A 60,948-nucleotide genomic window follows, 5' to 3' on the forward strand; every position below is an offset into this window, starting at 1 on the left:
CCAGGCATTTGACTCTATTAGCCTTCCCGTCTCAGAACTCCCTTACATAACAAGAAAGTGAGGCAGAGAGCAGTCCAGCAAAACAAAAATCACAACCACTTTGGGATTCCCCAATAATCCAGGAACAACAACAGAAAAAACAAAAGCAAAGGTAGTACAGACATACCCAAGACCTACCCAAGCAGAGATGAAAAAGATGGAATGGAACCTTCTTTCTTTTTTTCCTACTATTCTAAACAACACTCTTCTTGCCCATATCCTACCATGTATACATTTTCTTTCTTCCAAGGTGTGTCATTTCAAGGTATGAGGATTGAGGTGTAAGGCTAAAGATTTTCTTTGCCTAGAACATTTCAGGACTTCAGCATCTTATCCTGCCCATCAGAAAATCTCTCTCACTAAGATGCACTTGATGATATTAGCTAACAGTCCCAGACACTAGTCCAAGAACATTTGCCATATTAACTTAAATTATTACATCAGGTGATGTGACACAGGTACTAACAGAAACTGCAGATTATCCAGTGAAAACTCAGAGGTCCAGAGAGGGTAGCGTAACTTGTCCAAGGTCACTGTTAGGAGTCTGAGGGCCCAGGAGTCACAACCAGGTAGCCTGGCTCACTGGTTCAGTGATAATCATCACATTGTGACCTTTCTCCAAGATCCCAGCCTTGTCTCTACAGGTGCCATGTTCCAGCAATGTTCAATGAAAAGACTTAAATTTCCTTTTCATGGATGTGTGATTTAATTGTAATAACATAGAATGGATTAAATTCACTCTGCTGATGTTTCCCATAAGGGCGGTGACTCCTTTAGGGAGAAGCTGAGGTCTGGAGACAACTTGGAACTCCATGATGAGGCCCTAAGACCAACACACCAGGAGTAGCCAGAGGATGAAGCAGACACTGCAGGGCATGTGGACACTAGGAGAAGCTAAGTTGGCCACTTGAGGGATTAAGGAAGAGCATATAGTTAGGAGGCCTCCCTCTTCCATTATAAGATGAAGGTACATTTGCCCATTGTCAGGAGGATCATAGAAATCTGAATTCTCCACCATGTGGGACTAGAATTTTAGAAGCTTGAGGAAAAGATTTAAGTGATCAATAGAAAGGCTGAACTGTTACCTACATTTCAAATTTCTTGAAGATATGTGGTCCCCAAGAGGGTCACACAAATATTACTTCTGTAACTGGACCTTAGTTAGGTGCATGGAACTATCTCACATGCAGAGAAATGTCACTAAAGATTTACTTCACCTTTCTTTACCCAGTCTAGATGACTGAGCTCTTGTTCCCTCCCTTCTCACCTACTTGTCCTGTTGTCTATGTACCCTGGGGTAGTAGTCATTGACTGGGAACTGCTAATTCTCTGTAATCTGGCCACCTCCCCCTAGTAGGAACTTACCACTTCAAGGAAAGGACCTGTGCCTTCAGAGTAATTGGAACTTTCTTATCTTAAAGATGTGTACATGTTCCAGTTCAAAGCATTGGAGATAGTAGCAGCAGGTAACATATGAACTGTCTGAGGAGTGAGTGAAGATGGGATCTGGAACCCAATCAGAAGGATTACATTTGAGCAGGAGGATGGCAACCTCTTCCACTGTGAAGGGCTGGACTTGCTGATACACAGGGCAGAGGTTCTCAACCTTGGCTGCACCTCAGAATCACCTAAGAGGAGCTTTTACAATTTCCCATGCCCCACCCTCACCAAGACCAATTAAGTCAGACTCTCTAGAGGTTAGGCCCAGAGATGAGTATTTTTAAAGTCTTCAAATGATTCCAGTGTAAGTCAAGTGAGGGACCCTCTGAAATAGATGCATTGCTGGGCAGAGGATCGTGTCTGGATGAGTTTGGATCTGATGAAATTCCAGTGGCACTGATATGAAGAGTTGTGAGATTTTCTTCAGAAGTTCGAAGCACTCACAAATTTGCATAAGTGAAGTTACACACACTGCCGTAGGTATCTTTTTTGGGGTCAACGTTTAGATTAACATTTTTAAAAAAAATTTTTAACTTTATGATGTTTTGACATCTTGGGGATCTTGCTGGCTGGGGAGAGGGTGCCCTTCCCAGAACTAGCTAATTCCTAGAGACAGCAAACTAACTTCTTTCTGAGCACAGTTTTCCTATGCAAATCAACCAATCCAAAGCTCATATCCCAATGATCTCTTTTGTCTAACTCTTAGGCACCAAGCTGACAATTTCCCTGCCCTATTTCCCCTGAGCCAGGTCAACTAGACTGGACAGCTAGAGACCACTCATATAACCCAGAGCCCTCTACATAATTCCAAATATCCAAACCAATCTAGCTCAAGCTTTCCTACCCTGCCTGGCCCATTTCTTCCCACAGAAACCACAATAAGAACTGAGGACCATGCTCTCTCCTCTCTCTTTCTGCCTCCTGACTGACCCAGTGATTCCCCATAGACCCTTCATGGTGTGGTGTGCCCTCTTCTCTTGGGAACCGGAACTAACAAACTCTTCTTTCAAAGGCAACTGTCTTTGTGTCTGTCACCTTACCACACCTGATGAAAACAAATCCCAGGTACAAATCTTGAAACAGCGTTAAAGATTTCAACATTTAAAATGAAAGCCAACGTCACTTCCTACTCTGGCAGGTGATTAAACATGATTCGAGTTGGTTCTCCACACGTTTTCGGTACTGGCTGGGCCTGGCACTCATTGCGTGATCTCTGGCTGGACAGCATTTCTGGACACGGGCTTCATTGTTGGGCTGCCAGGCCTTCACACAGGCTTTGCTGAGGTTCACAGAGGTGAGCGTGGTGCTCTGGTGGATTAGACATCTCTAAAGTCATCTCTGGCTCCAGTATCATAGTATTCTGGAAGTAGTAGTATCATTTTGCACTGTTGATCACTCTATCCTGGAAACTCTCTTTCCTTGGTGTCCATGACACCACACTCTCCTGGATTCTCTTCTACTTTTTTGATTGCCCTTTTTAAACATCTCCTCTTTTCATTCTTCTTCCTTGCCAAGGCTTTATTTTTATTTTGTGAACATTTGTTGAATAAGTAACTCATACATGTACGTAAGGGAAGTGTTCAATGAAAAGCAAAGGTGTGTCTCACCTTTGTCCTCTAGTTCCTCAAATTCTTTATTTGGTTACGAATGTGTTTGTGTGTGTGACACATATAGGATATATACAAACACACACAACATGCACACACATTATATTCTATGTGTTTTTATATATAAACGCTGCCACACTATAATATCAATTTTTTTACTTATTCTTTCAACAATCTACTGAGCAACTACTACATAACAGACACTGTTTAGGAAGAGAGAATCCATGGTGAGTAAAGTAGACAATTTTCTCAGAGTTTATATTCTATTGGGAGGAATAGGTGATTAAAACGAAGGTCAAATAACTCCCAATAAAGAGAGATGATTAGAAATTAAAGCACAATAATGTGAGAGAGGGCAGAGAGGTGACATATGTAGGGTGACCAGTGAAGGCTTCTATGAGGAGTCACTATATGAATTGAGACAGCACCTGAGTGACAAGGAGCCAACCTTTGAAGATCTGTGGGAAGAACAGATTGATATTGATTCCAATATTAATGTTTTAAAACGTTTTTATTTTAAAATAGTTATATATTCACAGGAAGTTGTAAAAATAGTCCACAGTCCTATGTCCCCTTCAGCCTGCTTCCTTCAGTGGTGACATCTTATTTGGCTGTAGGACGGTATCCAAACTGGGAAAGTCACATCAGTACATTACTGTTAATAAGTCTACAGACCTTATCCAATTTGGACTAATCTTTTTAACTTGCCTTCATGTGTGTGTGTTTTAATGCAGCTTTATCCCGTGCTTAGATTCGTGTAACTACAATCAAGACACAGAACTGTTCCATCATCACAAAGGAACTCCTTTATGCTACTCCTTTGCATCCGTACCCAGCTGCCACCTTACCTTCTAGGTTTTTTTTGTCTTTGTTTTTGCTTTTTTATTTTTATGATAGTGACTTTCGCCATGCAGAATTTTTGCTGAACTTATCAAAAAAAATGTTAATGACTGCTGGAATTTTGTTTGATAGAAGTCATTCCTCACTTTAATATCATTAAAATCTCCTTTTCTTTTCTTCTAGTACTTTTATGCTTTTATTTCTACACTGTAATATTTGAAACTTAGGAAACTTATTCTGATATAAAATGTTGTGTATGGGCAAAATTTTATTTTTTTCCAGATGATTAGCTTGTTGCCTTATTAACAAGCTAAATAGTAACACTATTTGTTGAAAAATTATTTTTCTCCACTGATTTAAAATGCTACTTTTTATCGTTACTGAATTCCTCTCTCTATTTGTTCATTTCCAAACTTTCTATTCTGTTTGACTACCTTGGTGTGAGCATGTGAATTTACCACTTCATTTTAGCTATTTTATGGTTGTATGTTTGAACAACCAGTAAAATGGTCTTTTTTCATGAATCGTCTTTTTCAGAACTTTCTTGGTATTATTTTTAGATAATTTTGCTTGGTTTCAAACAAAAATCCTTCTGCCCCTTTTTAAAATTTTTGGATCCTGTTAATGATATAATTTAATGTAAAGATGTGTATATATCCATGATACTGAGTCTTCCTACTCAAGGATATGTTATGCCTGTCTATTCATTCATAATTTTCTTTTATTACTTCCAGTAGTGCTCTAGTTTTTAAAACAGAGATCATCTGCATTACTATAATGTGTATTTCTGGGTACACTGAGCCCTTATGCCTTAGTTTCCTGGTTCATTAAATGGGGTAAATGTGATGACCTATGAGTAACTGCAAAGGTTGAGACAGGAAATGTAGATGCTTGACACATGAATAGTAGTCAGCATAGCTTTTTAAAGTAATTATAATACACATCATTAACATTATTTTTTAAAATTTTCTGTATCTGCATTAATATGAAAAGAGTATAGAAGTCAGAATATGACAAGGAAGTACCTTTCTAGCCACCAGGAAAGATGAGTTGCTCTTTTTCTTTCTTTCTTGTTTCTCTATCTTTTTTTTTTCAATTATTTTCCACTTTTTTCCCAGTTGCCAAGTAAGGCAAACATGCTCTATGTGACTGAGATAAAGTCCATTCACAGTAGATAACAAATCATTGAAGAGTCATTTGGATGCTGAAGTACCTGGAGTTCTCTAGAGGCTCCCTAGACAGCATGACTCCAAGAAACGAAATCCCTTAAGTAGCATTTTCACTTGAGCTGATGGAGGTGAGAAAAGGACAAAAAGATATTTTTCTTTGAAGATATAAAGGGGAAAGAGGAAATTATAATAGAAATATGAGGAGAATTACTAGATAATACCTAACTGTTATCTTTAAACTTCATTTCTATATTACATTTTGTAATGTTGCTATATTGAGCTGTTATCAATAAGAAATGAAAAGACTAAGAAAATGTATTGGAAATCAGATTAGATCAATGAGAAATCAGATTGGTTGATGGACCCTTGAGTGTGTGCTGCACATTCCACTGCCCTTTTCTGGCTGGGTTTCTCTGTGGTACGTCCAGTTCTTTGGCATCAGGAAAGCTCATCTAAAACCCTCATCTTATCAACCAGTGACAAACACCACAGCTCATTATGAAAGATTTTATAAAAAGACATTTTATAAAGTTTAAAAACAACACAAACCAATATACAAATCAGGAGGTGTCAACTTTTTGAAGGGTGCACAGATTGTTTGAGAATTTATTCAATTAACAAATATTCTGAGTGCTTTCCTGTAGACAGTGCCCTGTGCTGGGGTAAAACAGCTAGTATCATAGAGTTTCCTCCCCCAAGGAGCAGACAGTCTTGCAGCGAATGAGGGATAAAGTGTCTAGCCATACAAACTAGCACATCTTTACAAACTGGGAGAAGTGCTCAGAGGGAAAGCACTGGAGGCCTGTGAGTGTGTCACAGGAGGACATGGCAGAGATTAGGGGGAAGGCGTGTCACAGAGGGATTCCCTCAGGATGTGATAAAACTGGATAAGATACCATTTGAACACACAATTCCAGGGACCTCATAGACCCTGAAACCTGTTACTGAGCTCCAGGCTAAGAATCCCTGACCCTAGTGGGAATCCTGGTCATGTGATGGTGTGAAGTAAACAACGTTATATGGGGGAGATTTTGTTCTGGAAAGAAGAGACTGGACTGTGGCCTCCTGGAGAGGCAGGGAGGTCTTGCCCTCAGGGAGCCTCTACCATATGAATGCCCAGGTGTGTTCAGAATGACTGCAGAGCACTGCACCATCACACCCATTGCTCCCTCCCTTGTCTATGAGCTATTCTAGAAATACTCTCCTAATTTAGTCCCTGCTTTGGATCCTGAAGTTTGCTCTCCTAAGATTCATACATTGACTTATCTCCATGAAAAATACAGATTTGAGAGCATCCCAAGCTGGTGCTTGTGGTGAGACTTAGACTCGTTTTGTGAGTCAATGTTAGAAAAGCAAACTCCAAACCCTACCTGACCATATGGGGCCCATCTCAGCAGGGGTTGGTCCCTTGACATGGGGGGCAAGATCAGACAAACAGGGCTTCTCTCAGAGGAGAACTCACAGACAACACCCAGGAAGCTCTGATTATCTTGCTCAGTCTTCAGCGTGTTCCTCAGCTGGTCTGCTTATCCTCTCATTAAAAGAAAGAAAAAAGGAAACAGAAGGCACTTCATCTACAGTTATACCCTTTGCTCAAGTCTTAAATTCCAGATCTGCTCATTCCTTTTTTTTTTTTTTTTTCTGGTGAGGAAGATTGTCCCTGAGCTAACATCTGTGCCAATCTTCCTCTACTTTATACGCGGGACGCTGCCACAGCCTGGTTTGATGAGCAGTATGTAGGTCTCTGCCCAGGATCTAAACCTGTGAACACTGGGCTGCCAAAGCAGAGCACAGGAATTTAACCATTACGTCACCAGGTTGGCCCTTATTCATTCATTTTTACCTCTTACATTTCCTGATGTTGAAGATAATGTCTGGTTTATAACTTATGGCTTCCCAACCCTTTTGCTCTTTGAACCCTCCCTTGAACTCCACCTGGTCTATGAAGGCTGATCTAACTAGAGGAAGTGGAATTATAAAGAGTTGATTCACTTACTCCCTCTAGGAAAACATGAACTAGAGAGTTTGTTGGACTAAAAGAAGAAAAAAATTGTGTTATTTACTTTTGTCTCAGTTAGTCTATCAGGCCTGGTGCAGAGGAAGAGGACAGCTTCTAGAACACTATATTTGATGTGGCATTCTCCACATCAAAATATCTGCTATCTGGCCGTTACCTCTAATGCAAATTCCTTGGCCTTGTATTCAAAGCCCTGCTATGTGCACCCCTTCTTTCCAGGCTTACCTCCTCGTCATGATTCCTCAGAGTGAAATCTTTGCTCTAACCAAACTGGTTTTCTCACTCCCGCCCAGACAGACCTTACTTTTTTCTACCTCCGCACCTGGCTTGTGTCATTCTCCCCTTACAAGAATGAACCTATCTCTCTCTCCTTCTGCATATTCAAATTCTACCATTTTCTGAAGCCAAATTTAATTTTTTCCTTCCCTTTAACTCCTTTCAAACCACCTGGATTTCTCCCCTTCGTGGGGGAATTTCATGAATTCCATGAGGCTTTTAATCTCTATCTCATGTTTGGCAATTCACCAAATATTGCCTCATTGCTCTTTTTGCATAGTTGGATTATGTTGTCATTTCTTTTTTGGTATGTATCTGTTATCTTTTCAAATAATCCCCAGGTTGTGGGGAAGGATCCTGCATTAGACTTGGTGTGTCTCCTGCAGCACCTGGCACAGTGCATTGCACACAGTGGAGCTTCACAGGAATCTGTTTACTGATTGATATTCTCTCTGAGACCCACATAGTGTCCCAGGTTCCATGATGCTCTTAGCACTTAGGAGGAGGGAGGTGTGATGGTAACTGTGGTGAGGAAGGCAGTCAGGGCTGGGCACAGAGGAGATGTTCATTAAATGTGGAATTTGATTGATAGACTGTAGATGGTGAAGGTGACAGTAAGGACAATGATGAAATTGATTATGGGAATTATTCTGATGTTCAGTCAGTCAACAAAAACTTAATATTTCTTACTGGTAGAAAATGCTTTTGAATTTTGTTGGGAAAAAGCCAGGGCTACAAAGAAGATTCTTGAGCTTAATTCATTATTTATCTATGCCTTCAAAAACAAAGAGTATATCTTTCCAACACACATACATACACATACACACATATACATACACATGTGCACAGTTGCAGAAATACTTTGTCCCTTAGTACAAGTTTCATCATCCTTAGGGCAAGGCTTCCTCTTTCCACTTCTTTGTTCTTGTGTATTTCTCTATTTCTATAACTGAGTTCTCACCCAGCATTCAGCTCAGGGCACCAGCAACACCACTACACTGGAGCCCCTCATGACAACCTGGTGTGTGTGACATCCACACAGGCTGCATGGTTCAGCCTGTGGTGCCCACAGGGTGACCACAGTGTACACTGTAGAATTAGCCACACCCACAAACCAAGAGACTTCCCGGGGCCCATCACTGTCATATAGCGCAGGGAATCACAGACAGGCACGTAGCAGTCATAGGCCATTGTGGCCAGAAGCAGGAACTCAGTCTACCCCAGGGCCAGTGAGAAGAGCTGAGTTGCACATCTGGTGAGGGAGAAGGCCTTCCTCTCCATGAGTACTTGCACCAGCATCTAGAGGTGCAGCAGATGTCTGTGACATAGACGTTGCAGAGGAAGAAGTACAGGGGCATGTGCAGTCACACGTCCAGCCCAGTCATGAGGACAATGAGCCCGTTGCCCAGCAGGGTCAGCAGATAGGCAGCCCTGATCAGGACAAGAGCCTGTCACCAGAAGAGCTACAAGAGGACAAACTCGCTCACCCAAATCACATTGTCACTCCTCATGGAGCAGGTGGGTCAGGCTGCCAGGTGAGGAGGCGGGTTAGAGAGGCCAGAATCAGAAGGAGAAGTCACAGTCTGGGACCAAGCAAAGGACTCTATGTAACACTGCAAGGACTTACACATTTTCTCCATTAGACTCTGAGCTCCTTGCAATCAGAGATCTATTCTGATTTTTCTTAATATGCAAAGATTCCTAAAAAATGTTTCAAAATAAGAAATTATTTTTGGGTGCATGAATAAAAAAAGGTTCCATGCAACATGATGGGAGAAGGTAGTACTATTGACTAGTATGAGAAAAGGAGAGACCACAGGGACACAGTGAAGGGTCCAATGGCTGGAAAAGCCCATTTAGACATTCACTAGGGGAAGCTTGAGAAGGAAAGAAAAACTCCAGACACCAGGATTCACCCATGAAAATCCCACAGGAGCCATGTTGGATCCCAGAGCAGTGCTTTCCACATGGACTGCACATTAGAATCCCCTAGGATGTTTTGAAAACTCCACAGCCCAGATCACACTCTAGAAAAATTAAATCTGAATCTCAGGTGGGAGAAACCCAGATATTAGTATATTAGGATCTTTGAATGTTTCCAAGGTAATTAAAATGTGAAGCTAATTTGAGAATCATTGCTTTAGAAGGAAACTTTAACCTTATTTTTGAAGACTCAAGACATGGTTTTTAGGAAAGGAATATGTTTTGGGATAAATCTAGAAGAATGTCTGAGGAACAAAGATCTTTTAGGCTAAATGTCTCATTCTTCATTTGAAAATTTGAGGCCAAGAGAGTTTAAATGATTTGCCTCAAATCCCACATTGAATCAGTGAAAAAGTGCCCCTGGATATCTTGCTTTTGCTGAGCTGGGTCTTGCCTGAGCCTTAGCTTTCTGAGGTTTGGTCCAAAAAGAATGTGTTAGAATATCTTAGATCCAGGGAAGAACTAGTGAGTATCAAATGAGGAGATGTGTGAGAAAGCCCTGCCTAAATTTCAGAGCATTCTCTAAATGACAAAGACTTGTATTAAGGACATGAGAGATGGGCTATAGAATCTGAGGAAATGGAAATGAAAACAGGAGCCATGTTCAGCCCGCGTCTTTCTAACAGGGTTTGAAGCTGGGGCTTGTGGTTGGATGGGGTGAAGAGGCAGAGCAGCTGGATTCTGTCCTCTGTCTCCTAACTAGGTGGGACCTACCCTCTTCCTTCTTTCAGTCTTTCAGTGGACAGAAGGTTTCACTGGATAAAAATGTGAGAATAGAAACTGGCTTTGGGGAAATACCAGCAGCTGAGTTTCTGAGCCCTGCACATGGCATGGGAGCCCCTGGCTTTCCACAGAGCTTGTTACTTCTGTCAGTGCGGGAAGCTACCAAGTTTTAGTCCCCAAATGTGGCTCCTGAGTGCTGAGAACAGAAACTGAAATTCTCACCATTGAAGAGAATAAAATAATAAATAAAATAAAATAAATAAAAAGAGAATAAAATGAAAAAAGAGAGTCACAGAAAAGAATGAAAGCTAGAAGGAATTTTAAGATCATCATTTGAATCTTGTCATTTTACAAATGAGGAAATTGAGGCTCAGAGAGCAGAAGTGACTTAGACAAGGTCATTCCACCAGTTGAGAACAGAGCTGAAATTGAGTCTAGAGTCTGAGGACCCCTGTCCCATGTCCGTCCTGCTACCTCACGCTGTTACAATGTGGACCATGGGGAGTATATTGTGGCAGGTAGTGGGGAGCAGCATCTGGCGAAATGACACATAGGGCAGGTTTGGCTTCTTAGGGAGAGAGGGTGTGTCAGGAAAGGTGTAGTGTTTGGGATGCTGCCCCTGGGGGCCAGGGTAGAGGCTTTGGATGGCCACCAAGTTATGCAAGGAAACAGGCTAGAGAGAAGCTTGGACAGGCCAGCAGACTGGAGGCCCAGCTCACCAAGTCGGCTGACCTCTATCCTTTTTATCTTAAAAAAGAGGCCACTACCCAACAGTTTAGTGAGAATATGGAGCCCACAAACCTGGACTCTCAACTTTCTCTGCAGCCAGGAGGCAGAATTGGAAAAACCCCTCCCCCAAGCCCAGCTCGTCCACTTCCCTTTTCTGACTTCTAACAAACTGCTTGAAGGGTAGAGCGTGTTTTCTCTTATTATTGTTCCCCTTTCTAGTTTCTAACTGAGATTGCCATATAGAGTTGTTGGACTGACTGAAGAATGAACGTCATATTGAGGAGTGGTTTCCTTAAAATTCGTTCTCTTATCCAGGAGCTCAGTCTAGAACCTGCTTAAGGATGTTTTCATAGACCCCGCTCTATGATACCAACTCAAGAAAGACTTCACTCAGAAGGGTCTCTTGAGGGACCAAACAGTTGTTTCCTCCTGATCGGTAACTGTGCTTTAAAAACGTGGAATATCTCAGGGGCCGGCCCGGTGGCACAGAGGCTAAATTCACACATTCCACTTCGGTGGCCCAGGGTTTGCCGGCCTGGATCTCTGATGTGGACCTGCGTACCACTTACCAAGCCATGCTGTGGCAGGCGTCCCACATATAAAGTAGAGGAAGATGGGCATGGATGTTGGCTCAGGGCCAGTCTTCCTCAGTAAAAAGAGGAGGATTGGCGGCAAATGTTAGTTCAGGGCTAATCTTCCCCCCGAAAAAACAAAAACAAAAACATGGAATCTCTCTTTAAAGAGGTAGGGCCAAAAAATATCTCTAAATTCTAAAACTAAAACAATGGATAGGAAAGTATTTTGGAACCTCACCCCTTTTTCTAACCCAAATTTAATTAATTGAAGTCTTCTCTGGATAAATGAGATGTATGCACTCCTGCCATGGAGAATAGAAGTATTATTTTATATACAAGAGATATGTTCTAATTATTATGATTAGAAGGTGTCAATAGATTATTGTCCCAACTATATCACAATTTATACTTCAAGCAATAAAGAACCAAGATCATTGCTTTAGGTTGACACTTTCCAAATTTAACTGATTTTATGAAAAAAAAAATCATACACAAAGTTTGCTCATTCAATGATTTTGGTGATCATTTTGTAGCCAGACTCTGTTGGAAGGAGTACTAGCATATCATGGTGCTCAAAGCTAGATGTTCCATAGGTATGTGATGAAGATAAAGGAAAGTGTATTAAATCATAAGTGCTTGCAATTTGTTCTCCTTCAGGAGCTAAGGATGAAGAACTCCAGAGGATTCTCTGCTGTACCCAATGCAGACACTGGGTAAAGAGAAGGCAAACAGCTACGTACGGAGGCACTACTGAGAGGGAATATAGAAAGGAAAGATACTCTGTTGTTGTGTAAGAGAAATAAATAGTTGGAGAAGGATCTAAAATGAGAGTTAAGAAGATTTGACTGGGAATGGGGCCGAGTGCCTCAGATGGGGGTGAGAGCAGTGGAGGAAAGGAGCAAGGAGGAGAAGAAGGGAGATGGAGGCACTGATGGTGCTAGGGGGAGAAGGAGGGAGGCAGGTGCTGAGGGAGTGAGTGAGGGAAGATGATGCTCCAGGGAGGGGAGGTAAGACGGGTCTTCAATAAAAAAAGAAAAAGAAGTTTTCCTGGACATTACTGCAGAGAGGATATACAAATGGCCAACAAGCACAGGAAAAGATGCTCCACATCGTTTGTCATGTTGGACATGCAAATTAAAACCACAATTGGACACCACTTCACACCCACCCGGATGGCTATAATCAGACACAGAACATAAGTGTTGAGGGGAAGTGGAGAAATTGGAACCCTTATTCATTGCTGGTGGGAACGTAAAATGGTTCAGCTTTGGTGGAGAACAATTTGGCAGTTCCTTGAGAAGTTACACACAGAATTCTCATATGACTGAGCAGTTCCACTCCAGAGAATATACCCAAAACAATTTAAAACTGGTTTTCAAACAAAAACTTATCCATGAGTGTTCATAGCAGCACTATTCACAATAGCCAAAAGGTAGAAACAACCCAAATCTCGACAAATGATGAATGGATAAACAAAATGTGGTTATTTCCATACGAAGGAATATTAATCAGCCTTAAAAAGAAATGAAGTACTGCTATGTGCTTCAACATGGATGGACCTCAAAAACATTATGCTAAGTGAAAGACCACACACAAGAGGTCACATATTGTGTGATTCCATTTTTAAGAAATGTCCAGAACAGACGAATCCATAAAGACAGAGAGTAGAGTAGTGGTTGTCAGGGCCTGGAAGGAGAGAGGAACAGGGCCTGACCGCTTAAAGGGCATGAGATGTCCTTCGAGGGTGATGAAAATGTTTTGAAACTAAATAGACATGAAGTTTCACAACAGTGTGAAAATAATAAATGCCACTGACTTGTATAACTTAAAATAGTTAAAATAATGAATTTTATCTTAATTTTAAAAAAGTTTTACTAGGAATTTGAAAAGATACTCCATTCTATCCTCCTCAACCTTTTGGCATTTTCTCAACAGATTGATTATAAATTGAATTGTTGTCAGTTTATATTTTTTTCTTGGTAAGACAAACCAGAAATCTATAATATTTAAGTAAGAGATACTTTATTATGATTTTTAAAAGTAGTTTTTCTGGATAAAATTACCAATGCTTTGCTTTACATTTTAGGATGTTTAGAGCTCAATCATTAATTGTGTGATATAAGAGCAGAGGACATTATCACCAATGGCTAACTGACGCTTTCCTTGCTGAATAGCTCAGCTCACCTCTGATCGTGTGTGATGTGATCCTCTAGTCAAGTGTGAGTACTGAATGGATTTCTCAGTTTTCACAAGAGAATATCCTTAGACTTGATTGTGTAGAAAGATATGAGTTTGCGGTCCTGAATTCTTGAGTTTTTTGCCAGTCACTTGCCACCACTGCAAGTGTGAGAGGGAAACATGCAAAGTAAGGTCCACATGACTGACACACGGTCCACACCTGCTCATCAGGGCTGTGGCTACCATTACTATGACTTTGACTCCAATTACTGGCGTGAATTCCCCACCATATTGAGCTGGGCTGGATCATGTGTGAGTCATATGAGTGAATTCTGCACCTGTGACCTTAGGCTTATTTGATCCCATGGATACAGTGAATTTTGTAACTTAAAGCTTCGCCCCTCTATTTCTCTTACTGATTGCAGAAAAGCTTAGACATGTAGTTGTAGATTTTAGCAAGGAAATAGACTCTCCTGGCATAAGTTTTCTGCACTGCCCTGACCTGTGATTTGATTCTCCTTTCTAGTGCATATATGTCTGTATATATGTTTTTCCATTCAATTATCTGTAGAGTGTATGTATCTCTAAGGAGGAATTCACATTTTTTAGGATAAAGCAGGGACCAAAAATAGAACCCAGAGATAAAAATCCCATTACTCTATTACCTCAAAAGATAATAGTGCATGTTGTCATCCTTACACCTGCTCTCTTGCACGAGTGCACACACACATGCAAATTCACAAACAGGCATATACACATATACAGACATCACGCAGGAGGGCATGCTCCACTGCCCACTGTCTGCAGAGTGAGGCCCTCTTGTGACAAAGTCAATTACTAAAGTTTTAATTCAGAACTCCTCATCAGAACTCGACTCAGAGCAGCCTTCATCTCTTTGTTTCACAGACTGTAGATGAGCGGATTGAACATGAGAGTCACCACGGCATAAAAGAGCACCACCACCTTGTCCTGCTTGGTCAAATCTGTGGAGCTGGGCTGCATGTGGGGAGCCAGGGCCATCCCATAAGACATGGAGACCACAACGGGGTGGGAGGCACAGGTCCCAAAGGCTTTGTGGCATCCCCCAGTGGAGTGGATCTGCAGGATGGTGGCCACAGTGTAAGCGTAGGACAAGGAGACCAGGCAGCAGGGTACCAGCAGCACCACCATGCTTGAGGCCATCATGACCAGCTGGTTGGGGGTGATGTCCACGTAGGCCAACCTGACCTGTGCCAGTCTCTCACAGGCCACATGGTTCAGCACATGGTGCCCACAGGTGGGCAGGTACATAGTGACCACCATCTCCATTGCAGTATAGCCAGGTCCACAAGTCAAGAGATCACTGCCAGTGCTGCACAGCCCATCACTGCCACGTAGTGCAGTGGCTCACAGATGGCCACATAGCAGTCATAAGCCATTACTGCCAGCAGCAGGACTCAGTCCCCCCCAGGGCCAGCGAGAAGACCTGAGTTGCACATTGGGTGAATGGGATGGTCTTCTTCTCCCAGAGAAAGTGCATCAGCATCTCGAGGACCCCCCCGGAGGTGCAGTCAATGTCCACTACTGCAAGGTTGCAGAGGAATAAGTATATGGGAAGCTACAGTTGCATGTCCAGATCAGGAGGACAATGAGCCCATTGCCCAGCAGAGTCAGCAGATAAGTGGCCCAAAACAGGACAAAGAGTCCAGCCTGGATCTGCCTGTCACTGGAGAGCCCCATTAGAACAAAATCACTCACCCAGGTCAGGTTGTCCCTCCTCATGGAGCAGGTGGGTCAGGCAGTTGGGGGAAATGTGGAGTCAGGGAGGGACAGGTGATAGTCTCACTTTAGCACTCTGATATTAAGCCCTGGGCTACGATTAGTGCTGCAATCCAGACACCTCCCCTCAAGTTCCTTAAGTTAGGTGCTCAGGGTGAATGCAAGGAAGATGCTGGAAAAAGAGATATTTTGGTACTCACAGTTGACTGTGAAATTCTCAAGGATAAAGTCCTTGTTCTGATCATGCTTCTACATCCAGAATCCAGCACAGCTACAATTATAGAGGAGATAAGCTATCAGAGCAGAAGGAAAGATAGGAAAAAAAAGTGGTGGAGAAAAGGGAGAAATAATGATAGAAAGGAAAAACAGTAAGTAAAAAAGAAAGCAAAACTAAAGAAGGAAGTTAGAAAATGGAAAAGTAAGGAAGGACAGTGGAGCTCAGGCTGGAAAGGAAGGACTCTTCAGTGGGGGGAACAGAGGGTAGGGTGTTAGACACTTGGGATCGAGAGGTCTGCCCAGGTTCCTCAGTGTTGTTCCTAAAACACAGGATTCTATTTCTCTTCATGTTTCCTCTTAGCTCCAGTCTAGGTCACTGCCTAAGAAGGAATCCTCTCACGCCCTTCTCATTGTGCCCAGCAGTCCAGAGGAGGCTTCATTTCCTGAAACCAGTATCTGTTAAGCGCCTGCTCTGTACAGGGACTGTGCTGGACATCAGACACCACATCTGGTCCGGAAAGACAGAAGCACAAGTCCTACTTCCTTGGTTCTTATAATGTAATCAGACACACACTGATAATTACAAAAAATTAATTAAGTATAATTATGCTAAGTGTTATGACGGAGAAGAACAGGGTTGCTAGCTGGATAATTAAGTTTGCAGCTGTAATTAAATTACCAATGCAGTTATGCCTTCCTTCTCAACAATGTGCAAGGTATATACTAAGTTGCAGGCATTTATTCAGATATTTAAATAAATAATTAAGGAATTAATGTAACGAGAGCACTTGGAAACCAACGATACTCACATGTTACTACTGATTATGAAGTGACTGAAATCCACTGAGTCTTTTCAGCAGAAGTGAATTCTCCTTTTTCACCTAAGATTGTGCTGAGTTATCTGCTTTCCAACACGTTGGCCAGCCCTCTATAAAAATAGAATTAAATACCCTCAACTTTTCTTCATAGAAATTTAATCTCCAGGAATATTTCCTGCTCTTAAAATAATAGGTAAATTAAATCATTTATTAAAAATATCTATTTAGTATATGAGCCACTGTGCTTTCAACCAACTTCTAGGAAATGTTGTCTGTCAATGTCGGGAACTTGTGTTTACAAAATCAGCAATGCCACAGAATCAAATAATTTAAAAAAATTGGATCTTGGTAAAATCTATGAGAATCAAATAAGACAGCTGAACAAAGGACAAATGCAGTAATAAATCAGTGTTCAGAAAACCAGAGCAGAGCCACAGAGCCAAATACGATAGAACTGAAAAGCATCCAACTCAGATGTTTTTCTGGCTGGGAATGCTGGCCTGGGCTTTCACTGGTGGAGGGAGAGAGCAGAGAAGCTGGATGGAGCAGGCAACTCTTCCCTCCCACTCAGATCTGGCCCTGCGCTGACCAGAAGGGGTCACTGCAGAAAATGCTAAGAATAGGAACTGGCTTTACGTTCTCAGGGTGGGAGATGTGTCTTAGGGCCAGAGTGCTGTAGCTGGTGGCTGGGTTCTAAACCCTGCCCCAGGGAGCCTGGTCCCTGTATCCGCAGAGGAAGTAACTAACTCTTCTAGAATCCAGAGGCTGCTATGGCATCCAGAATCCTCACATTCAGAGTCACGGTCATGGATCCAGATTCTCTCCAGAAGGCCCTGTTATTATATAAGAGAATGAATAATGTTAGAAATGAAAGGAACCATAGAGATCATATATTCCATCCATTTCATTTTACAGAAAAAATCAACCACCTTTTTCCAACAAATTTTTGATGCTATTTTCAGAGGATGATGATAAACTATTTTTATTAATAGATAGCTTCATCCTCTGATTTTTGGAATAATTAGAGAGTTTCATTCCACTTTGCTCAACTTAGTGAATATTTACTTAGCACTGAGTAATGCCTGGTCCAGTGGCAGGTGCTAGGATAATAGGAATGAAAACAGCCAGGTCTCCCTGTCCAGGAACAGCCTGGCAGGAGGATAGAGGGGGTGAGTCATCATGACCTTAGCAGAGTTTTCAGAGGAAGCTGGAGTATGGAGTCTGGAACTGGAGACATAGAATCGGACTGTGTAAATAGCCGCTCAGATACGTAGAAATAATGAAGTGCACGCAAAAAAACAGCCAGTGCATTTTCTTCTTGAGAAAGTAAATGTGATTTAAGGTGTATATACATTGATAACAAGAAGACCTGGGTTTCAACCGGTATCAATAAACCATAAGATATCGTTATAAACCACTGGCTTTTTGAGCTACATTTTCTTCATCTTTAGAATGAGCAAGTTAGGTAAAGAAGAAGATATCTCCTGACATTACTTTCTGCAATAAATGAATACATGAAAGGTGTAGTTTAAAGCAGTGTAAAAGGGAAAAAGAAATTCTTCATTCTTTGATCACTGTCAGTATGCACAGCTAGTGGAACTGTCGGCAATTAGATACGACTGGTTACTGGGTTTGGGGCCTGAAGCACTCACATCACACATAACTGTTTGGAGAAGTGCCAATGAATGGGACCAGCTTGCCTTGAAAACCAGAAGTTAAGGAAATAGGGAAGGGGCCATACAAACAAAAATGGGAGAGCTGCTTGGGTCAAGGCTGAAAGACATGTAGCCTCTGATACATGAGCTTCTTTCCAAAGTCAGTTCCAGATCATTCCTAGAGTGGGATGACTCCTAACACGAAGTGTTCCACCAGACCAGGGACTAAACCTGCCTTAGCTCCATAGTGGTTATGCTTCTTAATAATTGAGAATATTCACCATCCTCTTTTTCAAGGAAAAACGGGATATACGTATATCTTCAGTTCTTATGCCAAGCCCCAGCCCTTCTCCGTTCTCTCCTCACATTTCTCACATAATTGCAGATACAATTGCGCTTACTGGCCTTTAGATAAGGAAATTGACTTACTTTTTTCTCTTAATTTTCTGGCTCCCTTCCAAGCTTAAAATACGCCTCAATGTAGCTCCAACATTTTGGATTCTGTGGTAGGCTAATTAATGCCCCCTGAAACACATATGTCCACATCCTAATACCTGGAATTCATGAATTTTACCTTAAATAACAAAAGAGACATTGCAGTTGTGATAAAGTTAACGATTTTGAGATGGGGAGATTATCCTGGATGATCCAGGTGGGCCCATTGTGGTCACAAGAGTCCCTATAAGAGGGAGGCAAGAAGATCAGAGTCAGAAAAAGGAGATGTAATGACAGAAGCAAGACTTTGGAGTGAGGAAGGAATCACAAGCTAAGGAATGCAGGTGGCCACTGAAAACTATAAAAGGCAAGAATAAGGGTTCACCTCTGAAGACTCCAGAAGGGGCGAGGCCTGCCAACCCCTTGACCTGAGCTCAGTAAAATTGATTTTGCACGTGTGACCTCCAGAACGGTAAGAGAATAAATGTGTTTAAGTCACTAAATCTGTGGTAATTTGTTACAGCAGCAATAGGACACAGATACAGATGCTAATCTCTTCCCTTACTCTCCGTCCCCAGATTCCCCCTGAGATTAATTCACAATTAATGATGCTCCTGCTTTGTTCTCCATATCTTGCCTTCTTGCACCTGACCTCCTTCTCTCTATCCATCTCTAACTCTCAGCCTATGGACTCTGTTTTTGGAATTGCTTGATGATCAGTTTTCCAGTGGATAATGCAGGAGAAATACTTTGCCTTTTCTCAGAATAGGTGATTCTCCTGCCAGCTTTGAGTTACCTGATGAGGGAAGTCTCTCACAAGCTTGGGTTAGAGGGGCCTCCATGCAGTGAGTGTGGGGTATCTGTGCTGACCCTCTTGACTCCCTTGTCTGAGCTCCGAGCTGTGCTGTCTCAGGACACCATTCTCAAAAGTCAATGACTTATTGACCATTGAGATCACAGGGGCATTCTACATCATGATAGCTACTTAAGTATCTGTCACTGAATACCAGGAGATCTTCACCCCAAACTACTCCCTCCTGCTTCTCCAAAGGCTCTGAAACTTCTATAAAAAGCTAACAAAATGGATTCTCTCTTGGTTTTGTGTTTTGTGAGAACAAGTTGATCAATTCCTCATACCACATCTTCCAACGTGAAGTGCTTGCTCACATTTGCACTTTTAAAAGTGGGTTTTGAAAATTGATTGTTGGTTCTTGTCCCATTCTCCCAGCCTACTATGAAAGTGTTGAAACTGAAGAGCAGAGGGAAGATATTGGAGAGAAGAAGTTTTTGGAGAAAGTTGGAATTCTTCGGTATTTGTTCTCCTTCACCAACATGTGTGAGGGATGGGAAGATATCCACTTCACCTGAAGCCATTCATTCTCTTCTACCAGTCAATATGCACCCCTTGAAGATCCTAGAGCCTCAGGACTGGTGAGAGGAGCTGTGGATAGAGAGGCTTCAGAAGGTAGAGCAGAGAGAAGGAAGAAGCCTGCAGAGGCAGTCAATGGCACTTCTCCTGATGCTACAGCAGAGATGTTCAAGGGTTTCTTGAAGAGCAGAGATGGGCTTCAGGGAAATGAGCTGGCCAGGTGTCACTTTGACTCTCTCGCTAGAAACTACTTGGAGGGAAACGTGATACTAACTGAGGGGTGGACCCTCAGATACCCAGGGATTGAGGGAGGAATTATATGTTGTCAGCAGAGGGAATGGAGGTAGGGAAGTGGGGGTGGGGCAGAAGCTTTGCCCACATCAAGGGAACTGCAATGGGTCCAATTGGAGAGCCTCTAAGGAAACAATGAAGGTGCTTCTGAGTCATCCAGCCTTGGGAATCTGCTCCCAAAGGGCACCACTGCCAGTCAACAAAGACATTTATACCCTTTGCCTGTGTCTTTCCTGTGCTCCAACCCAGGAAAAATCAGAACCAGTCTAGTGGAGGCCAGGCAGGGGAGGGAGGTGAGGAAGGAGAGAGAAGAACAAAGAAGCCAACTCTCCTAATTCAGGTCTCTGGGCTTGGGGTGAGAGAAGCTTCAACTTAGGGTGAAGTTCAGAATTTTTACTTTACGTTGGTCTTGTTATTTTTAGTACTGAAATGAGAATTTTGGGGGGATGGAAGTTACTGGAAACCTTTATATTTTCCACAGGAACCAGGACTTTATGCTACATGTTATGGATTTAGTCCAAGGGTAGGGACAGGACTCCCCAAAGAGCAGGTTTGAGGGTTTGTAGGTTAGAAGGAATAAAGTTCTTTTCTGCTTATACCCTGAGAATTCAACATTTTCAATAAGCCAGTTCCTCTTAGTTTCTGGAACACAAAAGATTTGAGATATCGTGGTCAGGAGCCTGGGAATACCATTCTGGCTGTGACCTTCTCCCCAGACTCTCAAACCTCATTCAGCATCACTTGCACTCCGTGTAGCAGGGGAGGTTTTCTCTACTCAGCTGGAGGCAGCAGAGCCTAGTGGCTAAGGGTATACCTTCCAAATTGAATGCTGAGTCTGAATCTTGGCTCCCCACCCTGTGCATTTATGACACTGGGCAAGTGAAAGTCTCTATTGCCTCAGTTTCTTCACGTGTAAAATGGGGAGGATGACGATATCTGTCTCACAGGCTCTGTGAGGATGAAATGAGATAATCCATGTAAAGTACTCAGCACAGCTTCTAGTCTGTGGTAAACCCTCTAGGAATGGTAGGCATTTTTATGTTTGAAATACTTTCAAAACTTTAGAAAAAAACTGCTAGTCAAACCAATGCTACAAATTAAAACTAATTTTTTCCCCTCACACATTTGCTTCTCTTCTGTTGAGTTGTGTAAACTCAAAATTTTCTTGTTTTTCTCTTTTGCAAAATACAAGCTGTTCCACCAGTTCTCTGTATCAAATCCAAAGTGTTTTCTGTCAGCCTTGGGATTTTTGTCAGCAGAGTTTGCGAAGTACCTTTATAGAAGCTTCATTGATTGGAGTTGCTCCTCAAGGTTTGCATTCAACGTAGAAATCTTCAGAGCTCCCAGCATATGGAGCTGTTGGGGGCAGCTGGGGACGATGCCCAAGGAGAGGATAGATTCCAGGCCCAGGAAGCCTTCTCCTGGCCAGATGGGTGGGCACAGGGACACTGAAGCCAGAGACAGGTCAAAAAGGAAAGTGAGTACGAGGGCTGAGAATGGTTATTCAAGAGCAAATCTAGGTCAAGGATCTATTCACAGAGGTGGCAAGAACCTTTCTCATCTTGCCTGTGTTCCTGTTAAGAGTCAGCTTACTATCAATGTCCTGAAGAAACTGTGAGAGGGAGGGGGCTGCCTTGAGAAGCTGCCTCATAGACTTCCTCCCTCTCTCCATCTATCTCCAAGTCCAGTGAAAAAAAGCCAAAGAAATCCCCCAGCTCTCTTAAGAAAGATGACTCTCCAGCTGTGATCTTGCTAATGGGGGTTCCACTTCTCCTTACCCTGAAAAAAGAAGAAACCTCACATTTGTATCATGCTTGATTCCTTTCAAGGAATTTCATTTGTGGAAGCAGAAAATTGAGGCTGGGTCAGGATACTCAAGGTTTGCCTAATGTCAAGTATTTCCCAAGTTTGACTCCAAGGCTGACATTAGGTCGGCTCTTTCACCTTTAAGAATTCTAGTGGGAGAAGTACTCTAATCATTTTTAATATCACCACCATCAAACGTATTTAAATCCTACTCCACCAGTTTGAATGTCGTTCAGATCAGTGGAATGATTTTGAAGGCTTTAGCTTGCAAAAGAGGCATTTATTTAGAGAAAAAGAAGATATCTATTTCAAACATCCTTGAAAAACAATTTTAAGTTACCCAGGTTGTCCAAACGTTTAGTCTAATGTTCTAAGAAAAGCAATAAAACTATTTATTAAATATTACTAAAGCTAGCATGTTATTTTAAAAGCTAAGTTTCCAATATCAGGTTATATTTTATATGATCTCTATGTGCCTTTTATGGTTGAAACCTTGGTATTAAAAATAGATATTGCTTATGCACATTTTATAAGGCATTAGAGTATTTATCTTATTACCTTATTTTAACAGTTTACAGCACTTTCATTTTATGATACATTTTTGGCCATGTAGAGGGTTAATTTAATAACAATTTTTAGCTGAAAAACAAGCCTTCTATTTATAATATTGTTTTTTTAGGAGAAAATGAGTTATATCATGATGTACTCTTTGATAATGTAAATTTCGAAGAAATATTATGGGTAACATATTTCGTCTTTTTCTTTTTAATTTGAGAGTGAGTTTCTTCTGCTGAAGCTTTTAATTTCAACTACTCAAGCAGCAAAACATTTCATTAATGATGAATGACTTTCAGGTCTACTAGTGTTACTGGACAAAGCTGGAATAGCCCCATATTTTGCAAAAAGAACCATATCGCAACTGAACCTCTTTGGCTTCCTTCTCTGGCCTTGTGGCCAAGATGGAATTGCATTGTCCACGTAAACCATAAATCTCAATTCCCTGACAGGTAGTAGATTTCACTGTGGAGTTTGATGGGTTGAGGGAGGGAGGCTACCTCACACATTCCACAGCAAGCCTTCCAAAAAACCACCCTAAATGTCTTTGATCTTCCCCTGAAATCCCTTTCTGCATTACAGCTGCCTCTTTCCCCACAGCCTAGGCTTCCTCAATCAGGTGCCCATGCATGATTTTGTTTCAGGAAAGAGCAATGTGAAGAAGTAGGCATCCTGTGTAGAGAAGAAGGTGGTGGAAGCATCCAGGTTCTCAAGGCAGAGTCTGGTATCTGATTCCCAGCATGATATATGGTCTGCTCCTGGCAGCAGAACCATGAGGTCTTTACCAGAGCAGTCCTGCTGTGTGGTGTGGGCAGGTTCCTGGCTTCACTGCCTCCATGCCCAACTCTATAGGCCTCCTTAGAGATTCTATAGGTCTTTTACTATCCCTTAAAAATGGTTTTTATGCTTCCTTTACTAGAGTGTGCTGTTATTATTTTTTAAAGCAACCAAAACTCTGACTGATCTGCCCTATTGATCTCAACCTGAACCCCCAAGCCAATTCTCAGTCTTCTCAAGCATTTCATTCTACCAGCCCTCCCATCTCAGAACTCCCTTACATAACAGGAAAGAAAGGCTGAGAGCTGTCCAGCAAAATGGAAACCACAACTACCTTGGGACCTTCAGCTCCTCCAGCACAAACAGAAAAGCAACGATAATATAAACATACGCAAGTCCTACCGAAGCAAAGATGAAAAGGTAGAATAGAGCCCTCTTTATTTTTTTTTGTACTGTTCCAAACAACAATCCCCTTGCCCACACCCTATGACATGTACCCTCTCTTTCTTCCAAAGTATGTCATTTCAAGCTATAGTGCTTGCAGTGTAAGGCTAAAGATTGTCTTTGCCTGGAACACTTCAGTATTTCAGGAGCATCTAATCATGCCCACCAGAAATTATCTCCCCTTAATGATGCCTTAATGATAATAGGTTACAGTGCGGGACCTTGTTGAGAGGGCGTACCTACATTAATTTTAATTATTACATCAGGTGACATGACACAGGTACTAATAGCAACTCCAGATTATCCAGAGAGGACTCAAAGAGATTAGACTAACTTGTCCAAGATCACGGTTAGGAATCTGAGGGGCCAGGATTCAGACCCAGGTAGCCTGGCTCAATGTCCCAGTAATAATCATCACACTGCTACATTTCTTCAAGAGCCCAGCCTTGTCTCTACAGGTGCCATGTGCCAGCAACATCCAATAGAAGGACTTAATTTTCCTCCTGATGGGTGTGTATTTAATTGTAACGACACAGAATGGGTTAAATTCACTCTTTTGATGTTTCCCACAACAGCGGCAGCTCCTTTAGGGAGCAGCCTATATCTGGACACACTTTGGACCTCCATGATGAAGCCCTAAGACAGCCAAACAAGGAACAGCCAAAAGATCAAGCAGACCCTGCAAGGCATGAGCACTAGGAGCACCTAAGTGGGCCGCTCAATGGATTAAGGAAGAGCATATGGTTAGGAGGCCTCCTCCTCCCATTACAAGATGAAGAAGATACATTTGCCCATTGTCAGGAGGATCACAGAAATCTTAATTCTCTACTATGTGGGACTGGAATTTCAGAAGCTCTAGGAAAATATTTAAGTCATCAATAGACAGGTTGAACTGTTACCTACATTTCAAATTTTTGAAAAGTGTTGACTCCAAAAGGGTCACACAATATTACTTCTTTAAGTACACCTTAGCTTAGTAGCCAGCAACTGTATCATATGCAGAGAAGTTTCACTGAAGATTTAATAAGCATCTTCCACATTTACTTGATCTTTCTTTATCCAGTCTGGATGACTGAGTTCTAGTTCTTTCCCTTCTTACCTGCTTGTCCTGTTATCTACCTAGCTTGGGGAAGTATTCACTGACTGGTACCTGCTAATTCTTTGTAATCTAGCCACCTTCCCCTAGTTGGAGCCTGCTACTTCAGGGAAAAGGACCTGTGTCATGAGAGTAATTGGAACTTTGCTATCTTAAAGACATGTGCACGCCCCAGTTTAAGGCATGGGAAATAGTAGCGGCAAGTAATGATTGAGCTGTCTGTGGAGTGGGAGAAGATGGGATCTGAAACCCAAGCAGAAAGATTACATTTAAGCAGGAGGAGGGCAGCATCTTCTGCTGTGAAGGGCTGGAGTTGCTGATACACAGGGCAAAGATTCTCAACCTTGGCTGCACCTCAGAATCACCTAAGAGGAGGTTTAACAAATTCCAATGCCCCACCTTCACCAAGACCATTAAGTCTGACTCTTTAGAGGCTGGGCCCAGACATCAGAAGACCTTTTTAAAGGTCTTCAGGTGGTTCCAGTGTGCAGTCAAGGGAGGGACCCATTGAAATAGATGCTCTCCTGGGGAGAGGATCTTGTCTGGCTGAGTCTGGATCTGATGAAATTTCCTGGCACTGATACAGAGAGTTGTGGGATTTTCTTCAGCTGTTCTAAGCACTCACAGATTTGTATTTGAGAAGTTACATACACTGTCTTAGGTATCATTTTTGGCATCATTGTTTGTTTTAATCACGTATTTTATTTTCTATACTTTATGACATTTTGGGGTTCTTTCTGGCTGGGGAGAGGCTGCCCCTCCCAGAACTACCTAATTCCTAGAGATAACAAACCAACTTCCTCCTCAGTAAAGTTTTCCTACGCAAACAACCAATCCAAAGCCCATATCCCAACCACCTCCTTTATCTAACTCTTAGGCACCAAGCCAAAAGTTTCCCTGCTGTATGACCCCTGGGCCAGGTCAACTAGATTGGACAGCTGGAGACCACTCCTATAGCTCACAACTCCCCACATAATTCAAACTACCCAAGCTAAGTTTGCTCAAGCTCTGCTATCCTGCCTGGCCCATTCCTTCCAGAGAAGCCACAATAAAGGTTGGGGGCCATGCTCCTCCCTTTCTCCTTCTGTCTCCTGACCTACCCAGTGCTTCCCCATGGGCCCTTCATGGTGTGGTGTGCCTGCCCCCTTCTCTTGGGAACTGGAACTAATAAACTCTTCTTCCAAAGGCAGTTGTCTCTGCGTCTCTCACCTGATGAAAACAAATCCCAGGTACAAATCTTGAAACAGTGTTAAAGGTTTCAACATTTAAAATGAAAGCCAATGTTACTTCCCACTCTGGCGGGTGATTTAACATGATTCAAGCTGGTTCTCCACATGTTTTCGGTACTGGCTGGGCCTGGCACTCACTGTGTGATCTCTGGCTGGACAGCATTTCTGGAGGCGGGTTTCGTTGTTGGGCTGCCAGGCCTTCGCACAGGCTTTGCTGAGGTTCACATAGGTGAGAGTGGTGCTCTGGTGGATTAGACATCTCTAAAGTCATCTCTGGCTCCAGCATCACAGTATTCCGGAAATAGTATCATTTGGTGCCATTGATCACTCCATCTTGGAAACTCTCTTTCCTTGGTTTCCATGACACCATGCTCTCCTAGATTCTCTTCTACTTTTTTGATTGCTCTTTAAAAAATCTACTCTACGCATTCCTCTTCCTTGCCTTGCCTTTATTTTTATTTTGAAAGCATTTACTGAATAAGTAACACATACATATATGTAAGGGAAATGCTCAATGAAAAGTAAACCTGTGTCCCATCTTTGTCCTCGAGTTCCTCAGATTCTTTATTTGGTTACAAATGTGTCTGTGTGTGTGTAACACATATAGGACATATGCAAGCACACACAATATGCACACGTTATATTCTATGTGTTTTTATACATAAATGCTCTCATCATGGCATTGACTTATCCACTCAACCTTTCAATAATTTTCTGAGTAGCTCTTATATACCAGACATTGTTCAGGAACATGGAAACCATGGTGAGTAGGGTAGACAATTATCTTAGAGTTTATATCCTGTTGAGAGGAATAGGTGATTAAAAAGAAAGTCAGATAAATCCCAATAATGAGAGATGATTAGAAATTACAGCATGGTAATGTGAGAGAGGGCAGAGAGGCTGCGTACATGAGGTGACCAGTGAAGACTTCTATAAAGAGTCATTATTTGAGTTGAGACAGCATCTGAATGACAAGGAGCCAGCCTGTGAAGATCTGTTGGAAGAATAGATTGATATTGATTCTAATCGTAATGTTTTAAAGCTTTTTTATTTTAAAGTAGTCATAGTTTCAAAGGAAGTTGTAAAAATAGTCTAGAGTCATATGTCCCCTTGAGCCAGCTTCCCTCAAAGGTGCCATCCTATTTGGCTGTAGTACAGTATCAAAATTGGGAAAGAGACATCAGTACATTACAGCTAACAAGTCTACAAACCTTATGTAGTTTGCGCTAATTTTTTTAATCTACATTCATGCTTGTGTGTGTTTCAATGCAATTTTAAGCCATGCATAGATTCACGTAACTACAATCAAGAAGTAGAACTGTCCCATCATCACAAAAGAACTCCTCTGTGCCATCCTTTTGCATCAGTACCTGGCCCCTTACCCTTCATGGTTTTTTGTTTTTATTTTTGCTTTTTTACCTTTATAATAGTGGCTTTTGCCATGCAGAACTTTTGCTGAATTTATCCAGAAAATATTTTAATGACTGCTGGGATTTTGTCTCATAGTTAGAAGGCATTCTTCACTTTGATATCATTAAAAAAATCTCCATTTGTTTTGTTCTAGTACTTTTATGCTTTCATTTCTATGTTGAAATATGTGAACCTTATGAAATTTATTCTGATATGAGGTGTCATTTATGGGTAAATTTTTTTCAGATGATTAGCTTGTTTCCTTAACTCTATTTATTGAATAATTTTTTTCTCCATTCATTTAAAATGGTAATTTTTATAATTACTGAATTCCCATATGTTTTGGTTTATTTCCAGATTTTCTATTTTATCTCACTACCTTGGTGTGAGCGTGTGACACTACCGCTATGTTTTCACTACTTCAGGTTTGTGACATTTGAATAACCAGTAAACTAGTCTTTCTTCATTCATCTTCTTTTTCAGAACTTTCTTCGTTATCATTTTTAGAATAATCTTCCCTGGTTCCAAACAAAAATCCAGCCCCCTCTCTCTTTTTTAATTAAGATGGATCTTATTAACTGAGTCATTTAACATAAAGGAGGGGGATATATCCATGCTATTGAGTCTTCCTGTGCAAGGATATTGCATGCCTTGTCATTTGTTCAAGATTTCTTTTATTACTTTCAGTAGTGTTTTAAGTATTTAAAATAGAGATCGTCTGCATTGTTGTAATCTGTATTCTTGGGTACACTTAGTCCTTATGCCTTAGTTTCCAGGTTCATTAAATGGGGCAATTGTGATGACCTCGGAGTAATTACAAAGGCTGAGACAGGTAAAGAAGATATGTGACACATGAATAGCCTGCAGCATAGCTTTATAAAAGTCATTGTAATAACGCATCATTAATGTTATTTTTTGAATTATTTTCTGTATATGCATCAGTGTGACACGAGTAAAGAAACCAGAGAATGACAAAGACTTCTCTAGCCACCAGGAAAGAGTAGGTTTTCTTTTTCTTTCTTTGATTCTTGTTTTTCCATTTTTTTTCATTTTTTTCCAATTACTTGAATTTCTAAATAGGGCAAGTATGTTGTGTGTGACTGAGATAAAGAAAGTCCATTCAGAGTGGATAGCAAATCACTGAAAAGGGTTTCAGATGCTGAAGTAGCTGAAGTTCACTAGAGGCGCCCTAGACAACACGACTACAAGATGATAATTCACTTAAATAGCATTCTGACATGAGCTGAGGGAGGAAAGAAAAGAGCAAAAAGCTTTTTTTCCTTTGAAGATATAAAGGGGAAAGGAGGAAATTCTAACAGGAATAAGAAGACAGTTACTAGATATTACCTAGGTGTTACCTTTAAGCTTCATTTCTCTCTTATGTTTTGTGAGGTTGCTATATTGAGCTGTTATGTTGAGGAAAGAAATGAAAAGACTAAGAAAATTCATTGGAAATCATATTAAAACAATGAGAAGTCAGATTGATGATGGACCCTTGATGACGTGCCAGATGTTCCACTACCCTCTTTTGCCAGCCTTTCCTAGCAGTAAGCTCAGTTCTGTGTGTCAGGGAAGCTTATCTAAAACTTCTATCTTATCAAGCATGGCAAATATCACAGCTCACTACTAGAGGTTTTAAAAAGACATTTTAAAATTTAAAAACACTGTAATACAAACCAATATATAAAGCAGGATGTCTTAACCTCTTGGAGGGGCCACAGACTGCTTGAGAATTTATTCAGTTAACAAATACTCTGAGTGCTTCCACGTAGACAGTGCCCTGTGCTGGGGTAAAGTGGTGAGCATCGCAGACAGTTTCTTCCCCCATGGAGGTGACAGTCTTGCGAGGAGTAGGGGATAAGGTGTCTAGTCATACAAATGAACCCAACGTTACAGACTGGGAAAAGTGCTCTAAGGGAAAGCATGGAGGCATAAGAGTGTGTAACAGGAGGGCATGGCAGAGATTGGGGGTAGGATGCATCACAGAGGGATTCCCTCAGGACATGAGAAAACAAGATAAGATACCATTTGAACACATAATTCCAGGGAGCTCATAGACCCTGAAATCTGTCAATGAGCTCTAGGCTAAGAACCCCTGACCCTAGCGGTAATCTTGGTCACGGGATGGTGTGAAGCAAAGAATGCTGACCTGGCAGGATTTTGTTCTGGAAAGAAGAGGTTGAATTGTGGCCTCCTGGAGAGGCAAGGAGGTCTTGCCCTCAGGGAGCCTCTACCATGTGAATTCCTGCAGAGCACTATGCCCTCACACCCATTTGCTCCCACCCTTGTCTGAGTGATTCTAGAAATACTTTCCTAATTTAGTTCTTGCTTTGGATCCTGAAGTTTGCTCTCCTGAGCTTCATGCATTGATTTACTCTCCATGGGAAAAAAAAAAAAGAAAGATTTGAGAGCTTTCTCAGGCTAGTGCTTGTGGTGAGGCTCAGACTCGTTTTGTAAGTCAATATTAGAAAAGCAAACTCCAAACCCTCCCTAACCATTTGGGGCCTGTCTCACCAGGGGGCGGTCCCTTGAGATGAGGCACGACATCAGACAAACAGGGCTGCTCTCAGAGGAGACCTTACAGACAACACCCAGGAAGCTCTGTTTATCTTGCTCAGTCTTCAGAGTGTTCCTCAGATGGTCTGTTTAGTTTCTCATTAGAACAACAACAACAACAAAAAGGAAACAGAAGGCACTTTATCTACAGTTAGACCCTTTGTTCAAGTCTCAGATTCCAGATCTCATTCATTTTTACCTCTAACATTTCCTGATGTTTTAGACAATGTCTGTTCTGTATCCTCTAGCTTTTCAACCCTTTTGGTCTCTGAACCTTCCCTTGAACTCTACTTAGTCTATGAAGGTTGACCTAACTAGAGGAAGTGGAATAAGAGAGTTGGTTCTACTTACTTCCTCTAGGAAAGCATGAAATAGAGAGTTAGTTGGACAAAAAGAAGAAAAATTTGTGTTTTATTTTTGTCTCAGATAGTCTGTTAGGCCTGGTGCAGAGGAAGAGGACAGCTTCTAGAATACTATATTCGATATGCTATTCTCCACATTAGAAGTTCTGCTATCTGGCCGTTACCTCTACTGCAAATTCCTTGTCCTTGCTCTCAAAGCCCTACTAAAGTGCACCCCTTCTTTCCAGGCTTACCTCCTCATCATGATGCCTCAGAATGAAATCTTTACTCTAACCAAACTTGTGTGCTCGCTCTTGTCCAGACAGACTTTGCCTTTTTCTACATCCACCTGGCTTATATCATTCCCCCCTCATCAACAATGAACCTCTCTCTCTCAACAGCTACAGCAAAGTTGCAGGGTATAAAATCAACATACATAAATCAGTAGCATTTCTATACACTAACAATAAACTAACAGAAAAAGAACTCAAGAACTCAATCCCATTCACAATCGCAACGAAAAGAATAAAATACGTTGGGATAAGTTTAACCAAGGAAGTGAAAGATTTATACAATGAAAACTACAAGACTTTCTTGAAAGAAATAGATGATGACATAAAGAGATGGAAAGACATTCCATGCACATGTATTGGAAGAATAAACATAGTTAAAACGTCCATACTACCTAAAGCAATCTACAGATTCAATGCTGTCCCAATCAGAATCCCAATGACATTCTTTAAAGAAACTGAACAAAGAATCCTAAAATTCATATGGGGCAACAAAAGACCGCAAATTGCTACAGCAATCCTGAGTTAGAAAAACAAAGCCGGAAGCATCACAATCCCTGATTTCAAAACATACTACAAAGCTACAGTAATCAAAACAGCATAGTACTCGTACAAAAACAGGTGCACAGATCAATGGAACAGAATTGAAAGCCCAGAAATAAAACCACACATCTATGGACAGCTTATTTTCAACAAAGGAGCTGAGGGCCTACAATGGAGAAAAGAAAGTCTCTTTAACAAATGGTGCTGGGAAATTGGACAGCCACATATAAAAGATTGAAAATTGACCATTCTTTTTCACCATTCACAAAAGTAAACTCAAAATGGATCAAAGACCTAAAGATTAGGCCTGAAACAATAAGTCTTCTAGAAGAGAATATAGGCAGTACACTCTTTGGCATCAGTTTCAAAAGAATCTTTTCGGACACCGTAACTCCTCAGATGAGGGAAACAATAGAAAGAATAAACAAATGGGACTTCATCAGACTAAGGAGCTTCTTCAAGGCAAGGGAAAAGAGGATTGAAACAAAAAAACAGCCCACTAATTGGGAAAAAATATTTACAAGCTACTTATCTGACAAAGGGTTAATCTCCGTAATATATAAAGAACTCACACAGCTCAACAACAAAAAATCAAACAACCCGATCAAAAAATGGGCAGAGGACATGAACAGACATTTCTCCAAAGAAGATATAAGGATGGCCAATAGACACATGAAAAGATGCTCATCATCACTAATCATCAGGGAAATGCAAATCAAAACTACACTAAGATACCACCTTATATCCATTAGATTGGCAAAAATATCCAAAATCAAGAGTGACAAATGTTGGAGAGGTTGTGGAGAAAAAGGAACCCTCATACACTATTGGTGGGAATGCAAAGTGGTGCAGCCACTATGGAAAACAGTACGGAGATTCCTCAAAAAGTTAAAAATAGAAATACCTTATGACCCAGCCATCCCACTACTGGGTATCTATCCTAAGAACCTGAAATCAGCAATTCCAAGAGTCCCATGCACCCCTATGTTCATCACAGCATTATTTACAATAGCCAAGATGTGGAACCAACCTAAGTGCCCAGCAACTGATGATTGGATAAAGAAGATACAGTATATATACACAATAGAATACTACTCAGCCATAAAAAAGGGCAAAATCGTCCCATTTGCATCAACATGGATGGACCTTGAGGGTAGTATGTTAAGCGAAATAAGCCAGACAGAGAAAGATGAACTCTATATGATTCCACTCATAGGTGGAAGTTAACATATAGACAAGGAGAACTGATCGGTGGTTACCAGGGGAAAGGAGGGGGGTGCGGGGAGGGCACAAAGGGCGAAGTGGTGTACCCACAACATGACTAACAATAATGTACAACTGAAATCTCACAAGGTTGTAAACTATCATAATCTTAATAAAAAAAAAAAATAACAAAAAGAAAAAAAAAAACACCTCCGAGAAAAAAAAAGTCCAGGACCAGATGGCTTCTCTGGAGAATTCTACCAAATATTCACAGAATTTTCTCAAACTATTCTGAAAAATTGAAGAAGATGGAACACTTCCTAACACATTCCATGAGGTCAACATTATCCTGATACCAAAACCAAAGACAACACAAAGAAGGAAAACTACAGGCCAATTTCACTGATGAACTTAGATGCAAAAATCCTCAACGAAATATTGGCAAGCTGAATACAGCAATACATTAAAGGATTGTACACCACGATCAAGTGGAATTTATTCCAGGGACACAGGGATGGTTCAACATCCACAAATCAGTGAATGTGATACACCACATTAGCAAAATGAAGAATAAGAATCACATGATCATCTCAACAGATGCAGAGAAAGCATTTGACAAGATCCAAATCCATTTGTGACAAAAATTTTCAACAAAATGGGCATAGAAGGAAAGTGCCTCAACATAATAAAGGCCATATATGAGAAAACCCACAGCCAACATCATACTTAATTGTGAAAAACTGAAAGCCATCTCTCTGAGAACAGGAGCAAGACAAGGGTGCCCATTCTCACTACTCCTATTCAAAACAGTACTGGAGGTATTGACAAGAGCAATTAGGCAAGAAAAAGAAATAAAAGGAATCCAAACTGGAAAGGAAGAAGCAAAACTTTTGCTATTTGCAGATGATATGATTCTATATATAGAAAACCATAAAGAATCCACCAGAAAACTATTAGAAATAATCAAAAGCTACAACAAAGTTGCAGAGTACAAAATCAATTTAAAAAAATCGGTTGCATTCCTAAACACTAATAATGAACTAACAGAAAGAGAAATCAAGAATACCATCCTATTTACAATCAAAACAAAAAGAATAAAATACCTAGGGATAAACTTAACCAAAGAGGTGAAAGACCTGTACACTTAGAAAGCTATAAGATATTATTGAAATCAACTAAAGAAGACATAAAGAAATGGAAAGATATTCCATGTTCATGGGTCAGAAGAGTAAACACAGTTAAAATGTCCATACTACCTAAAGTAATCTACAGAATTGATGCAATCCCAATCAAAATTCCAATGACATTCTTCACAGAAACAGAACAAAGCATCCAAAAATTTACATGGAACAACAAAAGACCCCAAATAGGCAAATAACTAAAGCAATACTGAGAAAAAAGAACAAAGCTGAAGGTATCACATCCCTGACTTCAAAATATACTACAAAGCTATAGTAATCACAACAGGATGTTACTGGCAAAAAAAGAGGCACACAGAACCATAGAAGAGAATTGAGAGCCCAGAAATAAACCCACATGTCTATGGACAGCTACTTTTTGACAACGGAGCCAAGAATATACAATGGAGAAAGGAAAGTCTCTTCAATGAGTGGTGTTTAGAAAACTGAACAGTCACATGCAAAAGAATGAAATTAGGCCATTATCTTATGCCATACACAAAAATTAACTCAAAAGGATTAGACTTGAATATAAGACTTGAAACTATAAATCTTTTAGAAGAAAAGGTAGGCAGTAAGCTCTTCTACATTGGTCTTAGCAGCACTTTTTTGAATACCATGTCTCACCAGGCAAAGGAAACAAAAGAAAAAATAAACAAATGGTGCAACATCTAACTAAATAGCTTCTGTACAGCAAAGGAAATCATCAGCAAAATGAAGACAACCTAACAACTGGGACAAGATATTTGCAAGTCATATATCTGATAAGGGGTTAATATCCAAAATATGTAAAGAACTCATATCACTCAACAACAAAGAAATGAACAACTCAATTAAGACATTTTTCTAAATAAGGTATACAGATGGCCAACAGACACATGAAAATATGTTCAGCATCACTAATGACTAGGGAACTGCAACTCCAAACTACAATGAGACATCACCTCACACCCATTAGAATGGCTATAATTTACAAGCAAGAAATATTAAGTGTTGTGGAGGATGTGGAGAAAAGTGAACTCTCATGCACTGCTGGTGGGAATGCAAACTGATGCAGACACTATGGAAAGCAGTACAGAGATTCCTCAAAAAATTAAGAATAGAACCACCATATGATCAAGCTATTCCACTTCTGGGTATTTACCCAAATAACAAGAAAACACAAATGCATAAAGATATCTGCACCTCTATGTTCACTGCAGCATCATGTACAGTAGCCAAGACTTGGAAGCAATCTAAGTCCCCATCAATGGATGAATAGATGAAGATGTGGTATATATACACAATGGAATACTTAGCTATAGAAAAAGATGAAATATTTCATTTGCAACAACATGGATGGAGCTTGAGGGTAATATGCTAAGCAAAATAAGTCAGACAGAGAAAGTCAAATATTCTATGACTTCACTCATATGCAAAAGATAAAAAGAACAACGAGAAACAAACACATAGACAGAGATTTAGATAGGCGGTTACCAGACAGAACAGGGGCGGGAGAAGGAGCAAAGGGGTGATAGGGGACGTGTGTGTGGTGATGGATTGTAATCAGTCCTTGACTGGTAAACATGATGTAGTCTGCAAACAAATTAAAATATTATAATGTACACCTGAAATTTATATAATGTTATAAACCAATGCTACCTCAGAAAAAAATAGTTAAAAAAATTTTTTTAAATTAAAAGTGGTCAGCCTGGTGGTGCAGCGGTTAAGTTGGCATGTCCCGCTTCAACAGCCCGGGGTTCTCTGGTTTGGATCCCGGGTGCAGACATGGTACTGCTTATCAAGCCATGCTGTTGTAGGCATCCCACATATAAACTAGAAGAAGATGGGCACGGATGTTAGCTCACGGCCAGTCTTCCTCAGCAAAAAGAGGAGGATTGGTGGCAGATGCTAGCTCAAGGATAATCTTTCTTAAAAAAAAATTTACTAGGAATTTAAAAAGGTACTCCATTCTTTCCTCCTCAACCATTTGTCATTTTCTCAACAGATTGATTATAAGTTGAATTGTTGTCACTTTATTTTTTGTTTTTTTTTTCTGGGCTAGACAAACCAGAGATCTGTAACATTTCAGTAAGAGAAGATTTATCCGATTTTTTCTATTTTATTTTTTATTGAGGTTATGATAGTTTACAACCTTGTGAAATTTCGGTTGTACGTTATTATCTGTCAGTCACATGGTAGGTGCACCACTTCACCCTTTGTGCCCAACCCCGACCCCCTCTTTCCCCTGGTAACCACTAATCTGATCTCTTTGTCTACATGTTTAACTTCCACATAATGAGTGGAGTTACACAGAGATTGTCTTTCTCTATCTGGCTTATATTACTTAACATAATATCCTCGAGGTCCATCCATGTTGTTGTGAATGGAACAATTTTATCCTTTTGATGAATGAATAGTATTCCATTGTGTGTATATGTATATATATATATATATATATATGTGTGTGTGTACATCATATCGTCTTTATCCAATAATCAGTCAATGGGCACTTAGGTTGCTTCCACATTTTGGCTATTGTGAATAATGCTGCAATGAACATAGGGGTGCATGGGTCTCTTTGAATTGCTGATTTCAAGTTCTTTGGATAGATACCCAGTAGTGGGATGGCTGGGTCACATGGTATTCCTATTTTTAATTTTTTGAGAAATCTCCATACTGTTTTCCATAGTGGCTGCACCAGCTTGCATTCCCATCAGCAGTGTGTGACAGTTCCTTTTTCTCCAAAACCTCTCCAACATTTACTATTTTTTGTTTTGGTTACTTTAGCCGTTCTAATGGGTGTAAGGTGACCTCTTAGTGTAGTTTTAATTTACATTTCCCTGATGATCAGTGATGATGAGCATCTTTTCATGTGCCTATTGACCATCCATATATCTCCTTCGGAGAAATGTCTGTTCATATCCCTTGCCCAGTTTTTGATCGAGTTGTTTGATTTTTCGTTGTTGAGTTGTGTGAGTTTTTTATATATTATGGAGATTAACTCTTTGTCAGATATATGATTTGCAATTTATTCTGATTTTTAAGTCATTTTAAACACTTTTCCAGGTAAAATTATCACTGCTTTGCTTTACATTTTAGGATGTTTAGAGCTCAATCATAATTGTGTGATACAAGAGCAGAGAGAAATGATCACCAATGGAAATCTGACTCTTTCCTTGCTGAACAGCTCAGTTTATGTCTGAACATGTGCACTTTAATATTCTAGTCAAGCGTGAACCCTGAATTCATCCCTCAGTTTCCACAAGAAGACATCCATAGACTTGATTGTGTGAAAAGACTTGTGTTTGAGGTCCTGAACATTTGACTTTTTGTCCAGTCGTTTGCCATTACTGCAAGTCTGAGAGGGACACATGCACAGTGATGTCCATGTGACTCACACATGGTCCAGCCCTGCTCATCAGGGCTGTGGGCATCATTTCTATGACTTTGGCTCCCAGTCCCTATGAGATGTCCATACCTTAGTGAGCAGGGTTGGACCATGTGTGAGTTACATGGTCAACCTTTGTATTTCTGGCCTAAGGCCTGTTTGAACCCATGGGCAAGTGACTTTTGTAGCTTATAGCTTTTCCGACCTATTTGTCTCTGATTGCAAACCTTATACATGTAGTTGTAGATGTTAGCAAGGAAACAGACTTTCCTGGCATAAATTTTGTGCAGCTCCCTGACTTTTGATTTAATCTTCCTTTCTAATTAATATATGCTGATATATATTTATATATTTTTCCATTTATTTTTTGTAGAGTGTATGTATCTTGAAGTTGTAATTCACATTTTTAAGGATAAGTCAGGTACTAAAAATAGAGCCCAGAGCTAAAATCCCATTCCTCTATCACTTCAAAAGATAGTACTGCAGATTGTGATCCTTCAACCTGCTCCCTTACACACAAATGCACACACAATGCATGTGCACACACACCCATACACATGCAAATACAGACATTATACAGGAGGGCATGCTTCAGTGTCTGCAGAGTGAGGCCTTCTGTGACAAAGTCACACACTAAAGTTTTGCTTCAGAACTCCTCATCAGAACTCGACTCAGAGCAGCTTTCATGTCCTTGTTCCGCAGACTGTAGATGAGCGGATTCAACATGGGAGTCAACACAGCATAAAAGAGCACCACCAGCTTGTCCTGCTCTGTTAAGTTCGTGGAGCTGGGCTGCATGTGGGTAACCAGGGCCATCCCATAAGACATAGAGACGACAATGAGGTGGGAGGCACAGGTCCCAAAGGCTTTGCGGCGTCCCCCCCTGGAACGGATCTGCAAGATGGTGACCACAATGTGGGCGTAGGACAGGGAGACTAAGCAGCAGGGCACCAGCAGCACCACCACGCTGGAGGCCAGGATGACCAGCTGGTTGAGGGTGACGTCCACGCAGGCCAACCTGACCAGTGCCAGTGTCTCACAGGACACATGGTTGACCATGTAGTGCCCACAGGTGGGCAGGCGCATGGTGACCGCAGTCTCCACTGCAGAATTAGCCAGGCCCACAAGCCAAGAGACCCCTGCCAGCACTGCACAGCGCCTCGGGCCCATCATTGCCGCATAATGCAGTGGGTCACAGACTGCCACATAACGGTCATAGGCCATTGTGGCCAGCAGCAGGAATTCAGTCCCCCCAAGGGCCAGTGAGAAGAAGAGCTGAGTCGCGCATCGGGTGAAGGAGATGATCTTCTTCTCAAGGAGGAAGTGCACCAGCATCTGGGGGACCCCGCTGGAGGTGTAGCAGATGTCCAGCACTGCCAGATTGCAAAGGAAGAAGTACATGGGCAGGTGCAGCCGTGGATCCAGCCAGATCAGGAGGACGATGAGCCCATTGCCCAGCAGGGTCAGCAGATATGCAACCCCAAACAGGACAAAGAGTCCAGCCTGGATCCACCTGTCACTGGAGAGCCCCATTAGGACAAACTCACTCACCCAGGTCAGGTTGTCCCTCATGGAGCAGGTGGGTCAGGCTGTTGGAGCAGGAGCATGGTCAGAGAGAGACAAGCGACAGTCTTACTTTAGGAGTCTCACATTAACTCCTGGGCTAGGACTGGGGCTGGAATTTGGACACCTCCTCTCAGGGTCCTTAACCTAGGTGCTCAGGGAAGAATGGAATGAGGATGTTGGAGAAAGGGACATTTGCGTTCTCCCACTAGCACGTGGAATTCTCAAGGATAAAGTCCCTGTTCTGGTCATTCTTCTATATCCAGGATCCAGCACAGTTGCAATTATAGAGGAGATAAGCTATCAAGGCAGAAGTAAAGATAGGGAAAAAAGTGGTTGAGAAAAGGAAGAAAAATGATGGGAGAAGAAAAAAAAAATAAAAGAAAAAAAACTAAGGAAGGGGGTAGAAAATAGAAAAGAAGAGAAGGACAGTGGAGAACAGGGAGGAAAGGAAGGATTCTTCAGTGTGGGGAGCAGGGGATAATGTTTAATAATCAGACACTTGAGACAGAGATGGGTGCCCCAGCTTCCTCAGTGTTGTTCTAACAGACTGAATTCAGTTTCTCTTCATGTTTCTTCTGGGGTCCAGTCTAGGGCACTGCCTAGAAAGGTATCCTCGCATGGCATTCTCACGGCCATCAGTCCAGATGAAGCTTCAATCGTTTAAAACAACATCTAAGTCCCTGCTCTGTGTAGTGACTATGCCAGACATCAGGCACCTGTTTGTGAACCAAAAAAACAGAGCACGAGTCCTGCTTCCTTGGTTCTTACAATTTAATCAGGGACAGATTAGTAATTATAAAAATTTAATTACGTATAATTGTGCTAAGTGCTATCAAGGAGAAGAACAGGGTTACAAGTTGTATAATTTAATTTTCAGCTGTAATTAAATTACCACTGCAGTTATGCCTTCCTTCTCAATAATGTGCAATTTATATAGTAAGTTGCAGGCATATAGTCACATGTTTAAATAAATGATTAACAAACTAATGTAATGTGAGCATTTGGAAACCAATGATATTCACATGTTAAGACTGAGTATGAAGTGAGTGTAATCCACTGAATTCTTTCAGAGGGTGTGAATTCTCCTTTCTCAGCCAGGATTGTGCTGAGTTACCTCCCTTCCAACATGTCGACCAGCCCTCCACAAAAATGCAATTAAACCCCATCAGTTTTTCTTAATAGAAAAGTAACCTCAAGGTATGTTTCCTACTATTAAAATAATTAGTAAATTAATTAACTCATGTGTTAAATATATTTACTGACTATATGAGACATTATGCTTTCAACCAACTTCTAGGAAACGCTGCCTTTAAATGTTCTGAGCTTGTGTTTAGGTTCAAATAAGAAATTTTTAAAAATTCGATCTTGATAAAATCTGAGAGAATCAAATGAGGCAGCCCAACGAAGGATAAATGTAATAATACATCAGTGTTCAGAAAACCAGAGCAGAGTCACAGAATCAAATACGACAGAATTGAAAAGTGTCGTACAATTTGGATGTCTTCTGGCTGGGAACACTGGCTTGGGCTTTCATTGGTGGAGGGAGAGAGTAGAGAAGCTGGATGGAGCAGGCAACTCTTCCCTTCCATTCAACCCTGGCCCTGCGGTGGTCAGATGCTGCCACGGAAGAGATCACTAAGAATGGAAACTGGCTTTAGGTTCTCAAGTTTGGGGATAAGGTCAAGGGCTAGAGTGCTGGGGTGGTGGCTGGGGTTCTGAGCCTTGCCCTAGGGAGCCTGGTCCTTGTATCAGTAAAGGAAGTAACTAAACTCTGATCTACTACAATCCAGAGGCTGCTATGGCATCCAGAATCCTCCCCTTCAGGGTCACTGTCATGCATCCTGATTCCCTCCAGAAGGGTTCTGTCATTATATAAGAGAATGAAAAATGTTAGAAATGGAAGGAACCATAGAGATCATGTATTCTATCTATTTCACTTTACAGACAAGGAAATTAGGACATTTTTTCTAATAAACTTTTGATGCTATTTTCAGATGATGATAAACTATTTTTCTTAATAGACAGCCTTGTCTTTTGATTTTTGGTATAATTAGAGAATTTCATTCCATTTTGCTCGATTAAGTGAACATTTACTGAACACTGAGTGGTGCCTGCGCCAGTGGCAGGTGCTAGGAAAACAGGGATCCATACAGCCTGGTCTCCCTCTTCAGGAATAGCCTGAAGGAGGATAAAGAAGGTGAGTAGTCATGACCTTATCAGAGTTTTCAGATGAAGCTGGAGTATCCAGACTTATAACAGGAGACATAGGGTTGGACTATGTAAATAGGCAGGCAGATATGTAGAAAGAATGAAGTAGAAGCAAAGAAATAGCCAGTGCATTTGCTTCTTGAGAAAGTACATGTGATTTAAGATGTAAGTATATTTGTAGTAAGGAGACCTTGGTTTCAACCTGTATCAATAAACTATCTAGGTATCATTGTAAGTCACTACCTTTTTGAGCCGTAGTTTCTTAATCTGTAGAATGAGCAAGTTAGATAAAGAGCAAAGCATCTCCTGACATTACTTTCTGCAATAAATGAATACACATAAGCTGTAGTTTAAAGTAGTATAAAAAGGAAAGATAAATTCTTCATTCTTTGATCATTGTCGGCATGCATAGCTAGAGGGACTATAGGCAATTAGATATGACTGGTTACTGGGCTTGGGGACCGAAGCATTCATATCACACATAACTGTTTGGGGAGGTGCCAATGAATGGGACCAGGCTGACTTGAAAATCAGAGGCTAAAGAAATAGGGAAGGGGCCATTCAAATAGAAATGGGAGACCCACTTGTGTCAAGGCTGAAAGACTTATGGCCTCTGATACAGGAGCTTCTTTCCAAAGTCAGTGCTAGATCACTCCTAGAGTGTGATGACTCCTAACACTAAGTTTTCTGCCAGACCAGGGACCAAACCTGCCTTAGTTCCATAGGGATTATGCGTCTTGATGATTGAGAATGTTCACCATCCTCTTTTTCAAGAAAAGATGGAATCTATGGCTATCTTTGGTTCCTACACCAAGCCCAGTCCTTCTCCATTCTTTCTTCTCATCTCTAACATAATGCAGATGGCTTAAGGTGAAAAAAAGAGCCTTATCCCTTTGATCTCAACTCTTTTCTTCTTTCAGTGTATGTCTGTATGTCCTGAGCTCTTTAGTTTATACTGTTGATTGGATGACTGACCAAGACCAAGGATTCTATTGAGTGGCTTGAAAATAGTCAGTTGCATCCTCTAGGTGATGGGAAGTATCAAAGAGCCACCAACGACAACCAGTGAGAAAAACACAGTGGAGGATCCTAGGGCAATCTTGGCTATTCCAGGGGACTTGGGCTCTTGCCTCTCACCAGTTCCTCTTAACCTTCCCTGGGGTGGACTTACCAAGGCTGAGTGTTCATCTCATGTGCAAAACTCATTTTGGATGGAGAGAAGAACACCTCTCCAGAAGTCCTTGATGCAGTTGTCCATCCACCTCCTGGGGTTGGCAGTTTTACTTTGTCAGTCTTAGGTGATAACTTTTTAGAACCTAAGAATCCCCAGAGGGCAATTACCTGCTCTTGATGTATTCCTTTACGTGTTCTCTGCTCCTATCTTCCCAGCTACTTCTCTGCCACCACAGCTCCCTGCTCTTCTAAGTTCCATAGGGGATAAGCATTCTGAAAACTTTTACCTCAGCTTTTAATTGTCTTTCCAGTTCCCAGGCAAATGAGTCTTTCCCTGACTCTTTTGAGTCTTTCACTGCCCTTCAAGACTATGGCATTGTTGGGGACTTTTGGCAGGGGTCAGGAGACAGGAATATTTACTCCTCTGACCTGATGGGAAGGCTTTGAGATTAATTTGGAAGGAGATGAGGAATTAAAATCTCAGAGCCAGATCTCCTTCTTAAGGAAGAAGATGAATGTGCCTTCTCACCTCTTTTCACACATGTAGTTTAGTGACTAGGAAGTGGTGACTAAACATTGCACTATGGATAGAAACATCATATCCATAGCCTGGAGGCCCTTGAGGAGTCCAAACTTCACAGATGTTAAAAGATTTCCATAGCCCCCTTGGTGGTCTCCTAATCATGTTACTTTTGCATTTTGTTTCTTTTGCATTTTTTTCATATCACCAGAAGTTTTTCCAGCTTTCACTAAGCTTGATCTCCCAGTTATCAATCATCTTGCACAAAGTCTTAATCTCTTCACTGGAATTACTACAAGGAATAGAGAAAACAATGAGTGAGGATGGAGTTTTACTCCCAATGTGTACCTCCCGTTTGTAAGGTAATAGAACATGGGTCTTTGGTAAGATGGAAGAGATGTTATTAGAGAGTAATTTACTAGAATTTTATGTAATAATTGGCCAATATCAGCAAAGTCATGGTGTAATTATCTGGAAGATTTGTGACTTTAATGACAATGGACTGGGGAATGGCAGTTTCACTTCCTGCTCTTCCATTTGTGCATGACCTGTAGAATATCAGGTTTACCTCTGCTCCTTCCACCATCCAGCGAGGCCCAGGTCCCAAAGCTCTCCCAACCTCAAAGTCCATGGAAAGCAAAACTCATCAGACCTTATGACTGAGAATTGGAGAGGTAAAGACTCTGACTGAGAAGAGGGCAGAGGTAAGAAGAAGTCTGAGGGCAACACGAGGAAGAAGGGAAAGAGAGAGAGAGGTCGGACTGAGACCATGGACTCCTGACATGGAGTCTGAGATGTGGGACTCCTGACACACATCAAAAGTACATTTGGTATGAAGTGACTAGGTGGCTCAAAGGTAAAGGAAAAGAACCATGGGGTACCATCTTCCAGATGGCATAGTGTGTGATCATCTAACAAAAATATTTCCTTAATTAAGGAAGTGTCAAGGAAGGGCTCATTAGCCTGGGACCTAGAATTCTTAATAAAACAAAAATGTATGTTCCCTACTTTTCCAAGCATGGATGATATGGAACTGGGTGAAAAAAGTAGCTTAGAAAATTATAGGTTCAGTATGATCCTAAATAACAAAAAATAATATACACACAGTTGGAAGTATATAAAGATAGAAATATAGAAAAAGAACTGAAAGGACAATCACAAAATGTCAATGGGTTATCTCTGGTAATAAGTTTACAGGTATTTTTATTTTCCTCCCTCTACTCATCTGTATTTTGAAAAATGTCTACAATACACATATATTATTCTTCTAACATGAATCTAAATACAACTGTAAAAAATTATTTTTGATATAGAAATATCACCTTGAGACAAGGATGCTGGAAATCAACTCGCCGGCTTAGTGTCCAGCACTACTGATTGGCCTCTGGGCAACATGGTCAATGTTGATGGGTGGATTGAAGGTATAATTTAAATTCTGCCTCAGCAAAGTAGATATGACTATGGGTTTTGAATCATTTGTATCATGAAAGGTAAATCTCTAAGTATCCTATGGTGGCAAATACTCTGGACTGGAGACAGGATAATTGGTGTCTGCTCTGGCTGTGGTATAAACAGGTCTATGACTCCAGGCATGTCATTTAAGCTCCCTGGGTGTCAGTTTTCTCATTTGTGAAACAGAGATTCCATTAGACCTCTAAGGATCCAGCAGTTCTGGAAGTCACATTTTCCAGTATGGACATTACAGTTCTCTCCTTTCATTCTAGATACTGAGGTCTGAGATGGAGTCAGACCATCATAGGTTCAAAACTGAATTCCCGTGTATATTGGTCTATATCTAGATTTTCTATTCTGCTTCACTATCTTGTGTCAGCAAGTGATACTACATTTGTGATGTTTGAATAACCAGTAAACGAATCTTTCTTAATTAATCCGCTTTTTCAGAACTTTCTTGGCTATTATTTTTAGAGTAATCTTGTCTGGCCCCAAACAAAAATGCCCCGCCCCCTTTTTTAATTACGTGGAATTCTGTTAACGGTGTAATTTAACGTAAAGACAACTGTATATCCATGATACTAAGTCTTCCTATTCAACGATATGACATGTCTTTCCATTTGTTTACTATTTCTTTTATTATTTTCAGTAGTGTTTTAATTTTTTAAGATAGAGATTGTCTGCATTACTCTAGTGTGTATTCCTCGGTACACTGAGCCCTTATGCCTTAATTTTCTGTACATTAAATAGGGTAAGTGTGATGACCTCTGAGTAACTGCAAGGGTTGAGACAGGTAGTGTAGACGCTTGACATATAGACTACTCAGCATAGTTTTTAAAAGGAATTATAATAATGCATCATTAATATTATTTTTTCAAATTATTTTCTCTTTCTGCTTGAGTATGAGAAGAGTAGAGAAACCAGAGGCGACAAGGACTTTTCTAGTTACCAGGAAAAAGCAATTTTCTTTTTCTTTCTCTGATCTTGTTTTTCCCAATATTCTTCCAATTTCTTCCCATTTGTTTCCTATTGCCAAATAGGGCGAATATGCTGTGTATGACTGAGATAAAGAAATTCCACTCATAGAGAATAACAAATCACTGAAAAGGGATTCAATGCTGAAGTAACCGAAGTTCAGTAGTCCCTCCCTAGATGGCATGGCAAGAGAGTCATTCACTTAAGTAGCATTTTGACATCTTCTTGAGGGAGGCGAGAAGAAAGCAAAAATTTTTTTTTCTTTGAAGGTATAAAGGGGAAAGGAGGAAATTCTAATGGGACTATGAAGAAAGTTAGTAGATATTACCTAGCTGTTATCTTTACACTTTATTTCTCTATTATGTTTTGTAAGGTTGCTATATTGAGCGGTTATATTGAGGGAAGAAATGAAAAGACTGAGACAATGTATTTGAAATTAAATCAGCCAGCTGACTGATTGATGGACCCTTGACCATATGCTATGCGTTCCACTGCCCTATTCTGGCAGCGTTTCCTAGGGGTGAGTACTGTTGTGTAGCATCAGGAAAGCTGACCTAAAACCCTCAACTTATCAACTAGTGGCAAATATCACAGCTCACTACTAAAGGTTTTATAGAAGACATTTTATACAATTTAAAAACACATTAATACAAACCAATATATAAATCAGGATGTGTCAACTTATTGAAGGAGCCACAGATGGAGAATTTATTCAGTTAAATAATACTCTTTGAGTGCTTACATGTAGACAGTGCCCTGTGCTGAGTGTAAAGTGGTAAGTGTCACAGACACAGTTTCTTTCCCCATGGAGTTGACAGTCTTGTGTGGAGTGAGGGAAAAGTGTCTAATCATACAAATAAGCACACATTTACAAACTGGGAAAAGTGCTCTGAGGGAATGCATGGAGGCCTATGAGTGTGTAACAGGAGGACATGGCAGAGACTAGGGGGAAGGTGTGTCACAGAGGGATTCCCTCTGGACATGATAAAACTGGATGAGGTACCATTTTAACACAATTTCCAGGATGCTTCATAGACCCTGACATCTGTCACTGAGCTCCAGGCTCAGAACCACTGACTCTAGTGGTAATCCTGGTCATGTGATGGTGTGAAGCAAAAAATGCTGCCCTGGCAGGATTTTGTTCTGGAAAGAAGAGCTTGGATTGTGGCCTCCTGGAGAGGCAGGGAGGTCTTGCCCTCAGGGAACCTCTACCGTGTGAATTCCTAGGTGTGTTAGGAATGGCTGCAGAGCACTGTGCCCTCACATCCATTTCTTCCCTCCCTTGTCTCTGAGTGATTCTAGAAATACTCTCCTAATTTAGTTCCTGCCTTGGACTCTTAAGTTTGCTCTCCTGAGCTTCATGCATTGATTTATTCTCTTGCAAAAAAAATGAAAATAGAGATTTGAAGGCTTCCCAGGCTAATGCTTCTAGGTGAGACTCAGACTCATTCTGTGAGTCAATATTAGAAAAGCAAACTCCAAACTCTCCCTGACCATATGGGGCTCATCTCACCAGGGGGCGGTCCCTTGACATGGGGCGTGAGATCAGACAAACAGGGCTGCTCTCAGAGGAGACCTTATAGACAACACCCAGGAAGCTCTGATTATCTTGCTCAGTCTTCAGGGTGTTCCTCAGATGGCCTGGGTATCTTCTCATTAAAACAAAGACAAAGGGAAACAGAATATACTTTATCTACAGCTACACCCTTTGTTCAAGTCTCAGCTTCCAGATCTGCTCATTCATTTTTACATCTAACATTTCCTGATGTTCTAGATAAGATCTGGTCCATATATTCTGGCTTCTCAATCCTTTTGGTCTTTGAACGCTACCTTGAACTCTACCTGGTCTATGAAATCTGCCTTAACTAGAGGAAGTGGAATTATATAGAGTTGATTCACTTACTCCCTCTAGGGAAGCATGAGATATAGGGTTTGTTGGACAAAACGAAGAAAAAAGTTGTGTTATTTATTTTTGTCTCGGTTAGTCCATCAGGCCTAGTCCAGAGGAAGAGGATAGCTTCTAGAATACTATATTTGAGGTGCTATTTTCCAACTCAGAAGTGCTGCTATCTGGCCATTATGTCTAATTCAAATTCCTCAGCCTAGTTTTCAAAGCCCTACAACACACACCCCCTCTTTCCAGGCTCCCTTTCCTCAGGATTCCTCAGAATGAAACCTTTGCTCTAAGCAAACTCGTTTGCTCACTCTTGCCCAGACAGACCTTATTTTTTTCTACCCCTGCACTAGACTTATGTGCTGGGCACAGAGAATGTGTTCATTAAATATGAGACTTAATTGATAGACTGTAAATGGTGAACCTGACAGTAAAGACAATGATAAAAATGATTATGGGAATTATGCTGATGTTCGCTCAATCAACAAATATTTAACATTTCTGATTGGAGGAAATTGCTTTTGAATCTTGTTGGGAAGCAGCCAGTGCTACAAAGAAGATTCCAGAGCTTAAGTCATTATTTATTTATCTATGGCTTCAAAAACAGAGAGTACGTCTTTCAAACACACACACACATGCAGACACACACGATGCACAGTTGCATAAATTATATGCCTTTATGCAAGCTTCATTGTCCTTAGGGCAAGGTGTCCTCTTTCTACTCCTGAGTTCTTGTGGATTTCTCTGTTTCTACAACTGAGTTCCCATTCAGCATTCAGCTCAGGGCACCAGCAACACTACTACACATGGTGAACCCCCCATGACAACCTGGTGTGTGTCACATTCACACAGGCCATGTGGTTCCATCCGTGGTACCCACAGGTGGGCAGGCACACAGTGACCACTGTTTCTACTGTAGAATTAGCAACTGTCAAAGAGGAAGACATTTCCTATACCCAGTCTAGGTCGTTCTGGCTGGGGTACGAATTAAATTCACGTGAGAGAGAATAACACGAGAAAATTAAACAAAGCTTTATAACATGTATACATGGGAGAGACTCAGGAAAACTCACGAACTCACCAAAATGGTAGAGGTTCTCATTTTAAATATCATCTTCAGCTACAAAGGAGGTGTTGGGGGTAGGGGGAGTCAGTTATGGGAGATTACTAGAAAAGTACAGTAAAAAAGAGTAAGGTTGTTATGCAGACTTAAGTCCTTGCCCTCCACATGGATAAGAGTTTCTAGAGATAAGGTCACCCCCCTTCTTCCTGGTACAGAGGAGACACCTTTACAGATGGAGATTTTGTTTACAAATGAAAATGTCTCTTACACATGGTAACTTCTACTTTTCAGAGTTTCTCTCATGTCTTCAGTTTTTAAAAGTAACCAGCTGAAAATAATCCTCATGCCAGAGAGACACATTTGGGGGTGACCAGTTCCAATCCCCTATACCACACACACAAACCAAGAGACTGCTAGGGGCCCACCACTGTCATGTAGTGCAGGGGATCACAGATGGCCATGTAGTGGTCATAGGCCATTGTGGCCAGCAGCAGGAACTGAGTCTTCCCCAGGACCAGTGAGAAAAAGATCAGAAATAACAAGTGTTGGAGAGGATGTGGAGAAAAGGGAACATTCATACACTGTGGGTGGAATGTCAGTAGGTATAGCCAGTTTGAAAACAATATGGAGAGTCCTCCAAAAATTAAGAGTAGAACTACCATATGATGCAGCTACTACCCTTCTGGATATTTATCCAAAGAATAAAAACATGAATGTGTAAAGATATTTACACTCCTGTGTTCAATGCAGCCTTATTCCCAATAGCCAAGACTTAGGTTGGAAACAACCTAAGTGCCCATCAATGGATGAATAGATAAAGATGTGGTATATACGTAATGAAATTCTACTCAGTTATAAAAACAGAATGAAATCTTGCCATTTGCAACAACTTAGATAGATCTTGAGGGTATTATGCTAAGCGAAATAAGTCAGACAGAAAAAAGTCAAATTCTGTATGATTTCACTCATAAGTAGAAGCTAAAAACAACAAGACGCGGACACAGAGATCAAATTGGTGGCGATGAGAGGGGAAGGGGGAAGGGAGGAGGGTGAAAAGAAGATAGGATACGTGTATGGTGAAGGATGTTAGTCTTTGGGTGGTGAAGATGATGTGGTCTACATAAAAATCAAAACATACTGATGTACCCCTGAAATTTATATAATATTATAAACCAATCTTACAACAGTAAAAAAAAAAAAAAAGGAGAAAATATTTAAAAGCATTTTTTTAATGTTTTAGGGGATTTAAAAAGATAAACATTCCCACCTCCTTGACCATTTGGCATTTTCTCAGCAGGTCCATTATAAGTTTGAATTGTTCTTAATGAATATGTTTTTGTTTGTTTGAGATAAAGACAATACAGGGATTTGTAATATTTAGGTAACAGAAGATTTATTCTGATTTTTAAAAGTTGGTTTAAACACTTGTCTGGATAAAATAATGATGCCTTTAATTTATATTTTAGGATGTTTACAGCTCAATTATAATTGTGTGATACAAGAACAGAGAGAAGTTATCACCAATGGGAACCTGATTCTTTCCTTGCTGAATAGCTCAGTTCACGTCTGATTGTGTGTCGCATGATCCTCTAGTCAAGTGTGACTTCTGAATGCATCCCTCAGTTTTCACAAGAGGATACCCTTAGATTGATTGTGTAGAAAGATACGTGTTTCAGGTCCTGAACATTTGACTTTTTGGTCAGGCATTTGCCACCACTGCAAGTCTGAGAGGAAACATGCAGAGTGATGTCCACATGACTCACATGGTCCAGTCCTGCTCATCAGGGCTGTGGGCATTATTACTGTGACTTTGCCTCCAAGTCCCTGTGTGAATTTCCTATCCTAATGAGCAGAGCTGGATCACATGTGAGTCGCACGGGTGCCCTTTGCACCTCCAGCCTTAGGCCTGTTTGATCCTATGGGCACAGTGAATTTTGTAACTTACAGCTTCCACTCCCGCTTTTCTCAGTGATTGCAGAAAAGTTTAGACATACAGTCGTAAATTTTAGCAAGAAAATAGACTTTTTTAGCATAAGTTTTGTGAAATGCCCTGACTTCTGATTTAATCTTTCTTTCTAATTCATATATGCTTGTATACCTTTACTTTTCCATTTAATTTTCTGTAGGGTGTATGTATCTCCAAGTTGTTTCACATTTTTAAGAATAAGGCAGGGACCAAAAATAGAGTCCAAAGATAAAATCTCATTACTCTATGACTTCAAAACATAGTAGTGCAGATTATGGTCCTTCCACCTGCTCCCTAACACAAGTGCAAACACACATGTACATGCACACATGCCCATACACACACACATACAGGTGTTATGTGGGAGGGCACACTCCAGTTCCCACTGTCTGCAGAGTGAGGCACTCCTGTGACAAAGTCAAATACTAAAGTTTTGTTTCAGAACTCCTCATAAGAACTCGACTCATAGCAGCCTTCATTTCCTTGTTCCGCAGACTGTAGATGAGCGGATTCAACATGGGAGTCATCACAGTATAAAAGAGCACCACCACCTTGTCCTTTTCGGCTGAGGCTGTGGAGCTGGGCTGCATGTAGGTAATCAGGGCCATCCCATAAGACATGGAAACCACAGTGAGGTGGGAGGCACAGGTCCCAAAGGCTTTGCGGCGTCCCCCAGTGGAACGGATCCGCAGGATGGTGGCCACAATGTGAGCATAGGACAGGGACACCAGGCAGCAGGGCAGGAGCAGCACCACCACACTGGAGGCCATTATGACCAGCTGGTTGAAGGTGACGTCCATGCAAGCCAACCTGACCAGTGCCAGTGTCTCACAGGACACGTGATTCAGCACGTTTTGCCCACAGGTAGGCAGGCGCATGGTGATCACTGTCTCTACTGCAGCATTAGCCAGGCCCACAAGCCAAGAGACCACTGCCAGTGCCGCACAGCACCTCCTGCCCATCACTGCCATGTAGCGCAGTGGGTCACAGACCGCCACGTAGCGGTCATAGGCCATTGCTGCCAGTAGCAGGAACTCCGTCCCCCCCACAGCCAGTGAGAAGAAGAGTTGGGTGGCACATCGGGTGAAGGAGATGGTTTTCTTCTCCTGGAGGAAGTGCATCAGCATCTGAGGGACCCCACTGGAGGTGCAGCAGATGTCCACCACCGCCAGGTTACAGAGGAAGAAGTACATGGGCTGGTGCAGTTGCGCATCTAGCCCAGTCAGGAGGACGATGAGCCCATTGCCCAGCAGGGTCAGCAGATAAGCAGCCCCAAACAGGACAAAGAGTCCAGCCTGGATCTGCCTGTTACTAGAGAGCCCCATTAGGACAAACTCACTCACCCAGGTCAGGTTGTCCCTTCTCATGGAGCAGATGGATCTGGCTGTTGGGAGAGGAGCAGAGTCAGGGAGGGACAAGTGATGGTCTCACTTTAGGAGTTTGGGATTAAGCCTTGGTTTAGGGCTGGGGCTGGAAGTGGGATTCTTCCCACAATTTCCATAACCTAGGTGCTCAAGGAGATTGTAGTGAAGATGTTGGATAATGGGACATTTGGGTGCTCACACTAGCCTGAAGAATTCTCACAGATACAGTCCCAGTTCTAGTCATCCTTTTATGTCTAACATCCAGCACAGTTACAGTTATAGAGGAGATAAGCTACTAATGCAGATGGAGAGATAGGGAAAGAAAATGGTGGAGAAAAGCAAGAAAAAATGAAACAAGGAGAGAAAAAAAGAAAGTAAAAAAAAAACTAAGGAAGTAAGGTAGGGAAGTGGAAAAAGAGGTAGGACATGGGAGCAAAGAGAGGACAGGAAGGATTCTTCAGTGGGGGATGCAGTGGGTAGGGTGTTATAATCAGACTTGAACTGAAGAGGGGTGCCCAGATTTCTCGGTGTTGTTCCTAAAAGACTGAACTCAGTTTCTCTTCACTGCCTAGAAAGGAATCCTCTCAAGTAATTCTCATTGTGCCCGTCAGTCCTGATGACGCTTCAATCCTTTAAACCAATGTCTGCCAGGCTCTGCTCTGTTCCAGGTACTGGACTGGACATCAGAAACCTGCCTGTGAATCAGAAGACAGAGCATGAGCCCTGCTTCCTTGGTTCTTATAATTCAATCAGGGACACATTAATAATTATACAAAATTAATTAAGTATATTTGTGCTAAGTGCTATGGGGGAGAAGAATAATGTTACTAGTGGGCTAATTAAATTTGCAGCTTAATTAAATTACCACTGCAGTTCAACCTTCCTTCTCAGTAATGTGCAATTTATATAGTAAGTTGCAGGCATATATTCAGATATTTAAATAAATAATTAACAAAAATAGTGTAATGAGAACATTTGGAAACCAACGATACTCACATGTTCCTACTGAGTATCAAGTGAGTGTAATCCACCGAATCCTTTCAGAGGAAGTGAATTCTCCTTTCTCAGCTAAGATTGTACTGAATTATCTCCCTTCCAACATTTCTTCCAGCCCTCTATAAAAATAGAATTAAATGCCATCAGTTTTTCTTAATAGAAATGTAATCTCAAGGCATATTTTCTGCTCTTAAAAAATTAGTAAATTAAATCATTTATTAAAAATATTTGTTGAGTATATAATACACGATGCTTTCAACAAACTTCTAGAAAATACTGCCTTTCAACATTTGGAATTTGATTTCAGAAAATCGGCAGTGCCACAGAATCAAATAAAATATTTTAAAAATTGGATCTTGATAAACTTCATGAGAATCAAATGAGACAGCCAAACAAAGGACAAATGCAATAATACATCAGTGTTCAGAAAACCAGAGCGGAACCACAGAGTCAAATAAGATAGAATTGAAAAGCATCATCCAACTCAAATGTCTTCTGGCTGGGAATGGTGGCCGGGCTTTTATTGGTGGAGGGAGAGAGCAGAGAAGATGGATGGAACAGGCAACTCTCCCCTTCCACAGAGCCTTGGTCCTGCAGTGGCCAGGAGGGGTCACTGCAGAGACTGCTAAGAATAGAAACTGGCTTTAGGATCTCAGGGTTGGAGATGGGTTCTAGGGCCAGAGTTTGTAGCTGGTGGCTGGGGTTCTGAGCACTGTCCCAGGGAGCCTGAAGCCCCTCACAGAGCCTGGTCCTTGTATCAGCTGATGAAAATACTGAGCTCTGATCTTCTACAATCTGGAGGTTGCTATAGCATCCAGAATCCTCACCTTCTGAGTCACTGTCATGGATCCAGATTCCCTCTAGATTGGCCCTGTTATTATACAAGAGAACAAAAAATGTTAGAATTGAATCATGTAGTTCATATACTCCATACATTTCATTTTACAGATGAGGAAACCAAGGACTTTTTTTTCCCAATGAATTTTTGATGCTATATTTAAATGATGTTAAACTATTTTTATTAATAGATAGCCTTGTTTTCTGATTTTTGGGATAATTAGAGAATTCCATTCCATTTTGTTCAGTTAAGTGAACATTTACTGAACACTGAGTACTGCCTGGTCCAGTGGCAAGTACTGGGAAAACGGGGATCCATACAGCCTTGTCTCCCTCTTCAGGAACAGCCTGAAGGAGGATAGAGAGGGTGAGTCATCATGAACTTATCAGAGTTTTCAGAAAAAGCTAGTGTATCAAGTTTGGTATATGGAGACGTGGACTGTAAATAGCCAGGGAGATATGTAGAAATGATGAAGTTGAAGCAAAGAAACAGCCAGTGCAATTGCTTCTTGAGAAAGTACATGTGGTTGTAGAGTGTATGTAAGGTGTACATAGTTTGGTAGTAAGAAGACCTCGGTTTCAACCTGTATCAATAAACCATCTAGGTGTCATTGTAAGTCACTGCCTCTTTGAGCCATAGTTTCTTCATCTGCAGAATGAGCAAGTTAAATAAAGAGCAAGATTTCTCCCAGCATTAAAGATTTGCAATAAATGAAAATACATGAGCTGTACTTTAGAAGAGTATAAAAGGGAAAAAGAAATTCTTCACTCTTTGTTCATCGCCACTATGCATAGCTAGTGAGACTACAGGCAGTTAGATATGACTGATTACTGGATTTGAGGACCAAAGCATTCATATCACACATAAATGTTTGGGGAAGTGCCAAAGATTGGGACTGAATCAACTTGAAAACAAGAGGCTAAAGAAATAGGGAAGGGACCATACAAACAAAAATGAGAGAACTGCTTGGATCAAGGCTGAAAGACATGTAGCCTCTGATACATCAGCTTCCTTCCAAAGACCAGCCCAGATCATTCCCAAACTGGGATGATCCCTACTACTAAGTTCTCCACCAGACCGGGGACCAAAGATGCCTTAGTTCCATAGGGATTATGCTTCTTAATGATTGAGAATATTTGCCATCTTCTTCTTCAAGAAAAGATGGAATATATGTCTATCTTTGTTTCCTACACCATGCCCAGCCCTCCTCCGTTCCTTCTTCTTATTTTCAACATAATGCAGATGCCTTAAGGCCAGAAAAAGAGCCTTATCCCTTTGACCTCCACTCTTTACTTCTTTGACTGTAACTCTGAATATACTAAGCACTTCAGTTTTACTGTTGATTGGATGACTTACCAGGACCCAGGACTCCTTTGAATGGCTTGAAAACAATGAGTTGCATTGTCTAGGTCATGGGAAGAATCAAAGAGTCTCTAAATGTAACTAGTGAGAAAAACACACTAGAGGATCCCAGGGCAGTCCTGGCTGTTCTTGGGGATTTGGGCTCTATCCTCTCACCACCTCCTCTTCACCTTCCCTGGGGAGGACTCACCGAGGCTGAGTGTTCATTTCATACACAGAACGCATTTTGGAAGGAAAGTAGCACATCTCTCATGAGGCCCTTGAAGGAGTTGTCCATCTTCTTCCTGGGGATGAAGGTTTTACTTTGTCAGTCTTAGGTAATAACTTTTCAGAACCTAAGAATCCCCAGAGGGCAATTATTTGTTCTTGGTGTGTTCCTCTACTCATTCTTCACCCTCTCCCTCCTCAGCTACTTCTCTGCATCCACAGCTCCCCATTCCTCTAAGTTCCTTAGGGGATAAAGATTCTGAAAACTTTCTATCTCAACTTGAAATTGTCCTTTTAGTTCCCAAGCTCATGAGCCCTTCCCTGACTCTTTTGAGTCTTTCACTGTCTTTCAAGGCTGGGGCATTTTTGAGGACTTTTGACAGGAGTCAGGAGAAAGGAATATTTACTCCTCTGACCTGATGTAAAGGAATTAAGATTAATTGGGAAGGAGATGAAGAATTAAAATCTCAGAGCTGCACCTCCTTCCTAAGGAAGAAGATGAATGCATCTTCTCCCTCCTTCACACACATGTAGTTCAGTGACTAGGGTGTGGCGATTAAGCGTTGCACTGTAGAAACATCATATCCATAGCCTGGAGGCCTTTGAGAAGTCTTAAATGCACAGTCATTGGATTATTTCCATAGGCTCCTTCTTGGTCCCAAATCACACTTCTGTTGAGTTTTGTTTCCTTTGCATATTTTCATACTGCCAGAAGCTTTTCCAGCTTTTGCTAAGCTTGATCTCCCAGTTCTTGATCATCTTCCACAAAGTTTTAATCTCTTCACTGCAATTACTAGTAGGAACAGAGCCAGCAATGAGTCAGGATGGGATTTTATCCCCAATATTTGCCTACCTATTTCTATGATAAATAAACATGAGTCTTTTGTAAGATGAAAGAGATGTTGTTAGCAAGTAACCCTCGAGAATTCTTCTGTAATAATTGGCCAGTATCAGCAAGGTAGAGATTTATTTATCTTGAAGATTTGTGACTTTAATGACAGTGGACTGGGAATTGGCAGTTTCACTTCATGGTCTTCTTTTTGTGCAGGATGAGTAGAATCTCAGGTTCACTTCTGCTCCTTACAATATCCAGTTAAGCCCAGGACCCAAAGGACCTGAAGCTCTCCCAACTTCAAAGTTCATAAAAGCAAATATCATGGGACCTTGTACTGTGAGTTGGAGAGGTAAAGACTCTGACTGAGAAAAGGGCAGAAGTAAGAAGAAATCTAAGGGCACCATGAGGGAGAAAAGAAAGAGAGAGTGACACCTGAGGAGCAGCATTCCTGATGCATATCAAAGGAACAATTGGTGTGAAGTGACTAAGGGTAAAGGAAAAGAACTGTTGGGTACTATCTCCAGAGGAGATAATGTGTGATAATCTAATATAAATATTTCCTTGCTGGTAAAGCAAAAATGTATCTCTTCTGCTTTTTCAAACACAGATGATATGTAACTGGATGAAAAATTAGGTTAGAAAACTGTGGGTTCAGTATGGTCTTGAATGCCAAAAAATAATATACATACAGTTGGATGTATATAATGATAGAAACGTAGAAAAAGAACTGGAAAGATGATCAAAAAATGTCAATGGGTTATCCCTGGTAATAAGTTTGTGGTACCATTATTATCTTCATTTTGCTCATCCATGTTTTAAAAAATGTCTACAATAATCATGTATTATTTTTGAATAACAATCCATTGTGAATCCATATGGATCTAAAAGAAATTTAGAATATTGTTGTTGATATAGAACTATCACATTGAGATAGGGATGCCTGGAAGTCAACTCACTGGCTTAACATCCAGCACTGCTGAGTGACCTTTGGGCAACAGGTGTGAGTGTCGAGTGCTGGAGAGAAGGTATAATCAAAATTCTGCCTCAGCAAAGAAATATAACTACAGGTTTTGAATCATTTATACCATGAAAGTGAAATCTGTAAATATCCTATAGTGGCAAACACTCTGGACTGGAAACAGGAAAATTGGTATCTGCTCTGGTTGTGGTATAAGCAGCTCTATGACCTAGGGCATGTCATTTAATCTCCTTGGGTCTCAGTTTTCTCATTTGTGAAACAGAGGTTCCATTACACCTCTAAAGATCCTGCAGCTCTGGAAGTCACATTTTCCAGTGTGGACATTACAGATTCTCCCTTCATCCTAGACACTGAGGTCTGAGATGGAGTCAGACCATCATAGGTTCCAAACTGTAGCCTTAAGGAGATAGGAGTAATTCTCTCCTTTGAGCCTCATCTACACCAGGAGTTTCATTGACATGACCAATACATTACGCACTATGTGGATCGCCAGCCCTTGCAGAAAATTCGCTTCCTGCAGTGTCTGTGCAGCCCCAGGCCTGCTGCTTGCCTGGGTCCTTCCCTTCACTCCTTTGGAATTGCAGCCCCTCCCAACACCCACTTCCCCACCCCAACATCTCCACCCTAATATCTCCTTCCACAAGACTGTCCTGTTACTATGAATAGTTTAGTTCACTCCCAAGGGACTACCATGACTGGTTCTCAATTGTGCACCTTCCCCTTTCACTTCTTTCCACTCATATTTTTTAAGCATAATTAACTTTTCTCCACCATTGCTCAATGAAATGTCAAGGGGCACCTTCTAGGAAGCAGATTACCTGGGCTGATGACCTTTATACTTGACAACAGCTTCAATAGACTTGGATGCAACTCATAACTAATAAGCTTTGTCATGAAAGGATTGAGTACTACTCTGCTTCCTACCTCTACACAGTAGGAAAATTATATTGGTATTTCTGTGCCTCGGTTTTCTCTCTGTGCCTAACTAACTATGCGACTTGGGGGAAACCATTTAAGTGGTGCTGGTGGGTATGAGAAAGAAAGACTTGGCAACTACTAGTTACTGAGCACCAAATGCTTTATAAAAATCATCTTGAAAGTTTACGTGATTTCCTTATTATGGATTAACATCGGATGGATATCATACAAGCCCACTTCTGGAAAAGAAGTCTTTCCTTAACAGATTACTAGCACACACATGGAGTCCAGAACAATCTTTACTTCAAGATCAACTTGCCAATGTGATAGGGGAACAACTTTAAATACACTCTTCATGGATATTCAATGAAAATGTGGCTTCTTTCATTTCTATACTGATCTTATATTCCTGAATGTGCATACTGAAAGAAAATATGGAAAGTGGAAAAAGACAAAAAATATAATATGCCAGTTAAAAAGATCTTAGTCTCTTATAGTATAGTCTCTTTTGGCTTAAAATAGTCTTTCCAGGTAATATTTAATTAATTCAAAGTTCACCCTTTGATCAGAACGGTTTATTTCTTTCTCTCCTTTAACAGATAGCTTCTGGATATAAGAGAAACACTGATACTGTGGGATAATGTGGAACTTGGGATAAGGGTGTAGAATCACTCTTGTTCCATGCTAGTCCTGGTGCTGGTCTCTGCAGTTGAGCAGTCACTCTCATCCTTGCATATACACATGGCTGGTTCTGTTGAGATGTGGTCCATCTGGATCTAGCCCATGGCATGCACTGTTGAAGTCTGTGACTGATTTGTTGTCTTGACTGTCAGGGGTGAGTGGTGATCTTTTTGTTGAAATGGTCCCACTTAAGGATTTTTCAGTGTAATCTCTCCAAACACACATACACACGTGCATGCGCACACACACACACACATCACCTCCAGTTACTGATTGTGATTCCTCTTGCACCCCTGGCTTAGGAAGTCTACTTTGTAGCCCTTTTTCCCCACCAAGCTTACCGTGCCCAGGCATGTTCTCTGGTAGAACTTTCAGCTGCCTTCTGCACCTTCCATATGAGGCTTGCAGGAGCTTGAGGCACTCATCCCATGTTCTAGGAGCCAGAAATGTGTCTCAGATTGATTTCTCTGGTACACCCCTCCACTGCTGCTGCTCTGTTGTCCCTCAACTTTCTTGGAATTTCTGGGCCACCCTGAGCAATGGTCTTTTGCCAAGTGTACAAATGGGCATCAGAAAAGCATTTCTACTTTTGGCCCTCTCCTCATCCTATCTCTTGTCCATCCTCAGGGACTCAGTTTCTCAGAGGTGTGGTCAGCGCACATGTATTTGCCTGTCTGTTGCTCTTACTTTTCTCTTCCTCTATTTCTCCTCGTACCTATGCCATAAGGGTTTACCTCCTGTAGGGAATGCACAGACTTCTCCTGTATTATATCCTGTGCTCCTAGTTTATCAAAATCTCAGCGTACACATCCAAAGCCTATGGATTTTGGTTTAGGTGTCTCAGGACAACTAGAAATTTTGAAGTAATAAAGACAAAATTATATTGATCTTATATTCCCAAAGTATTGTCTGTTATACTCACTATTCTCCATGCAGTGTCCATGTTGCTTGGGGAATCAGGCATCTCTTCTCTCCTCCCCTCACCTCATCACATCTGCCCCCAGTGGACAGGTTGGGTCTTCATTTTCAACTCAATGAATTTCCATTAAGGTGATTCTTCTAGCTCCTCTCCCCATTGGCTCTTTTACTCCCTGGGCTCTGTATGCAGCCCAACCCTAATCTAGCCTTTGGCTTCTTCCTCTTGGCCTTTGTCTTGAATTACCTGTCATTTCAGTTCCATTCCATTACTCCATGGATGGAAGTGACTGGAGCTGTGGATCTATGTGGACAGAGGAGGAAATGAAGGAATGCAGCCACACAGGTCTGACCACAGGATGAAGCAGCTACATAGCAATAAGATACTGATCACTAAGTATAAAGTTTGTGAAATATTTTGCTAAAAGAGACTGTTTGATACTTTTGAGAGGCCCTTCTGAGCTAGAGGCCTATCTGGTATGGGCTTGGCCCTAACGTGGGGGGTGCACATGTGCCATGTCCTAGGGAACTAAGAGAAGATAAACGTTATTCTGTCAAATTCAGAACAACTCTGTATGAGGTCGGCAGAGACTTGCCCGGAGCAAGACAATGAGAGAAGAATCAGCTGAGATGAGAATTGAGATATGTCTGATGTCAAACCTTATGTTCTTTTACTAGACCATGCTGCCTCCACTATTCTTTCCTTTCTGAAGTGAAGTGGTTGCAAATGGAAGAATGTGGAGGTCTCTGTGCTCTGACTTTCTGAAATTCTCTACATAGAAGTAAGCAGGAGGGAGATACACTATCTTTCTGCTTTATGATCTTTTCCCTACACCCCAGTTAAGAAAAGTGTGTCTCTTAAAACCCAAAAGGAGCAGAGAAAAGATTTCTTGCTTGGTGTTTCCTGCTACTCTTAGATAGAGTTGGCTTTCTGGCCTTAGATAAGGAAGCTGACTTGCTTTTTTCTCTAGAGTTTTCTTACTCACTGTAGTAGCCTAATGAATACCCCCTACATATTTCCACATCTTAATCTGTGAATTTTACCTTAAATGGCAAAAGGGACCTTGCAGATGTGATGAGGTGATTAAGTTAAGGATTTTGAGAGGGGGAGATTATCCTGCACGATCCATGTGGGCCCAATGTAGTCACAAGGGTCCCTATAAGAGGGAGGCAGGATGCTGAGAGTCAGAAAAAGGAGATGTGATGACAGAAGCAAGAGTTTGGAGTGATGTGAGGAAGGACTCACAAGCTAAAGAATGTAGGTGGCCACTGAAGGCTAAAAAAAATGCATGGCAAAGGGTTCTCCTCTGAAGATTCCAGAAGGAAAGAGGCCTTCCAACACCTTGACTGAGCCCAGTAAAATTGATTTTGGACTTGTGACCTCTGGAACTGTTAGAGAATAAACACATTGTTTTCAGCTACTAAATCTGTGGTAACTTGTTACAGCAGCAATAGGACATGGATACAGATTCTAATCTCTTCCCTTATTCTCCACCCCCAGGTTCCCCTGGGATTAATTCACAATTAATGACGCTCCTGCTTTGTTCTCCATATCTCCCTTTGTCTTGCATCCAACCTCCTTCTCTCTCTCCATCTCTGTCCCTCAGCCCATGGATTTATTTTTGGAATTGCCTGATCATCAGGTTTCCCAGTGGATAATGCAAATTAAACTTTGTATTCTGTGATGAGGACGGCTCTTGCCAGCTTAGTCTAGAGGGGCCTCCATGTGGTGACCGTGGCGTGTCGTGCTGAGCCTCTTGATACCCTTGGCCTCAATCTGGGCTGGGTCAGGGCATAATTCACAACTTCCAATGACTTTTTAACTGTCCAATTTGCAGGGGCATTCACACGATGATAGTTACTTAAGTATCTGTCACTGAATACCAGGAGGTCTTCACCCCCAACTTCTCCCTCCTGTTTCTCCAAAGGCTCTGAAACTTGTGTAAAAGGATAATAAAATGGAGTCTGTCTCAGTTCTGTCTTTGTGTGAGAACAAGCAGACAAATGCCTCATATCCACATCTTCCAACGTGAAGTACTTTCTCGCTTTTGATGAGTTTATAAGACGGTTTCAAAAATTGATTGTTGGCTCTTGTCTCATCCTCCCAGCCCAGTATGAAA

At 41.2% G+C, this 60,948-nt stretch overlaps 4 pseudogenes; 1 reads left to right on the forward strand and 3 right to left on the reverse strand.

Moving 5' to 3' along the window:
* OR2R9P (olfactory receptor family 2 subfamily R member 9, pseudogene) lies at positions 14,414–15,337 on the reverse strand (annotated as a pseudogene).
* On the forward strand, positions 14,417–15,340 carry LOC119645536 (olfactory receptor family 2 subfamily R member 9, pseudogene; annotated as a pseudogene).
* On the reverse strand, positions 37,583–38,488 carry OR2R7P (olfactory receptor family 2 subfamily R member 7, pseudogene; annotated as a pseudogene).
* On the reverse strand, positions 50,159–51,100 carry OR2R6P (olfactory receptor family 2 subfamily R member 6, pseudogene; annotated as a pseudogene).

Source organism: Equus caballus, chromosome 4, assembly GCF_041296265.1.
Source record: "Equus caballus isolate H_3958 breed thoroughbred chromosome 4, TB-T2T, whole genome shotgun sequence".
Taxonomy (NCBI): domain Eukaryota; kingdom Metazoa; phylum Chordata; class Mammalia; order Perissodactyla; family Equidae; genus Equus; species Equus caballus.